Source organism: Trachypithecus francoisi, unplaced genomic scaffold (genome assembly GCF_009764315.1).
Source record: "Trachypithecus francoisi isolate TF-2019V2 unplaced genomic scaffold, Tfra_2.0 Lachesis_group9, whole genome shotgun sequence".
Lineage (NCBI taxonomy): Eukaryota > Metazoa > Chordata > Mammalia > Primates > Cercopithecidae > Trachypithecus > Trachypithecus francoisi.
This window is the reverse complement of record NW_022681474.1, coordinates 76,301,848-76,373,936: the sequence shown is the minus strand read 5'-3', so window position 1 is coordinate 76,373,936 and position 72,089 is coordinate 76,301,848. Positions and strand designations below refer to the sequence as shown.

At 36.9% G+C, this 72,089-nt stretch overlaps 1 long non-coding RNA gene across 1 annotated transcript; it reads right to left on the bottom strand.

Moving 5' to 3' along the window:
* Positions 1–21,112: 21,112 nt before the first annotated feature.
* On the bottom strand, positions 21,113–43,781 carry LOC117082342. Its single transcript, XR_004436558.1, has 3 exons — positions 43,706–43,781; positions 42,908–42,986; positions 21,113–21,181 (listed from the first exon to the last, which is right to left on the bottom strand). It is a non-coding gene; the product is annotated as an uncharacterized LOC117082342 (long non-coding RNA).
* Between the last annotated feature and the right edge of the window lie 28,308 nt (positions 43,782–72,089).

Below are 72,089 nucleotides of genomic sequence, written 5' to 3'. Positions count from 1 at the left end.
TATACCACTACTGGTAGTGTGGCCTACAGACAAACATTAAACATGCACAATCATCAGTTTCTTCATCTTGAAAATAAGATTATTAATACCTCTCTCATAGGATTCTTAGAAGAAATAATACATGTAAGTCTCTGGTCACAGGGCCTGACATATAGTAGACACCCAGTAAATATTAGCTCCCATGGTAGCTAGCTACCAGATTTCATCTCCTTGCAAGAGCACATGCAAGAGTATATTATCCACCGTTTATTCCCTTAGGCAGCCCTATGTGACTAGTTCTGACCATGGAAGTTTTAGCTACAGGAGTAGAAGTGTTAGCTAAAACATACAAGAATAAGAATAAGAGCTCAAATAAGTCTTGTCTGCTGCTACATACAAGGAAGCCATGTGCTCCAGAAAAGGCAACTCTGAGATGGAAGGGTCTCCATCACTCTGGATCCCTGAGTGGTCATATATAGCAAATCCACTTTCCATCCAACCCATAATAGACATGTGGCCATGAGAAAGAAATATATTTTTATTTGTTGTGATAAGCCATGTAAGTCTGGAGATTTTTCCTAATCACATCATAACCTATCCTGACAAATACAAAAATTGCTACCAGAAGTAGGGAACCACTGTGATAAAAGTCGTATTCTCTACCGTATAAGACAAACTCTCCCACCAAGAACAACTAGAGAAACTGAATGACATAAAAATACAAAAGACACCAAAAAGCTAATAAACCAAGACTTACAAAGATAAGATCACAGAGAGAAGGGAGATTTATTTTGTTGAGCCCAACATTCTGCACTGCATTTCCCACAAGGACTTTGTAAGCAGTTTGGGCCGAGAGGCTGTCATTGGCTGGAGCAAGGGCAGAAAGCTGAATACTGAGGAGTAAAAGAACGAAGGAAATGTTCTATATCTTGATTGTGGTGGTGCTTACGCAACTGCATACATGGGTCACAACTCATTAAACTGCACACTTTAGAAGGGTGAATTTTACTGTATATAATCTATTCTTCAATAAACATATTTTACAAAAGAGTTTTATTGGTTTCGCTAATTATTAGAGAAATGAAAATTAAATGAGATTAATTTTTTTCACTTCTTAAATTGGTAAGAATTTAGATACTGATAATTTCCAAGAGCTTTGCTTTTACGACTGTAAGATTATGGGCAAAGATGAAATCTCATAGACAGTATGAATATCAATCAGTATAAACTCTTCATAAGGCAATTTGGCAAAATGTATCAAAATTTGAAAGATGCATTTCTTTGAACTTGGGATCTTTGTTTTCAGAGAAAAACTGAATGTGTTATTTTGTTTATATAACACTGCATACAGATCAAAGATGGTGGAACAAGTTATGGTTAAAGTTATTAAAGAAACTCATACATTGTCTATAAATTCATGTTTCACAGTAAGCTACAGGTAATACCCCTGGAGTTCACAGTGCAAACTAATTTTTCGATGACATGTTACTGAGAATTTAGTAAGGTCTTAAATCCTAGGCTTTCCTCAACAGATAATATAGCATTTATATTTTTAATAAAATTGCCACCTAGCTAAAGCTTGAAAAAGGGGATTCCCAACACATATTGAAAGCATAATCAATTTAAATATAAAATTGTATATCACCTCTAGTATATGTTGATGACTGGGTTTTATGCAGATGACACACTGTGTATTAGCCAGCCAACAAAGACTGACATTTAATCTCCAGATTTTGAGCATTTGTAACTACAGCAAAATAAATAAATGAATTACTTGCAGATAAAATTATCATGAGGCTTTTTAGAGAAAAGTATAAACTAGAAAAATCCCCCTAAGCCATAGATGAAGGTAGCTCAAGTTGTAGAGGAATCTTGGTCGAGAAGTCATATTCCATACTTCCTTATTACCTCATCAAAAATTAAGATTAAATATATTGCTCTTTAATAAAAACCTAATTTGCTTAGATTTTAACATGAACTAATAATGTTTTCCCAAATTGTTTTTTCCTACTAAATTCTATGCAGGCTTCAAGTCCATTCTATAGTTTTTAACATGTATAAATGTTAAGTATTTACCATGCTGCCACGATAGGGCCATAGTAGAAATGGAGGATTCAGAGATAAACAAGATTCAGACATTATTGGGCTGCCTGCATTGCAGGCCACGCTGAGGAATGGGAATATTCTACGGATAATAAGAGAGTAATGGCATTAAGCAGGGCAGTTAGAGTTGTACAGTTGACCCTTGAAAAACACGAGTTTCAACTATGTTGTTCCATTTACACTTGGATTTTCTTCCTGAGACAACAGGACCAACTCCTCCTCCTTGCCCGCCTCCTCAGCCTAATCAACATGAAAAAAACAGGCTGAAAACCTTTATGATAATCCACTTCCACTTAAGGAATAGTAAATATATTTTCTCTTCCTTATGATTTTCTTAATTACAGTTTTTCCTTAGCTTCCTTTATTGTAAGAATACAGTATGTAATGCATATAACATCCAAAATATGTGTTAATCAATGATTTATGTTATTGATAAGGCCACCAACAACAGTAGCCTATTAGTTTGGAGAAAGTCAAAAGTTACATGTAAATTTTAAACTGTGTGAGGGGATCAGCACCCCAACCCCCGCGTTGCTCAAGAATCAACTGTATTTCCGTATTTGAAGAAATCAAATCTCTGCTGGTATGAAGCATGGATCCAAGGAGGTTATGTCAAAGGCAGGAAGATGAGTTAGGAGTTTTTAGTAAAGGGCACATACAAAGCTTGAAGAGAACATACTGCAGAGTCCTGAAAAGGTGAGTGAGAAGGAGAATGGAGGGAGGGCAGGACAGGGTGGCAGTGGAGACACCTAAAGGAAGGTGGCAGAGCAAGCAGGAGCCTAGGACTTGGGAGCTGTGACACTGTCCAGCCATCACTGTGACCTGGGCAGTGCCAGCTGATCCTACTCCCTTTCTGCTCAGCCTGAAGACCATAATGAAGAGTTAAGCTCCTGGACCTGCCCGGGAAAAAGAATATTAGGTAGAGGTGAGCTCACTGAAATTACATAATTAAAATGTTTAAGATAAAAAGCCACACTGAACCAACCTAGAGCAGCCGCAGTCTAAATTTTCTAATTTCAGAAAGTATGTGGGAAGAAATGATGAGTAATAGTTCTACTAAGGCCTAAATTGCTTCCCAAATAGCCCTGATTTGGCAACATATGAATTGTCCAACCAGCCAGTAAATTAACTTCCAGATTTCACGTGACCTATTACAAAAATATACTGAAGTAACTGAGGCTGTTGTATCTGTATACAGAATTACAGTAACCTAGATGCCTGCTATGCAATTGTCTCTTAGGAGAGTATAAAATAGCATTATGGTGAAGAAGAATTAATTTTGAGAGTGATTCTGCAATTTCTAACCTATGTAAATCACATGACTTCTCTGCACTTGGACTGGCAGTCACATAATGTTAACCATCATGGGAGAAAAGGAAATAGAATGAATGGAAGTAGGACACACATCATCAATGAAGGGTTACTTTTGATGATGTATCCCATAATGAACTATTTCAGGAAGAACCACAGATAGCATCAGCTCAGGCTCCCAAAAGCTTTCATGTTTTTGAATTTTTCACTATATATGGTCACACATTTTGGATTTCACTCAGGCTGCAAACGAACACCTAATCTTTCTCAGCACACTCCCAAATGTAATTACATGGTTACTTTAGACACAATATTCAGATTGATCATAACAGAAATATATCTTGCACCTACACAGTGTACCTCCACCTATACTACTGAATAGTTCACAGGAAAGTCTATCTGATTATATATATTAGGCCTTATGCTAGCTTACAACTCAACGGACACAGCAGCTTCCTAGGTAGGTATCTCAGTTTAATCCCATGAAACCTCAAATATCTATCAATTTTACAAATTGGTCTCTAGACTTCTTAACTTACATCTAATCTTTGGGCAAACACTTTACTAAACAGATATATCAAAAAGGACACGAGATGCTAATATCCACTTGTCCACTAGTACACTGACTACTTCGCAACCACCAATTCCTTCATCTGGGAGCTCGAAGTCTCCTGCCCATCCATAGCTGGTATATCATTCAGAATGTTTTAACAGGGCCTTGAAAAACAAGTGAAATTAAACTTCGATCCTCATAAATATAATAATTCTTCAAAACTGCATTTCTTTGGATTAAAACATCCCAAAGTTACTTTTTATATTAAAAGCTAGATCTTAAATAAAAGTGAGCATACTATTTCCATAGCAGCCAGTCTCCTAATTATGGTATAAGTAAAGTTCCATCTGTGTGGAAAAAAGTTCAAAGCACAAAGTTTTATCTGTGCCAACCTCACATCTGCATCTCAGCTAATACAACCACAGAAGATAAGCAGGTCATGGAGAATCTGTCCACAATCTTCATATCAACAAGCGCTGGAACATCTGCTCCCTCCTGGAGGTATATTTATATCCAGAAGGTGTATTTCTGGAGGAGGCAGATGTTCCTGAGCTTGTTGACCCACCCCATCCCATCAAGCACCAACTCTGCAATTTCTCCTAAAGGCATGGTTATTCAACCTAATATAACATGTACTTTTACATTTGTATTTTCTTCAGATAAACTGCCTACCTTCACACCAGGGATGATATCCCCCAACATTGAGCATATAAGTCTTCTAGACCAATATGATTATTGTAGAGAAAGAAGCTATTCAACACCTGTTTTTCTCATGAGTCACATGAGGCAACAACCTGAAGTCAAAGAAATGGAAGAATAATCGAACTTAAAGGCATCTAAGAAATTAAAATTCTATATACTAAAATCCTTCCATTACAGAAGTACAGCAGGTAAGAAGTTATAATGGACACCTGTAGCCCAAGGCCCACATTTTAATCCTAGGGCTATTTATAACTTTTATAACAGGTCTAGATTTATAGATCTTGTGCTCTCATAGCTCAAAAGAACAAAAGTCCATTCTTGAAACACCAGCTATGTGGAAGAACCCCCTTTGAATCATCCAGCCTTCACTTTTTGTGAACTATGTACAATGCCAAGTCATTTTTGAGACCAAAAAACTCAGTATCTTCTCTAAAGAAACAACCAAAGTTTAAGAAACTGTCTTAGGGGAAAAATGTTTACCAATACATTGAGTATTGTCCAGTTGAAGGTGTTACAAGAAGATGCGCACAAAATTTTATGTTGAAAGTCAGCCCACAGACCTGATAATACCTCAGCATATTATTGTAGGCAGTTAACATTCATCACGTGAAATGCAGTCTGCTACAAGACTTGGTTGCCAACTGCTTCATTGTGTACCTGAGTCCAATGTCCCATCATACTTAACTCTGTGTCTAATTCTTGGGCTTTCCCAATATTTTTTAAGTCAAGTCATTACAAAATCTTAACAAGAGGAAAAAATAGAATGATCATTTTTTGAGTTTTAAAGCTTTAAGTGAAACAGTACATACATAAAGGAAATAAGATTTAGGTATTAAACTGCTTTGGGCTGCATCAGGCCACTTGTTTCTGATACTCTCTGCTTTGTCTTTGCCTTCCTCAAAAATGCCTTTCTGCTGTGAAGCTGGCATCTAAAGTCTAAAGATGAAAAGAAAAATGGTACTTTATTTGTACAACACATACAATAAAACACCATAAAGCTTTTCTTATTAAACACATCCCTACAGCCTACTTTGTCATTCGTAGTACTTAGAATTAGACTGAAGAAAGAGCTGGAATGTAGCCAGAGGCAGGAGGCAATGGGGGCTGTCACCCACTGCAATGCTTGCCAGTGGATATTAAAAATAAGCATGATTATTGTAGATAGCCAAGTTTAAAGTCAAAACATTGACTTGAGGCTTTGCACCTTAAGTGGGAAGAAATATGACAAATCCTGGGTAAACTGTAGATATTGCTATGGTTTGAATGTTTGTGTACCCTCCAAAATTCATGTTGCAATTTAATCTAAATTGCAACAGTATTCAGTGGGACCTTTGGGGAAGTGATTAAGTTTATGGAGGCCCCACCCTTGTGAATGGAATGAGTGCCCCTTATAAAAGAGGCTTCAGAATGCTGTCTGGCCCTTGTGCCTTTCTTGCCTTCCACCTTCCACCTTCCACCTTCCGAGGACACAGCGTTCGCCTCTTCTGCCATGTGGGGATGCAATTGGAAGTGAAGGGCGGCCCTCACCAGAACCGAATCTGCTGGCACCTTGATCTTGGACTTCCCAGCCTCCGGAACTATAAGGAATAGATTTCTGTTTCTACAGCATACTCAGTCTCTGATGCTTTGTTATAGCACCTAAAACAGACTCAGATAGGCCCGAAACCTTGTATTTGAGAAATTTTTTTGGTACAAAGGCCTTGTTTATAGTTTTATCTGTGGTTCCTTGTGAATATTGATAAATACCAATGTTTTTATTTTATTAATGAAACCTAATTCAGATCTCTTGAGTTGGTGATTGTGTGATTTATTTGGGCAACCTATCTTTACAACAGATAAAATTGCTTTTTTCTGTGTAATATTTTCAAGACTTTTAAAATTTATTGTGTTTTAGATACAGGGTCTTACTCTGTCACCTAGGCTGGAGTGCAGTGGTGCCATCATAGCTCACTGCAGCTTCTATCTCTCGGGCTCAACCAATCCTCCCACCTCAGCCTCCCAAACAGCTAGTCTTAGCTAGTCTTAGCTATTTAGGAGGCTGAGGTGGGAGGACTGGCATATGACCCCATACCCATCTAATTAAAAAACAATTTTTTTGTAGAGATGGGCTATCACTGTTTGACCTGGGCTGATCTCAAACTCCTGATCTCAAGCAATTCCACTGCCTCAGCCTCCCAAAGCACTGGGATTACAGGCATAAGTCACCATACCCAGCCTCATATTTACAAAAATTTAAAAGTTATTTCTAAAAATTTAAAAAAGAACTACCGAGGACCTGAATGAGATAGTAGCAATAACATTGGAGAGATGAGGATAAATATTTACAGATATTTAGAAATTTAAAATCAACAATATTTATAATAGTAGCTATTGGATCATGGTGGAGGGTTAAAAAAAAAAAAAAAAAAAAGCAGGAATCACTACTGATACCTATGTGTACATCATGTTGCCACCAACCAAATTTGGAGATGTAGAAGATACAGGCAGAAGACAGAAGCAGAAGATAGAAATTTGAAATATCTGTTGGGTGCTATTTTGATAGCAACAATAATAAAAGCAGTTATCATTGTTACCACTGCCAGTTACCTACCATGAGCTAAGTCCTTATTAAGTGTTTTATATGCAGTATTTTATATAAGCCTCATATTTGTCAGCATTTCCCTTGTGCATATAGGGAAGGTGAAGTACTGAAAAGTTTGGTAATTTGCCGCAGGTCACATTGCTAGTGAGTGAGTGACCAAGCCAACATTTATGCCCCGGCAGCCTGGATCTAAATTTCATGTTTCAGATACAACTTAGAGGGCCCAGAACAATAATTTTATACAACAAAAAGAGAAAATGACAGAACATGATACACTGATACCAAAATAAAGAGGTCTGGGGAAACTAAAACCACCATCAGAATGAACTTGTCTAACAACAATTTTATCTAAACCAGGACTGGTTCCAACCTTGATTGAGATTCATAGGAATTTTTGTCAAGCCTGAATCTCTGAAGTATTACTTGTCAGGTTGTCTAACCTTGGGCAGGTTGCTCAATCCCAACCCTTGTTTAGTCACATCTTGACACTGTGCTTCATAATCATTAAACTCCCTTTCATTTCCAAACTTCTGATATTCACAAGAAAGAAACTTGCTGAAAATCCTTATGTAGCAATAATTTGCAAGTTCAGAGACAGAGCCTCATAGTGTAGCACAGATTTATAATGATCAAGAAAGCAAAAGGGTTATTGTCCTAAAGGTAGAATGTTCTTATACCAATATTTACATTGAAGGAAACATAAAACAAAACTTTTCCTCTTTGTCATCTGATGTAAGACAGTTACATAAGTTACAACCTTTAAAAGCTCAAGAAATGAATCAAACATTTTAGAAGGAAGCTTATTCTACTAAATCTGAACATTTCTCAAACAACCAGGCAACCATCCAGGACCTTGAGAGACCTTCACAAGGAAATTAACATGTTCTTCTTTAGGGCCAACTCAAGTTTATATACTTATAAACCTGGTCTTTGGGCCGCAACACTTGCTGATGATAATGTGATCATTTCATGTATTCATCCTCTTAGCTCTAAGTGTCTCAAAACATTTATTTTACCAACAAAAATCCTATTCCTTCACTCACCAACGTATTTTCATACCTATGAGTAACATCTTACAAAGAAGGGAAAACCGCCTTCTTCATATTTACCCTGTGCCTGTGGTTATTCATATTACACCTAACGATTGATAAAAATGACTTGAGCTTTGGCTATAAAACTACTCCATGTGATTCTTTAAATCTTAGCTAATTTTAAAGTCCATGTCATATGATCTCTATAGGCCAACATGGTAATTTATTAATAAATCCTTCTGGGGAGGTTTGTTGTATTCCTGAGATCAGACAGTCAGGACGAAACCCATGTGTGTGTTTTTAACACTGCTTTGTAATATCTATGTTAGTGTCTCAATGTACCAGAACATGAGCAACCAGGACAATCCTTTGTCAGACGCTTCTATGGACCTCCAGGATATAGACAAACTCACTGTAGTGTTACTGGCATATTAATTGCCAAGAGAGCAGGAAAAAAATTGAACAGCTTTATTTGAAAGAATCATTTCAAAAAGCCACTTGTTCTAGATTAAACACAAAGGATATTTTTAATAAACACTTAGCTGCTCATTAATAATAAAGATAAAGGATGCTGTTCATTCTTAATTTTTATGATATTCTTTCATGATTTCTCTGTGGCACTGCAATGGCAGTGGCTTTCTTTTTTTTTTTTTTTTTTTTTTTGAGACTGAGTCTTGCTCTGTCACCCAGGCTGGAATGCAGTGGCCGGATCTCAGCTCACTACAAGCTCCACCTCCCGGGTTTACGCCATTCTCCTGCCTCAGCCTCCCAAGTAGCTGGGACTACAGGCGCCGGCCACCTCGCCCAGCTAGTTTTATTGGTATTTTTTAGTAGAGACGGGGTTTCACCGCGTTAGCCAGGATGGTCTCAATCTCCTGACCTCGTGATCCGCCCGTCTCGGCCTCCCAAAGTGCTGGGATTACAGGCTTGAGCCACCGCGCCCGGCCGGTGGTGGCTTTCAAACAGATGAATGTGAGAGGCAAATTCTCTGAAACAAATTTCAGTTTTGTACCTGTTCATAACAGATATTTTAGTCTTCAGCTCATATCCTTTTGTAAGCTCAAAGAAATACATGCATACTATATTCATGTAAGAAACCACATTGCAATAATATCTGAATCCCTCTTGATGTCTAATAAATGTCATTACAAAAAGCACAGCTCTTATAGGGAAAAAAGCATCTTTTTTGCTGTATGGGCTGAGTCCTTAAGGGTCATTAAAATACACAGCAATTCTGTCATTTTCTTCCAATGTAAGGTTTCACTATGATTAGCATGAGAATGGCCTAGCATATAAAATGAGAGGTCTCATGGAATGTCAGGACTACATAAGGTTCAAAGATCACTCACCCAAAATTTTCAAATTGCCCCTGGTTGCGCACCACTGACCTATGTGGATAATTCTGGTATCTTGACACAGGACACCCTATTCAAGATATTGAGGAGTGAGAGCACAACCCTTCTCTCTCTCCATGAAAGGTATAAAGAAAGAAAAGAAAAATACATACTCTTTCTTAATCTTGAGAAAACTTACCACATAGAATTAAGTAGGAATAATCACCCTTAAAGCTTCCTTCCAACTTCCTGAATAAACATCATAAACTGTTTTACGATGAAGTTGAATAAGCGGTGACAATACTGGAATGTCTCACATTCTTACACTGAAATAAATTTTGAAATACTAATGATGAAAGCACCATTATCACCACAATGTTACAGTTCATTTTAGCATTTGAGTTCCTCAGATACACGGAGTCTGGTATTCTATAAGGCAAAATTAATAAATATTTAAGAAAGAACATGAGAATACAAAACTAATGTATTGAGAATTCTAGTTAAGATCTCTTATGATTTCATGATACAAAGACCCAGGCAGCCTAGTTTAAGTAAAAAGGAAAATACAGGAAAAAGATAAAGGGAATATCACAGACCCCAAAGGCAAAAAGTGGGGTACAATTTCACAGTGTACTAGAATTATAATAAAGTAGAAAGTCATGAGAAATTCAGACAATACCCTCCTTTATTCTGGAACTACATGAACTATCTTCCCTACTTCTATTTGTATACCTATTTCATTCCTCTCTATATAAGTGAACTGACTAATTGTGTAGATATGGGGTCAGAAATAGTTACTCAGGTACTAAAACATGTCCTCCCTACTCCAGTGCCTCCAATCGATTATCAGAATCCTGTGTCACAATATGCAAATTTTCAGGGAGAAAATCTAATATGGTCAGTTTAAACCAACTGTCCATTGACAGTTCAAATACTTATAGCCAGCCATATAATAGGGTCATATTGTATAGAAATGAACACAAATGGATATCACTCTCAATACATGGGAAAGTTCTCAGAGAAAAAAACAGCATAAGCTAAAAAAAAAAAAAAGATAGATGACAGAACGGCAAACTGCTTAGGATGCTGACTCTAGCACAACATGAATGTCAAGACTGTCCCTGCCAGTTACTATGTGACCTTGGACAAGTTAGTTAGTCCTCTCTGTGTCACAATTTCCACATCTGTAAAATAAAAATAATCAGAATACTTATTTCTTAGGGCTGTTTTGTGCATAAATCTTATATAATATTGAGCACAGTGAAAATGGTAAATGTCCAATGAATGTTATCTATTACTAAAACCATCACACCAAGTGTAGTAGGAAAATAAGACCCTCTTTCCCCAAATATGACAATGTCTTAACACTCAGAATCTGTAAATGTTAAGTTACATGGCAAAGGGAAATTAAGGTTGGAGATGGAATTAAGATTACTAGTGAGTTTACATTAAATAATCCTGGATTATGTGGGTGAGTCCTTAAGAGTAGAACAGGAACTCAGAAGAAAGGGACAGCGATATGACACTGGAAGTAAAGTCACAGATATGCTACATTGCTGGCTTTGAAGACCGAAAAACAAGGGCTATGAGCCAAGGAATATGAGCAACCTCTAAGAAGTGTCAACAGCAAAGAAACAGACCCTATCCAGAGTCTACAGAAAGAAATGTAGCCCAGCTGATGGCTTGATTTGAGCTCACTGAGTCCCAGGGCAGACTTTTGACCTACAGAATTGTAACATAATAAATTTGTATTATTTAAGCTGATAAATTTGTGGTAACTTGTTATGGCAGCAAAGGAAAACTAATAAACTGAGATTTTTAAATCTTATTCAAATGTTGTTCAATGATCACCATGATTATAAAATTTCAAGTAATAATAATTCATAACAATAATTCCTGATGTGTTAAAAAAAAAAAATTCAGGCACAGTGGCTCACACCTGTAATCCCAGTGCTTTGGAAGGGCAAAGTGGGAGGATTGCCTGAGGCCAAGAGTTCAAGACTAGCCTGGATATATCAGTTCATTTTCATTCTGCTGATAAAGACATACCCAAGACTGGGAAGAAAAAGACGTTTAATGGACTTAATAGTTCCGTATGGCTGCGGAGGCCTCATAATCATGGCAGAAGGCAAGGAGAAGCAAGTCACATCTTACATGGATGGCAGCAGGCAAAGAAAGAGAGAACTTGTTCAGGGGAGCTCCTCTTTTTAAAACCATCAGATCTCGTGAGACTTATTCACTGTCATGAGACCAACACAGGAAAGACCTACCCCATGATTCAATTACTTCCCACCAGGTCCCTCCTACAACATGTGGGAATTCAAGATGAGATTTGGGTGGGGACATAGTCAAGCCATATCACTGGGCAACATAGAAAGAACTCATTTCTACAAAAAAAAGAAAGAAAAAATATTTAACAGGTGTGTTGTCACACAGCTGTAGACCCAGCTACTTGAGAGGCTGAGGCAGAAAAAATCACTTGAGCCTAGGCATTCATGGTTGCAATGAGCTATGACTGCCTGTACACTCCAGACTGGGTGACAGAGTAAGACCCTGTATGTAAGAAAATAGTGATAATAAAAATAAAATTGTAACCTTATCAATGTAAGCTCTCACAGAACTAGCCATGAGGTTTGTTTCTCTTCAGTGCTCACCCCTCCAATTTCCACTGGGTGCTTCCCTTCCTTTTCACCACCTCACTCAGCACACAGTATCTTCCCACTGCACCCTGGCTTTTTTCCCCTCTTAACCCCACTAGATGAGAATGGGCACCTGTCCTTGGGACTACTTCAATTTCCTAGTCCAACACACTCCCTTCTATACCTAATTCCTTCAGAACCATGTTTATATCTAATGTATAGTTAACCAACCAATCCATACACCCATATTCCTGAATATTCTGCATTTAACAGCATTTTCCAGAGGAAACAGTCTTACAAGAAAGCAATAATGGTCAATGCACAAACATAGGGAGTGCCATCACAATCAGTATGAAGAGTACTCCCCAGGACTGTGCAGTGTGCACACAGCTAAATGTGGTTTCCCTGCAAGTGAGACATAGCGGGAGTCTGTCCGTGCCAACAGGGAAACAGTTTGAATTGCCAGCAGTCATTTTGGCCTTCACCAAATGAAATGGCCATGGCAGCCACTCTGTCTGCATACAGGGCTGGATTGAAGAGTTAGTCAGCGGTGAGTTGCACCTAAAGAGCTCACTGACACAAAACCACTGAGAGAGTGTACATCCTCTCCTGGCAGATTTTCTGAGACCTTGAGATAATCACAGGTAAGACAGAAAGCTTCTTCCTGAAGTCATAGATGTTCCTTATTATCCTAAGTAGCAACCAAAACACTTCTTGAAAATTCTAAACTACTAACACAGCTTTAAAGAAAGAAAAGGGAAAGAATCAACCTGCATGAGGACAAAAACAAAGACTGTCTATTTTTCCCAGACTAAAAAATAAAGCCTAGAAAGGAAATTTTCAAAAAATGAATAAATAAACCAATTTCTCAGAAGAATTAGCTCTTTTAGTGCCAACAAATCACAGTTAGCTCATTCTATAAATGAATTTGTGTAAGAGAATAGACTTTTTACATGTACAAAGACTCTCATTATTTCTTTTCAAAAGACATTTAGAAGGCACAATGTTCAAAGAACAATAGGGAGAAAAAAACAGCAACATAAATTTCAACACAGATGAAAATAAAACTATTAGTTCTCTTTCAAGATACTAGCCAAAATTTTATCATCATCTGAGAAGCCAATCTTTTTTTTTTTTTTTTTTTTATTATACTTTAAGTTCTAGGGTACATGTGCATGACGTTTATATCATGTATAACTCCCCAAGGCAATCCCTCCCTCCTCCCCCCTCCCCATGATAGGCCCCAGTGTGTGATGTTCCCCTTCCCGAGTCCAAGTGATCTCATTGTTCAGTTCCCACCTACGAGTGAGAACATGCGGTGTTTGGTTTTCTCTTCTTGTGATAGTTTGCTAAGAATGATGGTTTCCAGCTGCATCCATGTCCCTACAAAGGACGCAAACTCATCCTTTTTGATGGCTGCATAGTATTCCATGGTGTATATGTGCCACATTTTCTTTATCCAGTCTGTCACAGATGGACATTTGGGTTGATTCCAAGTCTTTGCTATTGTGAATAGTGCCGCAATAAACAAACGTGTGCATGTGTCTTTGTAGTAGAGTAATTTATAATCCTTTGGGTATATACCCAGTAGTGGGATGGCTGGGTCATATGGTACATCTAGTTCTAGATCCTTGAGGAATCGCCATACTGTTTTCCATAATGGTTGAACTAGTTTACAATCCCACCAACAGTGTAAAAGTGTTCCTATTTCTCCACATCCTCTCCAACACCTGTTGTTTCCTGACTTCTTAATGATTGCCATTCTAACTGGTGTGAGATGGAAAAATGAACTTCCATTCACAATTGCTTCAAAGAGAATCAAATACCTAGGAATCCAGCTTACAAGGGATGTAAAGGACCTCTTCAAGGAGAACTACAAACCACTGCTCAGTGAAATCAAAGAGGACACAAACAAATGGAAGAACATACCATGCTCATGGATAGGAAGAATCATTATCGTGAAAATGGCCATACTGCCCAAGGTGATTTATAGATTCAATGCCATCCCCATCAAGCTACCAATGACTTTCTTCACAGAATTGGAAAAAACGGCTTTAAAGTTCATATGGAACCAAAAAAGAGCCCGCATTGCCAAGACAATCCTAAGTCAAAAGGACAAAGCTGGAGGCGTCACGCTACCTGACTTCAAACTATACTACAAGGCTACAGTAACCAAAACAGCATGGTACTGGTACCACAACAGAGATATAGACCAATGGAACAGAACAGAGTCCTCAGAAATAATACCACACATCTACAGCCATCTGATCTTTGACAAACCTGAGAGAAACAAGAAATGGGGAAAGGATTCCCTATTTAATAAATGGTGCTGAGAAGCCAATCTTATAGGATCAACAGATCCTTTCAGTTTATTAAAACTAGGAAAAATATATTAGCTTTAGAACCCAATAAGAGAGCCACATAGTATATCTGTGGTATTCAACAAAGAGTGCATACACACTGACATTGAGATATCAGGTAAGTATCCAAGATTCAAAGGAAACAGTGAAACCTTCCAAGGCAAGAGTAACAAAGAAATAACAATAACATTAGTGATGAAAATAGAAATTAATACAAAGTAAAAAATCATGAGTGCCTTAGCTTGATTCAGAAACAGTAGGAGCAGAGTGGAACTAAAAAAGATTTAAGGGGCTCACAATCTGCAGTGAGGCAGTAGCAGGTGATGGTTTGCCTTCTCAGAGTAACCAGGGCAAAGAATGACATCTGAGATGGAGAATAAAGTCAAGCTTGTAGCCAAAATCCAGGACATGAGTGGGGGGCTTTCCAACTCCTGAGGGGAACCTCGAATCAAGCCTTGCTTAAGAAATTAATTTAAATAAAAGCAAAAGGCCTATATAGGACCAACACAGCTTTATTAGCAAGAATAAATTAAGCCACTCAGTAGATCTGCAATATCTTTAATATCAGCTAGGGCAGGGATACAAAATGTCATAGAAAAGCCTGGTTTCCAAGCTGGTGGCTTGGTGATGCCAGTGAGCGAAAAGCCAAGATCCTTAGACAGAGAGAGTACAGAGGAAAGAAGGAGGGAGAGAGAGCAAAAAAAAAAAAGAGAGAGAGAGAGAGAGAGAATAACAACAACAAAATCTGCCTTAAGATGAGACTGCCTAAGCTTAGGAAGATGTACTATTTTGGCTAGTGCTAAAAAGATGACAAAATTAGCAACTTAAATGTAAATTTGCCCCAGATGAAATCAATGTCTAAAATTAAAGTATCACAAAGACTTTGAAATAAATTATGAAATAATACATTAAATCAGAATAAGAAATTAATCGTCATTAATATAAAATATTATAATGCAGAAATAAATCTGGCCCATAAACAAATAGATAATTAGTAAAAGAGAAAGAGAGGCAAAGATAACTGGACCCCAGAAATAAAATACATATGGTTTGAAAGACTACACGAGACTCTTACACATATTGAATATGTAAAAGGTCATAAAGGAAATCTCAATGGTTTTAAAAAGAAAATGATGTGCGATATTATCTACAACCATCTGATCTTTGACAAACCTGACACAAGCAAGCAATGGGGAAAGGATTCCCTATTTAATAAACGGTGCTGGGAAAACTGGCTAGCCATATGCAGAAAACTGAAACTGGACCTCTTCCTTACACCTTATGCAAAAATTAACTCAAGATGGATTAAAGACTTAAACGTAAAACCTAAAACTATAAAAATTCTAGAAGAAAACATAGGCAATACCATTCAGGACACAGGCATGGGCAAAGACTTCATGTCTAAAACACCAAAAGTAGTGTCAACAAAAGCCAAAATTGACAAATGGGATCTAATCAAAATAAAGAGCTTCCACATAGCAAATGAAACTATCATCAGAGTGAACAGGCAACCTACAGAATGGAAGAAAATTTTTGCAATCTATCCATCTGACAAAGGGCTAATATGCAAAATCTACAAAGAACTTAAACAAATTTACCCCACAAAAACCCCATCAAAAAGTGGGCAAAGTATATGAACAAACACTTCTCAAAAGAAGACATTTATAGAGCCAATAAACATATGATAAAAAGCTCATCATCCCTGGTCATTAGAGAAATGCAGATCAAAACCACAATGAGATACCATCTCATGCCAGTTAGAATGGTGATCACTAAAAAGTCAGGAAACAACAGATGTTGGAGAGGATGTGGAGCAACAGGAACACTTTTACAGTATTGGTGGAAGTGTAAATTAGTTCAACCATGAGGAAGACAGTGTGGAGATTCTTCAAGGATCTAGAACTAGAAATACCATTTGACCCAGCGATCCCATTACTGGATATATACCCAAAGGATTACAAATAATTCTACAATAAAGACACGTGCACACGTATGTTTATTGCAGCGCTATTCACAATAACAAAGACTTGGAACCAACCTAAATGTCCATCAATGATAGACTGGATAAAGAAAACGTGGCATATATACACCATGGAATACTATGCAGCCATAAAAAAGGATGAGTTCATGTCCTTTGCAGGGACATGGGTGAAGCTGGAAACTATCATTCTCAGCAAACTATCACAAGCACAGAAAACCAAACACCGCATGTTCTCACTCATAAGTGGGAGTTGAACAATGAGAACACATGGACACAGGGAGGGGAACATCACACCCTGGGGCCTGTTGGGGGTTGAGGGGCAAAGGGAGGGATAGCATTAGAAGAAATACCTAATGAAGGTGATGGGTTGATGGGTGCAGCAAACCACCATGGCATGTATATACCTATGTAACAAAACGGCGTGTTCTGCACATGTACCCCAGAACTTATAGTGACAATAAAAAAAGAAATGCTGAAAAAATCAAAAATAAATAAAAGGAAAATGTGTATCATATCAATCACATTATCTTACTAAAATACAATTAAATTAGAAATCAGCAATAAGAACATTTAAAGAAAGAGACCTGAAGAGTTTTTTTTTTTTTTTATAATCTCATGTTTTATTTAAGCATATTATCATTTATTCATATCTGTTCAAGGGTAACCAATCTATTTTTAAATAATTCCTCCTTATAGAATTCCACTTCATTCTAATTGCCCAATCATGCTCAATATCAGTGAGGTGTCTTCCTTCAAATCACAAAAAGTAAGATTCCTTTTCAATGTGCTTTTCAGCTCTAGGTATTATAGTTCAAGTCAGATCTACTTCAAAGGAAGCCGATTGTGATTCTTCTTTCATGTGGGAATTTGAATGGTTTTCTAAGTCAGAAAATACTTTGCACTAATGGGAAATGGCTAGATGCATGGTTCTATATTATTTTTATTTATCTCCTACAGAATGTGTTCAAACTTTGCTTCCTTCAGTATTACGTTCTGAACAAAAATGCAAAATTAATGCACTGAATTTAGTTTCTTATAATATTTATAATTGTGGCTATTTTTATAGAGTAGCAGCCATTTATATAAAAGGTGAAAATATATGCAATTATTCAGATATTTTGGTAAGAGTTTTAAACTCAATCACAATGCACTATAGAAAAAAAATAAAATTCTGCATGTCAATACTTGTGAGTTACAGTTCCTGGAAATATTTGTTTCTGCTTAGAATGTAGAATATTTCAAAAAACCATCACTTTTACTCAACAATAAAAACAAACTGGATAAACTACAAAAATCAGAGTTGTTTAAACTTTTCAAATTGCTGAAGATTCACACACAATAAAAATAACCTAAACAAAATAAGTTCCAGAAAGACGGCCCTGGCTAGGAGAGAAGAGACCTATAGCTGTTATCATCCTAAAGGGTCAGCAGAAAGAAGAGGAATCTCCCTTCGATGGGGATGAAAAGAAACGAGATGAGCTTTTAACAGATTTTTAATAGTTACTTATGTGCTAGTGTGATCGACTGGAATAAACAGGAGGTCAATCAAGCCCAGGAATGAGTCTTTACCCACTGACCTTCACTAAGTGCCGGGGGTAGAGATGAAGGATGGAGCCAGATAGGACTGCCAAGAGAGATCCCTCTGAGGCACACTGGACGTTCTCCCAGTACAAGGAGGTAGCTCCTGAAGGCTGAGGTGGAACAGAAACACTGCTAGAGCTCTCTCAAGGTACACTGAGCCCTCTCAAAATGCATGGCAACCCACAGTGTGTGTGCAGGGCAGGAGAACTGAAAAAATTCTGCTCAAACAGAAGCAGGTTTCTCTGAGTATAAGGCAGCAGCTGCTACCAGCTGGGGATAGAGCAAGAAAGTAGAGGGAGATCACCCCATGGCATCACAGGCCTTCCACAAGTACACTTCAGGAGTCCTCTAAAGGCTGGGGGCAAGGAAGTATAGGAGAGAGAGAGAGCTCTCCAGAGGCATAGACAGCTGAAAGAAGGACTGGAGAGCAGGGATTACTCCCTAACAACCCAAGAAACTGGTAGACAACATAGAGGGCAAAGAAATGTTCACAGCTCAGCAAGCCGGAACCTGGACTGTATAACGAAGACATTTCCAGAGTTTTGCAAGTACTCAGATCCCAAGTCTTTCTGAAGGGGAAGTACTGTCCTCACCTTCAAACTATTTAAAGACAGTGGTAAACTGAACTAAATTAAAACTGTAATGAAGCCCAGAACCAGCTGAACTGTAGATAGCATTAGTTCAGCCCCTACACTAGTGGCCTGGCAGAAGGATTGCACCTTATTCCAGAAGTAAATATTATTTACTTCTGTCTCTCCTGATTTTGCCTACAATCTGGCATAAAATCAAAAGAAATGAGATATACATGGAAGTAAGAAAATGTAAACCCTAGTTTAAAAGACAAAAGTCAATGGATACAAACTCAAATATAGCACAGATATTAGAATTATAAGACTGAGGCTTTAAAATTGGTGTAATAAATATGTGTACAACATACTGAGGTTTTAGCAGCAATATCAAAATCATCTTTTAAAAGACAAAAAGAAGAGTTACTAGGAGCACAATACATTAAAAATGAAGAATCCATCAAATGTACTTATTAGCACATTGGATACAGTAGAAAAAAGGATAATAGAATTTGAACACAGGCAACAGAATTATCAAAACTGAAATGCAAACAGAAAATTGAGTAAACAAAATTGAACAAAGCATCGAAGATCTCTAGAACAGTATCAGATGGTCTTATATATCTGTAATTAGCATTCCAGAAGGAAGAGAAGAAAGAAATGAGACAGAAGAAAATGCTCCAAGAGTTAATTGCCAAAAATGTCCCAAAATGTATTGACAATATCGATGCATGAATTCAAGAAGCTCTGAAAAATCCAAGCAGCATGAACACAAAGAAAACCACATTTAAGCACATCACACTCAAATTGCTGAAAACCATAAAGAAAGAAAAAAAATCTTAAAAGCAGTCAAATAGAAAACAAGTCACATTATGTAGAGATTTTTTTAATGATGAAAAATACAGCTGACTTCTCATTAGATACAATGGATGCTAGAAGTTAAGATATGACATTTTTAACATGCTGAAAAGGAAAAAAAAAAAAACCTTTCACATTAGAATCTTCTATTTAGTGATTTTATTCTTAAAAAATGAAAGTGAAATAAAGACACTTTCTGGCTGATAAAAGCATAGTTTTCCTTCAGTAAACATTATAAAAAATGCTAAAATAAGTAAATTGAACAGAGATCCTTAGAACATTTGGGAAGAAAGTAAAATCATGAATTAACAATAGCCTTTGATAAGCTAAGAATTTACATTATGACATATAGTATAATCACTAAGACTAGAATAAAAAAGTATAAAACTTCCCAAATGTTAAATGAAATAATGAAAAAACACTGACTTCAAAAGAAAGGAAAAAGGAAGATGAAGGACAAGAACAAACTAAACAAAGCAGTAGAGTGGTATATTTAAATTCTAACATACCAGTAATCATTTGACATATAAAGCAACTTAATAATTCAAGTAAAAGATAAAATGAAAAATTAGATAACTAAGAACAAAACCATATTACATGTGGTTTGAGATAGATTTGTCTAAAACAAGAAAACTAGAAAATAAAGGATGCAAATATACATTCCATGCCCAAGCTAACAATAAGAAGGTTGGAAAATCTGTATTGGACAAAGTGGACTTTAATAAGTATTACTAGAGATGAAAGGTGATGCTACACAGTAACAAAACATTCAAATACTTTCTGCACTCACCCCAAATTGAAACTACTTACTGAATTGCTTTGAAATCCATTTACAGCTTGGAGCTCTCCCAAGGACAGCCTTCCCCATTTCAAAAACTTAAACAAAAGTTCCACAATTACATCAAATATCCACTTAGTGTTCATATTTCTCTAAATATTCAAAATTATTTAAAAATTGGCTTATTTTGATAGGAACCAAAGTCCATAATTCGGCTGATTGTGGTATCTCTAAACTGCCTTCAATATATTGTTTCTTTTTCTCTTTACTTTTCTACTTTCATTTTATTTATTAAGGATATAAGGCTGTTTGTTTTATAGAAATCCCTCATTCTAGATATTGCTGATTGCCATGGTGCTGTGTAACACATTCCTCTGTCCTGTATTTCCTGTAAACCTTTGATTAAATTTGATTTAATTTGAAAGTTTGTATGAATCAGGTTAAAATTTTTGGCAAGAATATTTCATACTAAGAACACATGCACACAGGGGAATCAACTCATACTGGAGCCTGTAGAGGGCAGGGGTTTGGGGAGAGAAAGGATCAGGAAGAATAGCTAATGGTTGCTGGGCTTAATACCTGGGTGATGGGATGATCTGTGCAGCAAACCACCATGGCGCACGTTTACCTATGGAACACACCTGCACATCCTGCACATGTACTCCAGAACTTAAAACAGAAGTTGGAAATAAAATAAAAAAGAATCTTTCATAGATGATTATATGAATTATATCAGGAAAACCACATTATATTACCTGGTTGGTCTCTTTGTGATAGTATCAGGGCTGATGATCTTTGTCAAGTTCCATTACTTCATTAGGAGGCTGTAAAATGGTGATATTTTAATTAAATTTGATATTAGTTTTGTACCAATTGCACAAATAAATTGCCTGTCTATGGGGTACTGATCAGAATACATCAAAGTATTATGTTCCTAAAAGGAATACTCTATATCCCGCTCCTCAGTTAATCTGAGTGTTTATTGTGTTACTGGAGGGTCTCCTAAATCCTGAAGACATGGCAAAGAACAAGAGTCTAAGGTTCCTGTTATAGTGATCATGGCACTCTAACAAGAAAAAAAGACAATAAATCAGAAAATAAATAAATAAACAAAGTAATTTCTGATTATCTTAAGCAGAGTGAGAAAAATTGACTAGGTTAAGTGAGAGTGACCAGCACAAGAATGATCTTTAAGAAAAGTGATCCTGTCTTCTCTACCATATTCTCTGACAATGTACTAATCTCCAAAAGCCTATATGTAAGACTGTGGGTACAGAATGGAAAATATGGTCTTAGGACAGAAAGAAGCCATATAAAAATGAAGTGATGAGTTCAGTTACAGAATAAAAAAAAAGGAAGGAGTTTCTTAATACCTTATCTCTTAAATTTTTCCTGATATTTATTATCAGAACATTTTTTAAGAATAGTGATTTTCTAATTCATCTTTTTGAAACTCCTGAATCCATCCTGATTTTAAAATATTGAAATGTACAGAAGTGATGGTTTGGACAATTACAAGCTCCCCATCTGGGTAATTAGAGCAAAGTATTTTGAAAAATTTAACAAGCTTTTAAAAATCAAATTTATTTTTTTCCTATGGACAAGTCTTGTGATAAGAGATTAACTCCCAAAAGAGGAAATGTTGTCTTCCTTATTCTCCCTACTTTCTGTTTATTCATTTGTTTGTTTGTTTGTTTGAGAAGGAGTCTCACTCTTTGTCGCCCAGGCTGGAGTGCAATGGTGCGATCTCGGCTCACTGCAACCTCCACCTCCCAGGTTCAAATGATTCTCCTGCCCCAGCCTCCTAAGTAGCTGGGATTACAGGCACTCACCATCACGTTCTGCAAATTTTTTTTGTATTTTTAGTGGAGACAGGCTTTCACCATGCTGGCCAGGCTGGTCTCGAACTCCTGACCTCAAGTGATCCACCAGCCTCAGCCTCCCAAAGTGCTGGGATTATAGGCATGAGCCACCACGCCTGGCTCTTCTCACTACTTTCTCTATCACAGTCAATCCCATTTCCTTCAAGGATCCATTCTTAGAAAATAGGAGAGGAAAAAAAGAGGGGGGGGCATGGTTGGAAGGTGCTGGGACGTGAGATGCATGTCGTGTCCTCTACTTGAAAAGGAATGGGAAAATGTCCCTCCCTCTGTCTTTTCACTTCATGCGCCATGGGTAATTTTGGAAGAAGGTACTTCTCTTTTCATGCTCAGAAGATAGAATTCCTCTGTTACTGCCAGCTTAAAGATCAAAATTCTGTGTTTATTTTGAGTTAATATAAGGAAGAGTCCAGGTTAGGGCGTAGATTTTAGTAACAAAGTCCTGGTTCAAATTCCTTATGTTCTGTGTAACCTTTTGTGTGACCTCAGACAAGTCATTCAATCCCCTTAATCTGTTTCATCATCTATGAAATGGAGGAGACACTTAAGTCTCATACTTGGGTTTCTTCTGAGAATTAAACATAAAGCAGGCAGAACAGTGCTGGGCACATCTGGGAGCTATTACTTTTACCATCCCAGGATGACAAGGACCACACCCACTCCCCTGAGGAGGAAGTGCTGTTGACTACATAGAACTGGACTACACTTTCCAGAATTCCAAAAAGCTATAAGGAAGTACTTCCAACTATGGGAAGTAGTGAAGGGATTTCATCCAGCCTTTTTTATATAAGTCACATAAATCATAACACAGAATTTCCATTTTTAAAAACTCTTTTCATAAAAATCAAAGTAATTTAATCAGAAACAGTTAAGATTTATATACAAAATGGTATGTGGAGGGGGTCCAATAAGGACTGGGAATTCTGTTTTCTGTCTTTCTTACCAGAGCATAAAATGCTGATTGATTCTCATTTTACTGATACCAGAAGTTTTCTTACAGTATATTGTATTGACAGAAGTGCTTAAAACTCATCATCAGCTTGCTTTCTTCCTCCTTGACATAGTTTAATACAATTTGTTCAAGTCACATGCAGAATTTGAGCCCGAAATTCCACACTTAAATCTCACAGCATCGGAAGGAGCCAGAGATAAACCTGAAGTGTTTTCGTGTTATCAAGATTCCACTGAAGAGGAAACAGAGTGCAAAGATGGAAAGAAAACGTTCATGTGCTTCAGTAAAGGTTATTCCTGCTGAAGAGGTGAGATGTATTTCCTGCTTCAATGAGTCAGATAAAATTCACCATTCTTAATGGAGATGAACTGGCTTGAAAAATATTTGCTTAAACAAACCATGTCCTTTGCATGGTCTTTTGCAACTTTCTTTTAGCTGACATTCCTCAAAGTTCAGCATCCACATTCAATCCAATTGTCGGACCTTTATAGAAAGATCATATAACTGCCTGTGGTAAGAGAGAAAATTTGGTATATTCCACATTGACCTGCCACCCTTTCAAGGCTATGTCAATATAAACATATAAAATGCAAAGGCTACACACCTTAGGTAACATGTGTGAGAAAATTGAATTTAATTCTATCAAAGGAATGGAAAAAATTTTATAAGCATGCAATGCATAAGAGGCATGTAAAGGAGGGGGCTTTACTATCCTAATTTGTATAAGATGGCTTTGAGACACAGAGATGTAACATTGACTATATTTCTGTAACATAAGGGAATGCATGGAATAGAATTAAGTTTTCTCAATCTATAGTCTTGTAATATTCACTCTGTATCACAGACCTTGGAAAGCTCAAGCTCTCATTTTCAGATGCAGCCTAGTATTTTGTAGAGATTAGACCATGATTAGTACTATCTTTTACAAAATACAATTTTGGAATATTCATGTAGACATATACACAAAATATATGTGGTTGTCTCTGAATGGGAAAATATCAAATATGCCAAAAAGAGAACTGAATTTTATTTGTACTCAAGTATCTGATCAGTTGACCTTAACCCTGAACCCTAATTAAACTTTTGTTTAAAATTAAGCATGCTCTTCAACAACCAATGGGTCAATAGGAATATTAAAAATTTTCTTAAGACAAATGAGAATGGAAAAATATCATATGAAAACCTACAGGACACAGCAAAAGCAGTTCTTAGAGGAATGTTTATAGCAATAAATGCCTACTTCACAAAATAAAAATTTCTAATTACCTAACAATACACCTCAACAATCTAGACAAACAAGAACAAACTAAACCCAAAATTGGTAGAATAAAGGAAATAATAAAGCTCAGAGCAGGAACAAATGAAATAGAGACTTAAAAAATTCAAAAGAATCAACAAAAGAGTTGTTTGTTTGAAAAAGTAAACAAAATTGACAAACCTTTAGCTAGACTAAGAGAAAAAACACAAAATACAGGCTGGGCCCAGTGGCTCACACCTGTGATCTCAGCACTTTGGGAGGCCGAGGCGGGCAGATCACGAGATCAGATCAAAACCATCCTGGCTAACATGGTGAAATCCTGTCTCTACTGAAAATACAAAAAAACATTAGCCAGGCATGGTGGCAGGTACCTGTAGTCCCAGCTACTCGGGAGGCTGAGGTACGAGAATGGCGTGAACCCAGAAGGCGGAGCTTGCAGTGAGCTGAGATCCCCCCCACTGCACTCCAGCCTGGAAAACAGAGCGAGACTCCATCACAAAAAAAAAAAAAGAGAGAGAGAAAAGAAAATACAAAATCAGATATGAAAAAAGAAACATTACAACTGATACCACAAAAATACAAACATCATAAGAGACTATTATGAACAACTACATGCCAACAAATTTGAGAACATAGAAGAAATAATTTGCTGGACACATACAACTGACCAAGATTAAATTATAAAGAAATATAAAATCTGAACAGGCCAATAACAAGTGAGGAAATTGAAAAGGCAATACAAAGTCTTCCATCAGAGAAAAGCTCAGGACCTGATGGTTTCAGTGCAAAATTCCACCAAACATTTAAAGAGCAAACATCAATTCTACTCAAACAGTTCCAGAAAATTGAGGAGGAGGGAGTATTTCTAAATTCATTTTATGAGGCCAGCATTACCCTGTTTCCAAAACCAAACAAGAACACAGCAAAAAAAACTACAGGCCAGTATCTAATGAACATAGATTTAAAAATTCTCAACAAGATACTAGCAAACCAAATCCAAGAGCACACTAAAAAGACCATTCACCATGGTCAAGTGGAATTCATCCCAGAGATGCAAGAATGATTTAGCATATGCAAATCAACAAATTGTATAATAATATATCACATTAACAAAAGGAAAGAAAAACCATATGATCATTTCAGTCGATACAGAAAAAGCACTTGACAAAAGTCAACATACCTTTATGATATAACTCTCAAAAAGTACTTACAGATAGTATGTATCTCAACACAATAAAGGCCATTTATGACAAATCCACAGCTAACATCATAGTGAACAAGAAGCAAGACAACGATCCCCTCTTTCACACTCTGTTGAACAAAGTCCTGGAAGTCTTAGCCAGGGCAATTAGACAACAGAAAGAAATAAAAGGTATCCAAACTGGAAAGGAGGAAGTCAAATTGGTTCCTGTTTGTGGAAGTGGCATGACCTTATATATAGAAAGTCCTAAAGACTTCACCAAAAATACTGTTAAAACTAATAAACAAATTCAGTAAAGTTGTAGCATAGAAAGTAAACATGCAAAAATCAGTAGCATTTCTAGATGCTAATAATGACCTACCTGAAAAAGAAATCAAGAAAACAATTCAATTCACAATAGCTATGAATAAATACAAATAACAAGCCTAGGAATAAACTTAACCAAGGAGGTAAAAGATCTCTATGCTGAAAACTATAAAACTTTGATAAAATAATTAAAGAGGATACAAACAAATGAAGAGACATTCCATGTTCATGGATTGAAAGAATGAATCTTGTTAAAATGACCATTCTACCTAAAACAATCTACAGATTCAATGCAATTTCTATCAATGACATTTATCAATGACATTCTTCACAGAAATAGAAAAAATAATCCTAAAATTCATATGATACAACAAATATCCTGAATAGCCAAAGAAATCCTCAACAAAAATAACAAAGCTGGAGACATCACACTGCCTGACTTCAAAATACACTACAAAGCTATAGTAACCAAAGCAGCATAGTACTAGCATAAAAACAGATACATAGAGCAAAGGAACAGAATAGAGAGCTCAGAAATAAATTCACCCACCTACAGGCAACTGATTTTCAACAAATGTGCCAAGAACACACACTGGGAAAAATACAATGTCTTCTATAAGTGGAGCTGAAAAAATTGGATATCCACATACAGAAGAATGAGACTAGACCCCTATCTACCTCTCATCATACACAAAAATCTACTCAAAATGGGTTAAATATTTAAATCTAAAACTTGAAACTATAAAACTACTAAAAAAAAAACCAGCATTGGACTGGGCAAGGATTTTTTAAAATAAGACCTTAAAGACAGAGACAACAAATGCAAAAATAGACAAATGGGATTACATAAAACTAAAAAGCTTTTGCACCACAAAGGAAATTATTAACACAGTGAAGAGACAACCTACAGAATGGAAAAAAAAAAAAAAAAAAAACCATTTACAAGGTATACATCTGACAAGGGGTTAATATCTAGAATATATAAGAAATCTAACATCAAAAAAATAAGTAGCTCAATTTAAAAATGGGCAAAAGATCTTAATAGACAATTCTCAAAAATAGACCTACAAATAGCCAACTGCTATTTGAAAATGTGCTCAGCATCACCAATCATCAGGACAATGAGATGAGATACCACATCACTCAAGTTACAATGGCTATTATCCAAAAAACAAAATATAACAAGTGTTGGCAGGGATATGGAGAAAAGGGAATGCACACACTGTAAATGGAATTGTAAACTAGCACAGCCATTACAGAAAGCAGTATGGCTCAAAAAAATTAAAAATAGAACTACCATATGATCCAGCAATCCCGCTACAGTGTATATACCCAAAGGAAGTGATATCAGTATGTCAAGAAGATATTTGCATTCCCATATTTATTGCAGCACTATTGATAATAGCCAAGATGTGAATCAACCTAAGTGTACATCAACAGATGACTAAATTTTTTTAAATGTGGTAAAGCAAAAGAAGCTGTCATCAGAGCAAATGGACAACCTACAAAATGGGAGAAAACTTTTGCAATCTACCCATCTGACAAAAGGTCTAATATCCAGAATTTACAAGGAACTTAAACAAATTTACAAGAAAAAAACAAAACCCCATTAAAAAGTGAGAAAAGGACATAAACAGACAGTTCTCAAAAGAAGACATTTATGTGGCCAACAAACATATGAAAAAAAGCTAAACATTACTCATCATTAGAGAAATGGAAATCAAAATCACAGTGAGATACCATCTTACTCCAGTCAGAATGGCGATTAGTTAAAAATCAAGAAACAACAGATGCTGGTGAGGCTGCAGAGAAATAGGAATGATTTTACTCTTTTCATGAGAATGTAAATTAGTTCAGTCATTGTGGAAGACACTGGCAATTTTTCCAGTATCTAGAACCAGAAATACCATTTGATCCAGCAATCCAATTACTGGGTATATACCCAAAGGAATATAAATCATTCTATTATAAAGATTCATGCACATGTATGTTTATTATAGCACTATTCACAATAGCAAAGATATGAGACGTGGGATTAACACAAATGTCCATCAACAATAGACTGGATAAAGAAAATGTGGTACATATACTCCATGGAATATTATACAGCCATAAAAAGGAATGAGGTCATATCCTTAGCAGGGACATGGATGAATCTGGAAGCCATCATCCTCAGCAAACTAACACAGAAACAGAAAACCAAACACTGCATGTTCTCACTCATAAGTGGGAGCTGAACAATGAGAAAACATGGACACAGGGAGGGGAACAAAACACACAGCAGGGCCTGTCGGTGTGGGGAGGGGAGGGAAAACATCAGGACAAATAGCTGATACATGAGGGCTTAATACATAAGTGATGGGGTAGTAGGTGCAGCAAACCACCATGGCGCATATTTACCTATGTAACAAACCTGCACATTCTGCACATGTATCCCAGAACTTAAAATAAAATTTAAATTCAAAAAAGAAAATGTGGCATATACACACAATGGAATACTATTCAGCCATAAAAAGAATGAAATTCCTGTCAAGCAGAGTCCTATGGATGAAAGAAAAAATTAAGTAAGAATGAAATCCTGTTATTTGTGACAACATGGATGAACTTGAAGGACATCAGGTTAGGTGAAATAAGCCCGACAGAAAAAGAAAAATACCACATGACCTCATTCATATGTGGAATCTAAGAGGAAAGCAAAAAAAGAATTAGTTAGGCATGGTGGCTTGCAACTGTAGTCCCTGCTACTTTGGGAGGCTAAGGCAAGAGGAATACTTGAGCCTGGGAGGTTTGAGACTGCAGTGAACTGTGATCCTGCCACTGCACTCCAGCCTGGGTGACAGAATGAGACCATGTCTCAAAAAAAAGAAAAGAAAAAGAAAGTTAGTATCATATAAGCAGAAAGTAGAACAGTGGTTACGAGAGACTAAGGAGGGAAGAGGGGGATACGGAGAGGTTGGTCAATGGGTACAAAATTACAATTAGATAGGAGGAATAAGTTCTGGTGGTCTATTGCACATAAAATGTATATAATAGTAAAATATCATATATTACAAAATAGCTAGAAGAGAGGCCTTTGGATGTTCTCACTACTAAGAAATGACAAATGCATGAGGCAATGGATCCAGTAACTACCCTGATTCATATCATTATACATCATAGATGTACATTGAAACACCAAATAGTACTCTATGTGTACAATTATAATGTGTCCATTTACAAAAACAAGTTTTCAAAAAAGCAAAGACCTGTAAAAAATTTCCTTTAATTTGCATATGAGCACAGGTACATAATATGTAGCAAATATACACTCTGCTGTTGCCCTACCAGCTAGTCCTGGGTCCAGTCCTAAGATGTAGCCTTGTTTTTTTATATGGGGCTATATCATTCCCGACATACAAAAACTAGGAAAGCGGCCAACGCGAAGTCCGATTTTTAAAAATTTAAGGGTTTGTTCTTTTTCACCTCTGTGCTGACATCGATCTTCTTGTAAACCCTCTGTTACCACCACAAAAATGTAATGCCTTCACACTGCCCTTTGGCTTTTGAACTTTTTCTCAGTGCAAGTCCCCTTGGGCTTGCCTAACCTCTAAAGTCACATGCTCCATGGTTACATCACTTTTTCTCTTTTCCACAAAGCTCCCCACTTCTCATGTGGATCATAAAGAGGGGTTTAGGAAAGCAATCTGATTGAGCTGAAACACCTCAGCAAAGAGTTTTTCATGTGTCACTTCCCCCTTGTCCAGTCTCCTTAACCTTCCCAGGCACATTTATGTTTTAATCAATGTTTAAAGTACAGAAATCATAGGTGTAAGATATTTACGAAGAGGCTTCTTTTTAAGTAACAATTTTTAAATACTCTTCAGCCCAAGAAAATGTTTTAAACAAAATTGACACAGATGCCAAATGTACAAAACGTGTGAAAACAGAATTTATTGTTGAAGTAATGGGAGTAGGACCAAAAACCAGCTCCACTCTCACACAGAATAGCCCCAGACACACATCCTCAGAGTCCTCATTCCTCAGAGTAAGATTTGAATGCTGCTGCAGATTCTCACATGTTTCAGCTTTCTCTGAGTCTTAGTTAGGGAGAAGAAAAAGAAGCAGGTCTTTCACCACTCATTCAATTGTGTTTAAAAAAAAAAAAAACTGAGAGCTATCAACAGAGTCATGTCATTCTCAGCCACCACCAATGTCCTATGACTCACTCTTCTTTTAGAAGGAATCAAGAAAAAAAATGATTAACACCTTTTCCTTTTTACTACCAACACTTTTCTAAACTCTGATACCTGGAAGATCCTAATTTAATCTTGGATCCACTATATGAAAGGAGCAGATGACACAAGTGTTCAGGAATATTATAGTCTTTCACAATAAATATTCTCAGAATGTAGCTATAGGAGACAATAAAACAAGTTTGCTGAATGGTGGAATAAATTCTATTTTTAAATAGATGCATTAAATGTATTTGAAACACTTTTAAAAATTTTCAAATTGTTTATTTTTATGATATAATAGCTTTTTTTCAAGTCAAATAATAGCCAGAGATCACATGTAGACACATATGATGAATAAGGCATTTTATGGAAGACTGGTACATTTTTATCCACCCAAAGCTGCCAGCTGGCAACAGTATTCTCAAATTGCATGCTGTTTAAAAGGTGATACGTTTTTTAAAAAGAGCAACAATAATAACAAAAATATACTAAACTTACTATAAGCAAAGCTAAGGTCATTTCATACATTTTTATTCATTCAACTCATTATAGCTCTATGTTTTAGTTATTGTTAATATCCCAATTTATGAATGAGCAACTGAGGTACAAAAATAATTAAGTAACTTATTCATGGTCAAACAGACAGTAAATGGTAGAGCAGAAATTTGAACCCATGCAGTGGTGCTTTGGGACTTCTGCTGCTAACCACCACGATACTGACTCATGTAAAACATATGCTACCATGTGTGCTCACATTGTCACTGGTGTATGATAATACATCAAGGTGCAAGAAGATTCCTGTTTATTTATCTCCTGCCTGAATAGCACCCTTTAAAGTCAGACATATAGCCAACATGGATGTTTACTAGCCATGTCAAATTTAACATATCAAAAATAAAAAATTCTAATTTACCCAACCCTTCACAAAGATGCTCCCAATGCAGTCTTCCTCACCTCAGTAAAGATGATCTCTAATGGTCCAGTTATGCAGGCTAAAACTCTGGCATGGTGGATACAGGCTAAAACTAAGGTATTCTGACGTGACTTCCAATGATTATTTTTCCTGGCATTCATGCCTTTGGGTATGCCCCTCCCCTTGAATGTGAGCTGGACCTAGTGACTTGCTTCTATTAAATAGAATACAGCAAAAGTGATTGGATGCCATTTCCATGACTAGTTTACGAAAGATTGTGACTTCCATCTTGTTAGCAGCCTCTCTCGTTGACACTCTGTGACCCTTTTACTTGTTGACTCTAATGAAGCAAGCTGCCACACTGTGAGATGATTTATGGAGAGGCCTACATAGTGAGACACCAAGAGTCATCTCTGGCCAACAGCTTCGGAGGAAATGAATCTGACAAATAGTCAGGAAAGTGAGCCAGGAAGCAGATCCCTCCCAGTTGACCCATGATATGACTGCAGTCTTGAGAGAGACCCAGAACCACAAAGCCCATTAAAGCAACACCCAGCAATACTCATTGAAACTATAAGAAATCCATGGTAATGTTTTAAGCCTCTAAGTTTTGAAATACTTCATTACTCAGTGATAGATAACCAATACATCTAGAGTCATCATTTGACTCCTCCCTCTCTCTCACATCTTATATCCAAATTCTCAGCAAATATTGTTGGCTCTTCCTTTAAGATTCAGCCAGAATCTGAGCAATTCTAAATATCTTCACTGAGATATCTTTGATGCAAACTACCATAATCTCACACTGGAATACTGCAAAAAGCTTATAACTGGCTTCTTCCAGGTCTCCTGAGTCTATTCTTGTTACAACAGCCAGACTGATTCTTTTAAAACATAAATCAGACCTTACAGCAATGGCAGCCACCTGGTTCTTAGCATCATCTGCCTGGCAGGTGGCTAAGAAACTGTGTACCTTCTCCATCATCAGATTTCCAGTCACTGATGAGGCGAACCCAAGACTAAGGCTTTGTATCAGAAACAATAAAATAACGACAAATGTAAGTCTGGTCGAGAGAGACTGCTAGAACACAGAACATAGCTGTTGACCCAGACTGGGCTAGTCTTTTCCCTGTTGCAACACCATTTAAATCTTTCAAGTTCCTTTCAAAGCTCTTGAAATGGGTATTTGACCTTAGAAAGGGGGTTATATGACAAAAGAGGGAAGCCAAAACTTAAATATTTCTGGCTTTCTACATTTGGCATGTATAGAAATTCAAAAGCACTGTATAGTTCTCAAAGATTTCTGCACTAAGTGGCCAGCAGCATCAGACTTGTGAGAAATATGAGTAGCATTGTCCAATTAAAACTGATTTAACTGATTATGTTTCAGCAGAACTATCTATTCAAAATCCCAAAGTAGAGTAGGAACCTTATTGAGTAAACTTTCCAATCTGAATTTAAATGATCATGTGAAGAAGAAACATACTAAGCTTGCAAGAGAGCAATACTTTAAGACCATAGAAATGTTCATCAGCAAAAAGACAGAATTATGATTATACAACTTACCCACTCACAGTTTCATACCTCGAATTTTAAACCAGAGAATAAGAGAAAAAAAGGTGGAAGCATATGTGAAGGAATATCTATGAAAAATAGTTCATAAAAGAAAAATATAAAAATATGTACAAATTAAAGCTACTGATAAAACAAGAACGCGGTTGTTCTAAACAAGTTAAGGATCACAAAACATCTGTTCATTTTAAGAATTGGAAGAGGGATAAAAATAGCATTTCTAAGTACAAAGAATCAGTGGAAAGTAAGGTACATATTGAATTGACATGAATTAGAGTGAAAACATATATGCGATTATCAATTCTATCAGAGTATCTCTATATAATCTATATTTGATCTATATGTGCAATAAGAATATGGCTGACCTCTGTCCCCAGTTCCTGGGAGGTAAACTGTAAACCTTTGAAATGTCCTGAGTGATTGTACTGTCATTGCTATTTATGTTGGGTCCCTCATACTATTCCTGATAGTTTATGCTAACAATATGGCTAAAGATGGGAACTGGTCATGCTAGAAAAATCAACCATGTGATTAACAGATTATTTCAGCAGTATGATATCAGCCTGATTTCTGGAAGGGGGAAAAGAGGGGAATTGAAGATTGAATCCAACCATGTGGCCAATGAGTCAATCAATATCATGATTCAATGCAGCCTCAATAAAGACTCTGGGCACCAAAGCTATAAGGGGAGCTTCCCTGGTTTAGCAATACCCTTTAAGCATTGTCACACTTCAAAGCTGGGAGGATAACATATCCCTGAGGACAATAGAAGATTTGCATTTGGAAACCTCCCAGAATTGGTTCTGTGCTTCTTTATTTTTGATGGTTCTAACTTGTATCGTTTTGTTGTAATAAAACTGTAATCTTTAAGTATAGCACTTTCCTGAGTTGAGTCATTCTAGTGAGTTATCAAACCTGAGGTGGATTATGCGAATCCCCAAATTTGTAGCCAGATGGCCAGACATAAAGATATCCCTGGGGAAACCTGAATTTGTGGCTGGCGTTAGAGAACAGTCTTCCTTCACACTATGCAGCTTACCTAACTCTAGATACTATGTCAAATTTACTATAAATTCTAAAACATTTCCTTAAAATCTGTTGTTTTATAGTGGAATCAAATTTATTCTTACATATATATGCTCAAAAGGAAAGTCAGATCATGCCACAAATCAGTCCCAAATCCTGGATGGGCTCACCATCCTCCTTATTAAAAGCTGAAGCTCACTTAGTGGTCCATGTTGCTCTATAGGGAATGGAGTCCTGGGCCCCATGGCTTCCCTGGCTTTTTTTTTCCTCCTAGCCTCCCCCTTGCAAGGCTCATGCCTCTCTAGGATCTCATGCCTTACACTGGCCTCTTTGCTGTTTGTGGAACAATCCATGTATTCTTAAGGCTTTTGCATTGGCTCTTTCTTCTACCCAGAACTCTCTTCTCCCTGATACCAGTGTAGCTCATTCCCTAACCTACCACTATTTTGGCTAAAAATACCACCATGAGCTGGGCACAGTGGCTCACACCTGCAATCCTAGCACTTTGGGAGGCTGAGAAGGGAGGATCAGTTGAGGCCAGGAATTCAAGACTAGCCTGGGCAACAAAGTGAGACCCTGTTTCTACAAAAAAATTTAAAAATTAGCTGGGAGTAGTGATGTGTGTAGCTATAGTCTCAGCTACTTAGGAGGCTGAGGTGGATCACTTGAGCCCAGGGGCTCAAAGCTACAGTGGGTTTGATCACACCACTGCACTCCTGCATGGGTGACAGAGGGAGACCCTGTCTCAAAAAAAAAACACCCACCTTGAAAGTGAAAGTGAGCCCTTTTCTGTCCACACAGTGCCCACTGCCCCTTCCCAGGCTGTCCCAATCCACCTCTAAAAAGAAATTTTCTAGCTGTAACCCTCCCTAAGGACTCCATCAGATCTTCTGGGAAAAGGATAACTTCTCACTTTTCTTCCTATTATGCTTATTTGCAATGTGGCCCAACAATGATTGTGTAAATATTAGTGACATAATTGTGGCAAGAAGGCAAGCCAGGAATGAGGGCCATGCCCCTGGGGACTGTCTTCCTGGGTCCAAAGGAAAGACCAAGTTTGCTGAGATTTTAACAGGAAATGCTTCCAAGATAATGCCCTTCTGAAATTGCCCTGATCTTCAGGGGGAGGGAAGCATATATAAGTACAGCAAAAATACATTTTAGTCAAAGGCTAAATGGCAGAGTATTTAAATCAAAATTTAAATAACACTGAAGCTAAATATCACCTTCACAGAATAAAATTTTCTGAGATAAGAATATATCTTAAGTCCAAAACTTGTGAAATAATAATACTTAACTATTTTCAATATGATAATATTACAGTAAAATTAACTACTTTTAAAAATAATAGTCAAATTTTATAAGTTTGCCATTAAAGGAAAAGAAAAAATACTTCTGAATTGTAACTAGCTAATTGCAGCCACCGCTCCCAACCTGCACATTTTCAACACTCTTTTGAAGTTCACTTTCAACCCAGGTCAATGGAAGACATCAAGTATATTTTGATCAGTTTTGTTTCTATTGTTTCCTATGGCTGATGTTGCCACCAAGGTCTTACAGTATTTATGTCCTCTAGTAGTAACCAGTCAAAGTCTCTTCAACTCCTAAGCCAAATACTGATGATTGTGATAATGAATTTTATGTGTCTAGTTGACTGGGGTTACAGGCCAGGCTCAGTGGCTCATGCCTGTAATCCCAGCACTTTGGGAAGCCAAGGCAATAGGATCAGTTGAGCCCAGGAGTTCAAAACAAGCTGGGGCAACATAGTGAGACCCCATCTGTATAAAAAAAAAAAAAAAAGTAAAAAGTAGCCATGCATGGTGGCATATCTCTCAGTCTCAGCTATCTGGGAGGTTGAAGCAGGACATTCACTTGAGCCCCGGAAGTCGAGGATGCAGCGAGCCAAGACTGAACTACTGCACTCCAGCCAGGGCAACAGAGCCAGGCCTGGTCTCCCAAAAAAAACCAACAAACAGAAAAATGTTGACTAGGCTAAAAGATGCCCAGACATTTGGTCAACCATTATTCCAGGTATTTCTGTGAGGGTAGTCTTATATTCTCATATTCTTATATGAGCTTAACATTTAATTTGGTACTTTGAGTAATAAAGATCACCCTCCTTAATGTGGAGAAATACATTAATCATCCACTAACAGAGAATGAGCTACATTGATATCAGGCAGAAGACAGTTCTGGGTAGAAGAAACAGCCAGTGCAAAAAAAAAAAATTGACCCTCTCTTGAGAAAGAGAGAATTTCTCTTGTCTGATGGTCTTTGAATTAAGGCATCAACTTTTTTCTTGCCTTTGAGATTTACCTGAAGCATCAGCTTTTCCTGGGTCTCAGGCCTGCCAGTCCTTAGATGAGAACTACCCCACTGGTTCTGCTGGTTCTCAGGCCCTCAGACTTCAGCTGGAGCTTTGGTTTCTCTGGAGAGCCCTAAGACAATCACAATTTTATTGATGCAGTTCGCAAACTCAACCTCTGTGCACTGCTTGCAGAAGATACTATTTTCAGAAGCAACATTATGGCCTTTTACTTATTTTTACTTCTAATATATTTACAGGCCCTTGCTGTTTCACATAATCAGTTTTGTACAAATTGTGCTTAAACCTCAAACAAAAAAAAACAATGCGGCAATGAGTCAGACATGGTCACTCACACCTATAATCCCAGCACTCTGGGAAGCTGAGGCAGGAGGTGCTTGAAGCCATGGGTTTGAGACTAGCCTGGGCAACATGGTGAGACCCCCGTCTCTACAAAAAACAAAAATATTTTTAAAAAAATAACTAACCAGGCATGGTGGTAGATGCTTGTAGTCCTAGCTGTTCGAGAGGCTGAGGTGGGAGGATCACTTGAGCCCGGGAGCTCAAGGCAGCAATGAGCTAGGATCACACTATTGCATTCCAGCCTGGGTGACACAGTGAGATCCTGTCTCAAAAAACAAAAAGTGGCAAGGAAGCTATAAGCTTGAGTTTTAAGATAAAATAGTCTCCAAATTTCCACCTGCAACTCAGCTTTCACTGCACATATACTTATGCTATTATTTTTCCTGGAATAGAATGGTAGAAAAATCAAGCAAGCCCCATGCAACAAATATCTGCCCTCACAAGAAAGATCAGCAAGCTCTGATAAGATGAAGTATTTTCTATAGGACCAATATCAGTAGTTCATAAGTCTATTTTGATTTTGGTAAGCAAATTGGCTCATAGCTATACAGGTAAGATTAATTACAAAGAACAGTATTAAAGTTACTTGTCTTGGGCAGGGTTTTTTTTTTTTTCATGTAATTTCTGTTATTCCAAGTTATTTGAACATGATAAGGCAGTGCCAAAATTTCTTGCAAATTATGCAGTTTGTCTATGGCTAAGGAATGATGATAAAAGTCTCTCGAATATGACCTATAATTCTGAAGTGTGTTCCATACTGTACCTGCTTTCTGAACACATGACTGAAATGTGTGAATAAATGGCAGAGGCTTCCTAAATTATTCATAGCCCACACCAGGCATTCTGTGTCATCAATAACATTTGCATGATGTTAAAGTCCATATGCACTTATATTCAGCTTCCCAAAAGCTAAGCCACAAGGTAATGCCAAGTAGCAGATTTGGCCAAATACTGACACAAGACTAAAGGTAAAATTCGGGGCATCCCAAAATTCTGTGAGACTAAAGGAATCAGGAAGTAAATATATAAAAAAGGCTGGCACACCCCATCTCTTGGCTCTGTCAAAGAACAGGAAATTGCCTAGAGAATAATGGCCCTGAGCCACTAGAGGTGAACCATGGCCAAAGCCCAACAATGCACTGGAGGAAAATTCCAGGGACCACACAGGCAAGAACAAATGCACAACCAACCTGGTGACAGCCACAGGTTAGAGGACAGTTTCTTTTAATGAGAGCAGAGAAGGGCCAGCAAGTAACTGGACTGCCAATCAGATTATTTTACATGTAAATTGACATATTTCTATGCGTACTTCTATGGACATAGATCACATATTTCTATGTATACTCCTAACGGACATATATTACCACTTAACAATGAAGAAAGAGAATACTGATAGTAATGTCAAGGCTTCTTGTTTTTCTTTAAAACAATCTCTTTTTACTTTAGGTATATAAAGGAAAATGACCTCACCCTGATTAACTGAAAAATGAAAAATAAGACTTACAATGACTACTTGTCATAATCATGTAGAAAAATGGCCTTGAAAAGTGCATATATATCCCATTATCAGGGGAAGACAGCATTGCTTGTGATTAAAAGTTTGTTTTCTTATTTAATTTGGTTGTGATCAAAAGTAATCTGGAACCCAAACTCAGGGCAAATAAATAATAGGTGGTTAAATTTTTTAACCAACTGAGTCATTAGGGTTAAAGTGGGGAGTTATATCTTTTAAAAGGTGCATTCATTTCAGACATTTTGCTTTTCTGATTATGGGAAGCAAGACATTTATGTGCTTTTATGGGCTTTCTCATAAGACTTTGTGCAAATGCACTACAATATGCATTTGCTTTACTATTAGAACAGCTCAAGAGAACCATAAGGTACAATTACCATTTATTTCTATATGCCAAGTTTTCTGGCATATTTTCTTTGGGAGACTGTAAGTCTATCTGGCTGCTTCTGACCAAAGAGATTACTAATTCTACCAGAATCAGTAGCTGAAGTTGAGTGTAGATAAATTTAACTTCTTCTGGATCATTATAAACATCTCATTTGTTAATATAAATGTTTATTGATTTTTGCTTATTGCCTAAATAAATGTCTAATGGAGAAAAATTTTTAAGTATGGATATTTAAATAGAAAAACACAGAAACAAAATGTCAATTATATTCTACCACTGAAGACAACAAACAGTAACATTTTAAACTTTGTCTCTCTCATCTCTTTGCTATACTTATCCAAATGATATTTTTTACAAAAACTCATTATTTCTTAACTTTTTCCATGACTTGCTAAAGTCAACTACATATCATGTACTGACTTCCATTCCATTAGCAACTCTTTTATAAAAGTATTTTAAGGACTACATAGCATTCTACTGTATGGATGTTCTATAAATATATTTAGTTATTGAACTATATGTATTTATAACATAATGAGTCAAAAGTGCACAATGATGATTTAAATTGCATTCTGAATGCATTTGACCACTTTTTCTGAAACTCATAAAATCAGTAGAGATTTCAAGCTATCCATCAAAATCTATTCTACCTTTTTTCCTGAAAACATAGCTGAAATTACATTTCCCAATTCCCCTTGCTTCTAAGTATGAACCATATCCAGAAGGATATATGTTATTTTCACACTTAAACCTTAAAACATTGCACATGTGTTTCTCTGCATTCATTTCTCCCTGAAGAATCTCCCATCCATGTCTCTACTGAAACCATGAATTTGAAGCAACCCAGCTTTAACCAAACAGATCACAGCAGACCCTAGAATAGACCAATATCTTGAAAATAACCCGAGTCCCTGAATCACTGGGTGGAAGCTACCAATCTTGGACAAATGTGAAAGAAAGAAAATCATGTATTTGTTCTTTAACTTATTATATTATCTGATCTCTCTGTTACAGTAGCAATTATGCCTAATTCACCTCCTCCTTACCCAGTATAGTTCATCTACAGTAAATGATAACCCCATTTCTGCTTAGTCTGAAATTCAGTTTATATTGGAAGTTCCCCTTCCTGAAGTCTTTAGATCTTTGCTTTAGGAACAACCCAATCATAATTTCCACTTCAGAATCTCTGAAAATAATAAGGAATGAGAAACATTCCTTAGGCCACAAACCAGGAAGGTCCTCAATGTTTTCTGCTTCAAGGTTTTTTTTAACTGACATTTGACAAAATGAGGCAATACCCACTCTCAATTCAAGAGGAGGCTCACTCAGATGAGAAGTCAGTCCTGTCACTGATATCAATTTCCTTTTGATATAATAATAATCTATATATAGTGCTCAAAGAAACCCCAGAAATAGTCAAGATCCTTCTTTTTACAAGTGCAGAAACTGATGACCAGAGAAGTTAGCAGGCTTGTCCAACATTAAACAGGTGCAGATGCCACTAAGAATCAGAACTCAGAAATTCTGATTTCTTGTCAAAAATACTTTCTGCTACTCTAAAATACAAAAGCACCAATAGGAAGAATTCCTTTTCAAATGTCCTATCTTTCAATCCTCAAACACATTGTCTTTTTCCCCAGTGCTACCTACTTAAAACCAAACATACTACAACCCAGTACACACAGTCCAGTCAGTTCTCCCAGGCTGAATGAGAAGCATTCATTCATTGAACAATTATTATACAATAGCTATAGATTTATCACTGGCGAATAGGATACAATTTTTGCCTAAGGAAGTATACATCTAGAAAGCAAGCAATTATAATATTTTGAGTTTGATAAGATAGGGAAGATAGAGGAAAAATAAAATATTTATGGTTTTATGTAATTACAAACCCCCTAACCCAGTCCTGAAGGTCGTGGAAGGCTTCCTGGAAGGGGTGCCATGAGGCTGGTTTCCAAAAAAATGTGAAGATAAATTATGTGAAGTAGACATATTGGGACAACTGGAACTATCATATATAATGGAACTATAGGGGAAATCTCTCTTTAACATCTGTTCCTATCTCCTTCAAAACCATTACCCTACTACCTTCCCCATATGCTTTTCCCATACACCAATTTCTGTTCCAAGTGATGAGACAATACTAGTCATAACCATGAAAAAAATGTAAAACCCTACAGCCACCATGGACTTCAATTTAAAAATACCAGAAATAACTTCATTTTACTGCAATTTAAATCTCTTCTTTATTGTCACATTAATATTCTGTGCAAAATTGAAATATATGCTGAAAATATTCTGTTTATTTATGCATGAGTGACCATGATTTTGAAACTTTTCTCTGCAGCTCCTTAAAAGACTGATGAAGCCTTTAATCATTTGTCTACATGGAGGAGGTAAATGGGCCTGCCGCAGGCTCTCTGGGTCATGCCATCATCTGCTAGCTCTGGTGTTCAGCGCTAAATGAGGGAGGTTCATAATTGATAGCACAAGTGTAAATAATTCCACATATTACTGGTTTCCCAAAACCTCTTAATTATAGATGTGGAAGTTTGTTGCATTTTATTAAATGTTTAACTATTAAAATTATTTATGTCCTATGTATGATAATAAAATAACACAATTAAATGTGTGTTTAAATATTACCATAAAACTTTAAGCTAATTAACATACCTAAGGGAATATAATATTTTATAAAAATATCATGACATATATACTTCAAGTGAATAGGATACATAAATAAAATTCTGATGTACAAAATACCTAATGTATCAAAATAATAAAGTCTTCTTTTCAGAAAACTGTACAGACATCACAGTGAAAGTTCATTAGTGCTATACCTTTGTGATTATATTGATTTTGAAGCATTTCAACTTGACATAATACAGTTCTAAACAAAGATTTACGTCAAGTTGTAATGTTATTAGAAACATGATATGGAGCAAAATCTAACGTTTTCTACCCATTTCTGAACACAAATAAGTTTATTAATAATGCAGACCAAAGAACCTGTGTTTTGTAAAGACGTGGAAAACTTAATTTAAAAAAAACAAACGTGCATTAGTATTTATGAAAAATGTTGGAAGGGATAAGTTAAAGACCAGATCAAGTGATCATATTAAGGTAGTTTAGTTTTAAAATAAAAGTCTACACAATGCAAAACTCTCATTAAGAATCCTTATTTTGAAAGCCACAGATGTAATATCATATAGACACATTTCTTACAAACCAAACATTTCCTATTTTATGGGAAACAGTGTGCTTAAAGAGTTACTTAAAGGATTTCTTAAAAATTAGGCTGAAGCAGGCAGATCACCTGAGGTCAGGAATTTGAGAACAGCCTGGCCAACATGGTGAAACCCCATCTCTACTAAAAATACCAAGTTAGCTGGGTGTGGCGGCATGCGCCTGTAGTCCCAGCTATTCGGGAAGCTGAGGCAGAATAACTGCTTGAACCCACGAGGTGGAGGTTGCAGTGAGCCCAGATCATACCACTGCACTCCAGCCAGGGCGGCAGAGTGAGACTCCGTCTTAAAAAAAAAAAAAAAAAAGGCACATGTATACCTATGTAACAAAAACTGCACATTCTGCACATGTAACCCAGAACTTAAAGTATAATTTAAAAAAAGAATTAAAGCCTTAAAGCCTCCATTTTACAAATAGCAAAAGGGCAATAATGGTACTGTTTCTGTCACTATTAAAAAGTGAAATTGGTGTGCTATTGTTCTTAAGGGAGAGCTAATGTTCTCCAGTTGGTTCTGATACCCTCTCTCCTTCTGCCGCCAGTTAATTAACTCTCAACTGGTTTGAGAAAATTAGCCTGTACACAGGTTTAATCATTAATAGCTAAAAAAATAAATAAATAAGCTACCTTACCTACTCAGTGCTCTTATATAATACTATATAATATGAATATAAAATGAAATTCCTTATTCACTGTTACATGTAATCAGATAAACCAAAGAGGGGGAAATACTCTCGGTTTGAAAAGGTAGATGGCATAATGTCTTACATTGTAATAATTACTTTGATCCAGTCTATCACTCACAGCTTAAAACATTATCAACTTCAAGAGTTCCAATCAAACATTAATAAAATGTTGTTCCTATGAGATAAATGTATTCCCTCAATCCCACCCCAACTGACTAAGTCTCTCAATTTTATCTAATTTTGAGATCCAAACATATGTCATTCCTGTGAGCACATCCACAAGAATTTGAAGAATTCAATTCCTATTCACCTTCCAAGGAACTTTCTTACTCACATTAAAGCAGTATTTCTGCATTTTTAGTCAAATTTGGAGAGTTCCAGCACCTAAAAAGACACATTCTTAACTCTGACAAACTAGTAAATGTTGAAAAGGCTAAGATATTACCTTCTCTCAATATCAACAAACTGACTATACACTTGCCTGTCCCAGTATCCCAGACCAGCCTCTGACCTACCTCCTTCCTGCCCACTCCGGTCCAGGTCTCTGCAGGCATTCTTACTCCAACTAAACAGGTGGCTGGTCCTCCAGCTCATTTTGTTCTGATTACCCAATATCAACCCTCCTCCTCTGACTTAACTCAGACTAAGCAGCTGGCTCTAATTCAACTACTTAGTAAATCACTCACACACCTGATTTGATTCTTTCATTAGTCTTAGAGCGCCTACCTTGTGCTCAGCTGTGTACTCCTATTTCGAAACAGCCTGTGAATCTGTTCTTGTCCTGGTGGCACTGAGATTTTTCTGCCTATTAACATGAAGAAAGATAATGTCAATATCTCCAGATGACTTCTCTAGTGACTTATCTAACACATCTTACATTATTTAAAAAGCCACACTGTTCACAAGATAATGATGTATATTAAAGTGAGGTCAGTTTATCATAAATCATAAATCTTAGGCATTTTCTTTTCTTTTGTTACTGGTGACATACATGCCTGGCATGCCAGCAACGACCCAGGCCTAAGACCTCACAAAGTGAGCAGCTGTGCTATTCACCATATACTTCTGGCTCTCTACCTTCCAGGCACATGACAGAACTGCATTCCCCTGTCCACTTTGAACTTAGGCCCGGCTATGTATTTTCATTGAAATGGTAACAGAAGTGTCAATTCCAGGCAGTAGCTCTAAGATCCAGTGTAAGGCTCACCCCGTCTTCCAGCTAAGATGATCATGGAAGCTTTGTTGCAATGGAGTTGCTCTGAGTCTGGTTGAGAGATGAGCAGAGCTTCCTGCTGGCCCATGTTGGGCAGGTAGTGTGAGCAAAAAACGTTAAGTCAAGTTTCTAAAATTTTTGGAGGTGCTTCTTACTCCAGCATTAACTTTGCCAATTCTGTCTAATATAGGAATTAAAGGAAACTTAAAAGGTAGAGTGAGATAGGCTTATATATCTGACAGGATTTATTAATATAATTACTTAAAACTAAGCGAGCCCCTTTCAGCATGAAACAGTCACCATCTACTTACTTTTAAATAGAAATCAATTGGCGTTTTCTCCTTGTTTTACCTGAAAAAAATGACAGTATTTAGACTCCAAACCTTACCATTTTTTGTTAGTTAGTAGCACAGAACATCCAGGCAAGGCTTTTTATCCTATAGCACCTGTAAAGACTGCAATTCCACATAACATAATTAACTTTAACTCAGTTTAGGGCTCTAATCACACATATCACATTAAACTAGCTATAAATTAATAGTAGATAATGATTATAATGTAGAATTATAATTTAATATGATTTATGGAATTACTAGAAATCAGTTTCTACTAAAAATAACATGGTATTCTAAGTGACCTTAAAAATATGGTATTCTAAATGACTTGATAAATTTTATTTCTTCATATATTTTTAGTAAATGATTAACAACTTCATGATCAAACCACTCAATGAGAAAACTCTTTAAAACAACATATGTAATCTTTGACTAAATACTGACCCCTAAAAATATCTATCAAAAAGATGGCCGAATAGGAACAGCTCCAGCCTCCAGCTCCCAGCGTGAGTGACACAGAAGACAAGTGATTTCTGCATTTTCAACTGAGGTACCAGGTTCATCTCACTGGGGCATGTCAGACAGTTGGCACTGGTCCACGGGTGCAGCCCCATCAGCAAGAGCTGAAGCAGGGCAAGGCATCACCTCACCTGGGAAGCACAAGGGGGAAGGGAATTCCTTTTCCTAGCCAAAGGAAATTGAGACACACAACACCTGGAAAATTGGGTAACTCCCACCCAAATACTACACTTTACCAAAGGTCTTAGCAAATGGCACACCAGGAGATTATATCCCACACCTGGCCCAGAGGATCCCATGCCCACGGAGCCTCTCTCATTGCTAGCACAGCAATCTGCGATCTAACTGCAAGGTGGCAGCAAGGCTGGGGGAGGGGCGCCCACCATTGCTGAGGTTTAAGTAGGTAAACAAAGCCACTGGGAAGCTCAAATTGGGTGGAGCCCACCACAACTCAAGGAGGCCAGCCTGCCTCTGTAGACTCCTCCTCTGGGGAGAGGGCATCACTAAACAAAAAGCAGCAGAAACCTCTGCAGAGGTAAATGCCCCTGTATCAAAGCTTTGAAGAGAGCAGTGGATCTCCCAGCATGGAGGGTGAGATCTGAGAACAGACAGACTGTATGCTCAAGTGGGTCCCTGACCCCTGAGTAGCCTAACTGGGAGACATCCCCCACTAGGTGCAGACCAACACCTCACACCTCACATGGCGGGGTACACCCCTGGGATGAAGCTTCCAGAGCAAGAATCAGATAGCAACACTTGCTATTCAGCAATATTCTATCTTCTGCAGCCTCTGCTGCTGATACCCAGGCAAACAGTGTCTGGAGTCAAGCAAACTCCAACAGACCTATAGCTGAGGGTCCTGTTAGAAGGAAAACTAACAAACAGAAAGGACACCCACACCAAAACCCCATCAGTAAGACACCATCATCAAAGATCAAAGGCAGATAAGATCACAAAAATGGGGAAAAAGCAGGGCAGAAAAGCTGGAAATTCCAAAAATCAGAGTGCATCTCCTCCTACAAAGGAACACAGCTCATCATCAGCAATGGAACAAAGCTAGACAGAGAATGACTTTGATGAGTTGAGAGAAGAAGGTTTCAGGTAATCAAACTCAGAGCTAAAGGAGGAACTATGTAACCAGCGCAAAGAAACTAAAAACCTTGGAAAAAGAATGGATGAATGGATAACTAGAATAATCAATGCAGAGAAGACCTTAAAAGAACTGATAGAGATGAAAACCATAACACGAGAACTAGATGACAAATGCACAAGCTTCAGTAACCGACTCGATCAACTGGAAGAAACAGTATCAGCGATTGAAGACCAAATGAATGAAATGAAGTGAGAAGAGAAGTCTAGAGAAAAAAGAGTAAAAAGAAATGAACAAAGCCTCCAAGAAATATGGGATTATGTGAAAAGACCAACTCTATGTCTGATTGGTGTGCCTGAAAGTGACAGGGAAAATGGAACCAAGTTGGAAAACACTCTTCAGGATATCATCCAGGAGAACTTCCCCAACCTAGTAAGGCAGGCCAATATTCAAATTCAGGAAATACAGAGAACACCACAAAGATATTCCTCAAGAAGAGCAACTCCAAGACACATAATTGTCAGATTCCCCAAAGTTGAAATGAAGGAAAAAATGTTAAGGGCAGCCAGAGAGAAGGTCAGGTAACACACAAAGGGAAGCTCATCAGACTAACAGCAGATCTCTTAGCAGAAAGTCTCCAAGCCAGAAGAGAGTGGGGGCCAATATTCAACATTCTTAAAGAAAAGAATTTTCAACCCAGAATTTCATATCCAGCCAAACTAAGTTTCATCAGTGAAGGAGAAATAAAATCCTTTACAGATAAGCAAATGCTTAGAGATTTTGTCACCACCAGGCCTGCCCTACAAGAGATACTGAAGGAAGCACTAAACATGGAAAGGAACAACAGGTACCAACCACTGCAAAAACATGTCAAAATGTAAAGTCCATTGACGCTAAGAAGAAACTGCATCAACTAGCAAGCAAAATAACGAGCTAATATCATAATGACAGGATCAAGTTCACACGTAACTATATTAACCTTAAATGTAAATGGACTAAATGGTCCAATTAAAAGACACAGACTGGCAAATTGGATAAAGAGTCAAGACCCGTCAGTTTGCTGTATTCAGGAGACCCATCTCACATGCAGAGACACACATAGGCTCAAAATAAAGGGATGGAGGACAATCTACCAAGCAAATGACAAACAAAAAAAAAAGCAGGGGCCGGGCGCGGTGGCTCAAGCCTGTAATCCCAGCACTTTGGGAGGCCGAGACGGGCGGATCACGAGGTCAGGAGATCGAGACCATACTGGCTAATACGGTGAAACCCTGTCTCTACTTAAAATACAAAAAACTAGCCGGGCGACGAGGCGGGCGCCTGTAGTCCCAGCTACTCGGGAGGCTGAGGCAGGAGAATGGCGTAAACCCGGGAGGCGGAGCTTGCAGTGAGCTGAGATCCGGCCACTGCACTCCAGCCTGGGTGGCAGAGCAAGACTCCGTCTCAAAAAAAAAAAATAAAAAAATAAAAATAAAATAAAATAAAATAAAAATAAAATAAAAAAAAAAAGCAGGGGTTGCAATCCTAATCTCTGATAAAACAGACTTTAAACCATCAAAGATCAAAAGGACAAAGAGAGCCATTACATAATGGTAAAGGGATCAATTCATCAGGAAGAGCTAACTATCCTAAATATATATGCACCCAATACACGAAAACCCAGATTCATAAAGCATGTCCTTAGAGACTTACAAAGAGATTTAGACTCCCATACAATAATAATGGGAGACTTTAAGCCCCACTGTCAACATTAGACAGATCAACAAGACAGAAAGTTAACAACGATATCTAGGAATTGAACTCAACTCTGCACCAAGCAGACCTAATAGACATCTACAGAACTCTCCACCCCAAATCAACAGAGTATAAATTCTTCTCAGCACCACATCACACTTATTCCAAAATTGACCACATAGTTGGAAGTAAAGCACTCCTCAGCAAATGTAAAAGAACAGAAATTGTAACAAACTGTCTTTCAGACCACAGTGCAATCAAAGTAGAACTCAGGACTAAGAAACTCAATCAAAACCACTCAACTACCTGGAAACTGAACAACCAGCTCCTGAAAGACTACTAGGTACATAACGAAATGAAGGCAGAAATAAAGATGTTCTTTGAAACCAATAAGAACAAAGATATAACATACCAGAATCTCTGGGACACATTTAAAGCAGGGTGTAGAGCACTAAATGCCCACAAGAGAAAGCTGGAAAGATCTAAAATTGACACCCTAACATCACAATTAAAAGAACTAGAGAAGCAAGAGCAAACACATTCAAAAGCTAGCAGAAGGCAAGAAATAACTAAGATCAGAGCAGAACTGAAGGAGACAGAGACACAAAAAACCCTCCAAAAAAATCAATGAATCCAGGAGCTGGTTTTTTGAAAAGATCAACAAAATTGATAGACTGCTAGCAAGACTAATAAAGAAGAAAAGAGAGAAGAATCAAATAGATGCAATAAAAAATGATAAAGGGGATATCACCACCAACCCCACAGAAATACAAACTACCATCAGAGAATACACCTCTATGCAAATAAACTAGAAAACCTAGAAAAAATGGATAATTTCCTGGACACTTACACTCTCCCAAGACTAAACCAGGAAGAAGTTGAATCCCTGAATAGATTAATAGCAGGCTCTGAAAGTGAGGCAATAATTAATAGCCTACCAACCAAAAAATGTCCAGGACCAGATGGATTCACAGCCGAATTCTACTAGAGGTACAAAGAGGAATTGGTACCATTCCTTCTGAAACTATTCCAATCAATAGAAAAAGAGGGAATCCTCCCTAACTCATTTTATGAGGCCAACATCATCCTGATACCAAAGCCTGACAGAGATACTACAAAAAAAAAGAGAGAATTTTAGACCAATAACCCTGATGAACATCGATGCAAAAATCCTCAATAAAATACTGGCAAACCAAATCCAACAGCACATCAAATAGCTTATCCACCATGATCAAGTGGGCTTCATCCCTGGGATGCAAGGCTGGTTCAACATACGCAAATCAATAAACGTTATCCAGCATATAAACAGAACCAAAAACAAAAACCACATGATTATCTCAATAGATGCAGAAAAGGCCTTTGACAAACTTCAATAGCACTTCATGCTAAAAACTCTCAATAAATTCGGTATTGATGGAATGTATCTCAAAATAATAAGAGCTATTTATGACAAACCCACAGCCAATATCATACTGAATGGGCAAAAACTGGAAGCATTCCCTTTGAAAACTGGCACAAGACAGGGATGCCCTCTCTCACCACTCTTATTCAACATAGTGTTGGAAGTTCTGGCTAGGGCAATCAGGCAAGAGAAAGAAATCAAGGGTATTCAGTTAGGAAAAGAAGAAATCAAATTGTCCCTGTTTGCAGATGACATGATTGTATATTTAGAAAACCCCATCATCTCAGCCCAAAATCTCCTTAAGCTGATAAGCAACTTCAGCAAAGTCTCAGGATACAAAATCAATGTGCAAAAATCACAAGCATTCTTATACACCGGTAACAGACAAACAGAGAGACAAATCATGAATGAACTCCCATTCACAATAGCTTCAAAGAGAATAAGATACCTAGGAATCCAACTTACAAGGGATATAAAGGACCTCTTCAAGGAGAATTACAAACCACTGCTCAGTGAAATAAAAGAGGACACAAACAAATGGAAGAACATACCATGCTCATGGATAGGAAGACTCAATATTGTGAAAATGGCCATCCTGCCCAAGGTAATTTATAGATTCAATGCCATCCCCATGAAGCTACCAATGACTTTCTTCACAGAATTGGAAAAAACTGCTTTAAAGTTCATATGGAATGAAAAAAGACCCCGCATTGCCAAGACAATCCTAAGCCAAAAGAACAAAGCTGGAGGCATCACACTACCTGACTTCAAACTATACTACAAGGCTACAGTAACCAAAGCAGCATGGTACTGGTACCAAAACAGAGATATAGACCAATGGAACAGAACAGAGCCCTCAGAAATAATACCACACATCTACAGCCATCTGATCTTTGACAAACCTGAGAAAAACAAGAAATAGGGAAAGGATTCCCTATTTAGTAAATGGTACTGGGAAAATTGGCTAGCCATAAGTAGAAAGCTGAAACTGGATCCTTTCCTTACTCCTTATACGAAAATTAATTCAAGATGGATTAGAGATTTAAATGTTAGACCTAAAACCATAAAAACCCTAGAAGAAAACTCAGGTAATACCATTCAGGACATATGCTTGGGTAAGGACTTCATGTCTAAAACACCAAAAGCAATGGCAACGAAAGCCATAATTGGCAAATAGGATCTAATTAAACTAAAGAGCTTCTACACAGCAAAAGAAACTACCATCAGAGTGAACAGGCAACCTACAGAATGGGAGAAAATTTTTGCAATCTGCTCATCTGACAAAGGGCTAATATCCAGAACCTATAAAGAACTCAATCAAATTTACAAGAAAAAAACAAACAACCCCATCAAAAAGTGGGCAAAGGATATGAACAGACACTTCTCAAAAGAAGACATTCATACAGTCAACAGACACATGAAAAAATGCTCATCATCACTGGCCATCAGAGAAATGCAAATCAAAACCACAATGAGATACCATCTCACACCAGTTAGAATGGCAATCATTAAAAAATCAGGAAACAACAGGTGCTGGAGAGGATGTGGAGAAATAGGAACACTTTTACATCATTGGTGGGATTGTAAACTAGTTCAACCATTATGGAAAACAGTGTGGCGATTCCTCAAGGATCTAGAACTAGAAATACCATTCGACCCAGCCATCCCATTACTGGGTATATACCCAAAGGGTTATAAGTCATGCTGCTATAAAGACACGTGCACACGTACGTTTATTGTGGCACTATTCACAATAGCAAAGACTCAGAATTAACCCAAATGTCCATCAGTGACAGACTGGATTAAGAAAATGTGGCACATATACACCATGGAATACTACACAGCCATAAAAAAGGATGAGTTCGTGTCCTTTGTAGGGACATGGATGCAGCTGGAAACCATCATTCTCAGCAAACTATCGCAAGAACAGAAAACCAAGCACTACATGTCCTCACTCATAGATGGGAATTGAACAATGAGATCACTTGGACACAGGAAGGGGAACATCATACACCAAGTCCTATTGTGGGGAGGGGGGAGAGGGGAGGGATAGCATTAGGAGATGTACCTAATGTAAATGATGAGTTAATGGGTGCAACACACTGACATGGCACATGTATACATACGTAACAAACCTGCACGTTGTGCACATGTACCCTAGAACTTAAAGTATAATAATAATAAATAAAATTTTAAATTAAAAAAAACTATCAAAGTACATTTAGTCAAAATTTGTGCCATAGCTTATTAGTGGTGTTTAAAATGACAAATTTTAGAACATTTATCTTTTGACTAAACATTTCTCTTTTGACAATAAGGGATGTATTGAAGCAAAAGTTACTTGCAGCCTGAAAACAAATCCAAACTTGTTGCAGTACTCATAATTAAAACATATTTTCCTTTCTTATGTTTTTCTACTTGGATTAAAAGTGTTTGCATCTAGTATTTCTATTTAAAATATCTTTTAATGTCTTTTCTTATTTATTTAATTTTCTCCCTCCAACTTAGTTGTCACAGAATTTTATTTGATTTTTACAGTCTGATATTTCCTCTAATAATTCAATTGTTTTGTATAGTTTCTCAAGAGTTCTATGCAAAATTCAACCATTTTTATAATTGTTAAAAGTTTATGCAAATCAAAACCACAATGAGATACCATCTCATGCCAGTTAGAATGGTGATCATTAAAAAGTCAGGAAACAAGAGATGCTGGAGAGGATGTGGAGAAATAGAAATGCTTTTACACTGTTAGTGAGAGTGTAAATTAGTTCAACCATTGTGGAGGACAGTGTGGCAATTCCTCAAGGATCTAGAACCAGAAATGCCCAATCGCAATTTGGTATTTGACCCAGCAATCCCATTACTGGGTATATACCCAAAGGATTATAAATCATTCTACTATAAAGACACATGCACACATATGTTTATTGCAGCACTACTCACAATAGCAAAGACTTGAACCAACCCAAATGCCCATCAATGATAGACTGGATAAAGAAAATGTGGCACATATACACCTTGAAATACTATGCAGCCATAAAAAAGAATGAGTTCATGTCCTTTGCAGGGACATGGATGAAGCTGGAAGCCATCATCCTCAGCAAACTAACACAGGAACAGAAAACCAAACATCGCATGTCCTCATGCATGAGAGTTGAACAATGAGAACACACGGACACAGAGAGGGGAACATCACACACTGGGGCCTGTCGGGGGATGGGGGCCCAGGGGAGGGAGAGCATTAGGACAAATATCTAATATATGTGGGGATTAAAACCTAGATAATGAGTCGATGGGTACAGCAAACCACTGTGGCACATGTTTACCTATGTAATAAACCTGCACGTTCTGTGCATGTATCCCAGAACTTAAAGTATAATTCAAAAATTAATAATGAATGAACACTTCCGGGCATGGTGGCTCACACCTGTAATCCCAGCACTTTGGGAGGCTGAGGTAGGTGGATGACCTGAGGTTAGGAGGTCAAGAACAGCATGGCCAACATGGCGAAAACCCATCTCTACTGAAAATACAAAATTAGCCAGGCATGGTGGCGCACACCTGTAATCCCAGCTACTTGGAAGGCAGTGGCAGGAGAATTGTTTGAACCCAGGAGGCAGAGATTGCAGTGAGCCAAGATTGTACCATTGCACTCTAGCCTGGGTAACAAGACCGAAACTCTGTCTCAAAAAATAAATAAATAAATAAAAGAATGAGCAGCACTTTGGAACTGCGCAGAGCATGCTGGAGAAAGATATCCACTCACATAGTCGACTGTCTCCTCTCCTGTGACAATTTTCTAGCCACTCTTTCATTCAAATAGCAGGTTTTGAAATATGTCTCTACATTCTCACATATCCAGATTGAGCCTGGTCAGAATAAGTCTCATTATTCACGGATGAGATTTATTCATTTACTTACTCTATTGCTTTCTTATTAATGTATTTAATTAACAACTTCAATTACTTATAGAAGTTTATTTGTTTCTGTGTAAACCAAATTTGAGCTAATACTGTTTAGCTCCCAAAATGAAGAAACACATTTTTGAATTTTTTTTTTTTTTTGTATTTTTTTTTTTAGTAGAGAAGGGGTTTCACTGTGTTAGCCAGGATGGTCTCGATCTCCTGACCTCGTGATCCGCCCGTCTCGGCCTCCCAAAGTGCTGGGATTACAGGCTTGAGCCACCGCGCCCGGCCTCACATTTTTGAATTTTAAAATCCCTAGTAGCACAAAGGATTGTTTTAGGGCACAGAAACTATTCTGTATGATGTGATAGCAGTGGATACATGCCATTAAACATTTGCCAAATCCCCTAGAATGTACAACACCAAGAGTGAACCCTAATGTAAACTATGAACTTTGAGCGACTATGTGTCAGTGTAGGTTCATTGACTGAAATAAATGTACCATTCTGGTGGGGGATGTTGATAGTGGAAAAGGCTATCTATGCATGGATTATGTATATAGAGGATATACAGATACTCTACACTTTCCACTCAATTCTGGTGTGAGTCTAAAATTGCTCTAGAAAATAAAATCTATTTTTTTTAAATCCCTGATAATCTTACAGACTATTTAGAGCTTTATTGTGCTAACCTAATCCAGACACCCTTATAGGGCAATGGCTGCTAAAACAGAGATAGATGTGGGATGAATAATTGTAGAACCACAACTGTGATTGACTGTAAATTTTTTTTTATGAGGAAGCAGTAGTGGGCTCAGCACTTTGTATTTGTTGGGTTTTGTTTTCTTAATGACCATAAAGATAGGCAAAATTATTGTCCTTATTTAATAAAATTAAAACGGTTGTGGTGAGGCTGTGCAATTAGCCCAATATCATACAGCGAGTAAGAAGAAGAGCTGAGAATTTACTGCAGGTCCATCTGATGTCATATCTGATGTTCTTAGCCATCCATTAATGGATTCAATATTTGTGAAGAATCTTCTGTTACTGGATTTTTTTTGTAGTGAACAAGAGAGACACGAACTCTGATCCCTTGGAGCTTGGATTGAGGGGAAATTGTGTAGGGATCAGACTAAAAAATGAAACATAGGTAGGTAGACAGACAATTTTGTATAAATTTTACAAACATACATTTAAAATACACAACAAAAAATTATTCCAAAAACGTAAGGGCTGAACAGAGATGTAATAGGAAGTGACTAGAAGGCCACCTCAGATATGTTAGTCTGGGAACACTTCCCTGAGAAACCAGCGTTTTAGACTGATACAGGAATGACAAGCTGCCATCTGAAGGCCCAAGGAAGAACATTCCAGTACAAATCCCTAAGGCAGAAATGAACTTAGCATGCTTAAGTGGCCAAAATAAGGACCATATGACTGGAGCATAGTAGAGCAATGGGGGAGACAAAGAGGGGCCAGGGTAGGGAGTCTGGCTTGATTGTAAATGCAACAGAAAGAAGCCACTACTGGTTTTAAGCAGGAAAGTGACATTCCAGGTACTGCGTAAACAACAGTTTGTAGATAGGCACACATGGAGGCAGTCTAGTTAAGAGCCAATGAAGCTAATGTACAAGAGAGATCATAGTAGTTTGCATTAAAGTTCTAATGGTAAAAATGTAACTGAAAGGGAAAATTCCAGATGTGTAAATAGAGACACAGGGCTTACAGTTCTGGCCCACTACTGAATGGACACTGTAAAAAATCACTATGGAGATCAACAGTGCTGGCATGTCTATAAAATAATTCCACTCTAGTGGATTCAGCAAAGAGCTAATGACCTATTGTATTCTGGTTTAAGGTGGTATAAATTCCTTGGGGAATTATTCCTACATGTCAGCACTATTATACTATGTGCTCAGTTCATCAATGATGCCATGCTACAATGGTAAAAATAAAATTAAAGTGAAATAAAACCTTAAAAACTCTAATCATCTTAATAATGCATATTTTAAATTCCTTCCCTCCATTTTATTGCATGATTTTAAATACAAAAGTAAGATTCAGAAATCGAACTATCCTTCTTTAAAATTGCCTGCCTAAGTGCATTGTGTAGTCTGTAAGTATTCTGTAAATCTCATTAAATGATATGAGTAAAGAACTAATAAAGAATACTGGCTCCTTATTCCTGAATGTTTACAGAGGTTCCATTTTCCTTTACAGGCTCTTAATGAAGTTTAAGCAAAATGACTCCCAACAAAGTGATATATTGTCCGTATAATTTTGAATGTAAACCAGGGCATCAAATGGTATTTAAAATCCCAGAATAAACACATCCATAGATAAACTTTCCATTATACTATTTAATAGGAATATCACAAAACTACTTTTACATAAATATGACTAGTGAGATTCTACAAAATCACAACTTAAGTTGAAGATTTCTGCATTCTTTCTTCACTGCCAAGACTGGTGAAGTAGGGGCAACGGTTATTCTCACCACATCTAAACTCCATAAGGCATTTCCATCTTCTTACGTTTAAAGGTCCTTTTTCTGAAGTGCCCTTAAATTTGTTTCTGTTTAATCTGCTGCCCTTGTTTGGCTTAGTTATTCAACTTGCAGAACTTCGGTTCTCTTTCTTACCTGCTTGATTCTGTGATCCGGGTGGGCAATTTATATGCATATGTTTTGTGTTTTCATTCATGTTTCTATTTATTTTTCTGAAATTTATTCTATTTTTGATTTGAGAAAGTTTGAGCTGACAGAGATTTAAATGTTTACTTGTGTATGTGTCATGTCATCTTAATACCTCCCAAAGTCTTAATACACAGGAAACAGAACACTAAGAAAAGAATGTCTAGCAATCACCAATGAGTAGAGGAAGATGCATAAAGTCTGGGTCCTAAATATCTTATTTTGAATCATAGAACAGACATATCACAGTACAAATAAAAAAAGGAGAGAGAGCCTTGACTCAAAGTCACATGAACTCTATTAGTCTACATTAGGTTGTAATTTGTCTTACACTTTCTTTACCCATCTGCACAATATCTATTCTCATACTGCAGGTATAGAACCCACTGCCCTCCGTCCTAACTGACAACACCTCAATTCAGACCATCACCCCTCACATTGTTTGCGGAAAATAAAATTCTGAAATTTAGTGGTTGTCCTGACTAATTCTTCCATCATAGTTATTACCATCTTCTGTGGACTAGGCTACTTTACAAAACTGAGAATACTACTAATAACTCCTATTCTTAGAAATGCAAATTATGTCCAGTGGACTGTAATCATTACTTCCTGGATACCAACCAGTTTTGTAGCTTTAAATCCACTTATTAATTTCACTTTCCTAATCTGACTATAACTATGTGGCATTTTGAGTTCTCTTTTGAATTTGTTGTAATACTACAGGTTTTCTCATTAATCAATGAGTTAAATAAAAATTTTGACATGTGTTCATTTTATATTTGTATGAGAGACATGATTTTATTCTATTTTAAATTCATCAGTTGAATATTCTTCTCACTATCCCCTCTACCACTTCCTTGAAAAATGGTCATTCAATCTTTGCTTCAGCAAGTCCAGTGAAAGCCCAATACCACACACAGAGGCATTCATTTTTCACCCAACTAACATGTGTTGAAAATTGAGTTAAATCTGCTCTTTTATATTTTAGTTTATCAATATCAGTTCAAAAGACAAATTTTCTTTCCATGTGACAATCATTCAAACACTCTAGAACTGTGCTTTCCAATACAGTAGGCACTATCCACAAGGTAGCTACTGAACACTTAAAACGTGACTGGTTAAAACTGAGGTGTGCTCTACGTGTAAAACACACACAAGATTTGTAACACTTAGAACAAAAACAAAGAGGGTAAAATACCACATTAATATTTTTAAGGGATTACATAGTGAAATGTTTTATATTACATCAAATAAAATATATGATTAAAGTTAATTTTACATCTTTTTACTTTTTAATGTGGCTATTAGAAAATTTTAAATCACATATGTGATGGCATCTATAGCTCAAATAATCTATCCATTGCGCAGCATTGCTTCAGAACTCTAATCCTCTCTCTAGTAAGTCTTCCCTTACTCAGACCAAACATCTCTAAATCCTCCAGCCATTGTCAAACAATCTGGTTTCTCAACTCCTTCAGGTACCTCAGTCTCTCATCTGGAAATATTCTAGCTTGCTGAAATTTCAAATAGCAGACACTCAAGATCAAATATAATCACTAGGACATACGAGATTTCTTTATAACTTGTTTGAGAACTTGTACTTCCATGCACAAAAATTCACATCACACACTATATTTTAATAGATTTGTATGACTTGTTTTGAAATAAAATCTTTCCCCATCCAGCATCTAAATGACTTAAATTTTGTTCATTATATGTGTATGTGTGTGTGCACATGCATCTTCTTAGAACTCATAATTTGTTCATCTCACTGAGAAATTATGACCATCTCCATTGTTTTCTACTACCTATAAATGCAAAAATGCATATACCTTCTATTCCAATTTAAGCATCTGGATTGACATTAAACTTATGAGTTTTAGTTGTGGGGTCTAAATTTTTCCATTTTTGAAATTTAAAATATTTGTTCATCTCTTGACTTTTGATAGTTAATCATTTTATAGTTAATCATTTCTCAATCCATGAGCCTTCCTACTCCAGTGTACTGTGGAGTCTTCATAGGTATGCTTTCAAAAATGTTGATCCCCACGTAAAATTTGTTTTTGCAACAAACAGGCTGAAAAACAACTCCATATACCTGTCTTTCAGATGGAGCACTGAGCTGGGAGGGCAGAGCTGATAAAGCACTTACATGCTTACACATTACACTCAAAGGCAAAAGGTAATAACAAGCAGGCAACAGAGAACCAGAATATATGCACATGGTAACTCACACGTGCATATGAAAGAGGAAAAGGAGGCAGGGCATTCAGTAGTTCCACTCTAATATGGAACTTGGGAGAAAGAGCAACCAAGTGAAAAGTCCAATAACTATAGCTTTCAATCATGCTATCAAAATATGTTTTGAAACTGTGCCACAGGTATAAAAACATCAAGAACTACTGCTATAGATTAAAATTTCAGTGAAGAGGACCCAGATCATACCCATGGGACACAGCACTGGAGGGCTTCTTAGAGGTTAACATTGAACTTTAACTGTCATACATTCTGGGTATAATTCCAGTGAATTCTACTATAAGCAAGTCTATATGTTTTCTTATCCATAACCATATCATCTGAAATCAAAATATATTATATCTACAGTATTCACCTCTTCTACCAGTCTACAGTATTATTCCTTACGAAACCAGGTTTAGTATTACCTATTTTTGATAAGCCAATGTTGACTTTTAACACTTCTTTCTTTTATAAGTGTTCATAAGCCAATTACCAATTTAAGCATCTGGATTGACATTAAACTTATGAGTTTTAGTTGTGGGGTTTAAATTTTTCCATTTTTGAAATTTAAAATATTTGTTCATCTCTTGACTTTTGATAGATTTACAGAAGAGTTTAGAGTGGTATAAAAAGGACAGTTGAGAGCCAAACTAGTTCTAGCTTCAGGGTTCTCTGTAGACCTTTGAGCAAGCTGCCTAATCTCTAGAGTTTTGGTTTCTTCATCAGTAAAATAGGAATCATGAAACTACTTGCTGAGTGTTTGTAAAGACAAACAGAACTTAAAATTGTCAACTGTAAGGCTTTGCATGGATAAAAAAAGTGAAACAAATATGACAAAACATTAAAATAAGTCTATTGATAAGTACATGGGCATATGATATATTATTTTCTGTACCATACTGTGTGCTTAAAATATTTTTTTACATGTATGAGTAATTAGCATAGTTTATTATAATATTAGCAATATGCTAATAATGTAGCGTAGTTATCTCAATTGTTATAATTTTTTTCAAAATTTACAGGTAACAAATCTGTAAGTCTTTTCAATCATAAGACAGGTCACATAGCATCTGTCAGATCTGTATTGTAACTCTTACTTAACCATCAATATGCTAAGTAATGCTTGGGAAGACTTATTTTCCTCTAGAAAGTTTGTTCTTAATTTGTAAACTTAAGATAAGCAAATCTACCTTGAAGGGACATTGCAAGAATTATACATGATATACTGGTTATCACATACCTGACAGAATATTTCCTTGAAAATTCATAGTTATTGTAATCACTACCATTATTCTGGAATATATTTTCTGAACCTGTTAATATATATTTGTTTGAATTAAATTACAAAAATTTAAATTAAATTATAAAAATTAAATTTTTTCTTAACCCTTTTACTATTACAATGCTTTCAATGTCTCCTGACTGCTTCTTTTTTCCTTTCCAGTTTCAATGTCATTTTTATTCCTTTAGCCAAGTCACATTTGACTGCTGTCCCTCCCATATTTGTCATATCTAATTAACCAATCAGCCCTATTCAATCAGCTGAAGTGATGTTTCTTGTCACATTTCCTCCTCTCCTTTCCCACCACCACCATCCTTGTTCAGATATGCAGTACCTCTCACCATACAATTAAAATAAATGCCTAACTCCTATTTCTTCCCTGTCCAGTGAATTCTAGACACCAATGTCAAATTAATCTTCTACAGTTCAGAACAAGTTACTCCCCTGCTAACAATCTTCAAAGACTCCCCGTTGCCCACAGAATAGAATTCTTACCCTCACTTTCTTACCCTTCATGAAATGGCCTAATCTTTCTTTTTCAATTTAATTTCCTACAGCTTCTTGAACTCTACCTTCCAGGCAAGGGGATAAAGAACTACTTCATGAAGTGATGACTGACTAGTTCTGATTTTCGGACTTATATGAGTTACTTAAGACAAAATTAAATCCAGAAAAAAATAATAAATTAATTCAATAAAAATATCGATTTATCAAATGGCTTAGTTGAATTTCCCGGTTAAAAAAGTACTAAACATATTGATGGAGATGTGGGCTATTTTAACCAGTGTTATTTAAATTTTCTATTAAATGTGAAGACTATGTTTCTGCCTTATTAAGTGGTAGATAAGAGCAGTTCTTTTGTTTGTTTATTTAGCATTTCATAGGATCATAGCCCTCATTTCATTTTTTTTCTTTGAGACAGGGTCTCGCTCTGTCATCCAGGCTGGAGTACAGTGGCATGATCATAGCTCTCTGCAGCCTTGACCTCCCAGGCTCAAGTGTTTATAATTGGCACATAATAATTGGACAAGTTTATGGGAGAGAGAACTTCCTACAATGCCTAATCAACATTTCAGCCAAGTGCTCATGCCTGGGTCCAGAACAATCCAAAGAGGCTTCAGGGAGGTCCAGCCTGATTCCCTGATGGGTTTTGTGTGGGATAATTCAATGTAAACAGTTTCCACATGCACAGATGCAATGCACTTTTATGTGAATATTGATAGTCATAAATATAAATTTTATTACAGTTGAAACTGCATTTTTTTCCTCTCGCAGAACATAGAATTTCAAAACCCATGATTTCATCTTTCTGATCAATGGGGAAATGATTCAATACTCAAAAACTCTAATAAAGGAATAAATCTGCCACCATAGGAGGAAAGCTCATATAATTTTGTGAGAAGCTTTATATTAGTTTTCTCCTAAAAGGAGACAGAAACAAATGAATAGATACAGAAAATAATAAACCATTTACTTTAACCTGTGTTCTTTTGGCCTCGAAAACCACATCTTGCCAGGTTATGATTGGTTTGGAAAGAGGTGGAGATGCAAGATAATAACCCAGGAAGGAAAGAGGATTATGTCATTAGGGCACAAATCACTCATTCTCACTGCAGGTCAGCGGTGAGTCTCCTGTGCCATTCCATTGCCACGCGGTTTCCCTGACCCTCTTGAAAGCAATCTGTGCTGATTACCTAAAAAATGGGGATGTCCATCTTCCTCGGTTTCATTTATAAACTAAATGGATGGTTTTTCGGTTGTTGATCACCCTGTGAAAAGCGTTTTGTCCCTTTCACAGCAATTAAGACTGGTAATTGCCCCAGGGCTATTTTTTCCCTCTTCATTTCTCACTGAGAGAGGCCAACAGCATAACCTCTCTGCCTGTGTCCTCCACTGAGTCTCTAAGGGCTCAAAGCAGAGAAAGCAACACTCCAGAGACACGCTCCATTTTGACAGCAATTTTCTCACTTATGCTCCCTTTGCTGCAGGCTAAATTACCCTCAAATCAACAGCCCCTAAATGACAGTCTTTACAGAAATCCTCCTTAGAAGTCTGAGATAGGGTGTGAGCAGCAGGGATTGGAGGTGTGGGGCACTGAACTGAGCATCAGACAACAAAAGGCCAAATTCTGTTTTCAGCTGTGCTCCAGGTCTGCTGGTAATCTAAATAGGTCACCTGCCCCTCTGCATTTTTATGTCCTCATCTGATCTAGTTCAACATTATTTGTGCTCATGCCCTGGGACAGAGATGATTAGTAAGGTTTTGTCAGAAACACATGCATATTGTACTTTAATAATACAAATGACAGGTTAAAAATTTATGGTAAATCTAAAACATGGAATCTAATGTAGTCATTAAAATGTGTAGGAGGAATTTTTATTGGCAGAGAAATGCTCACAACGTAAATGAAAAAGCTGGGCCAGAACTTGATTCACATTATGCTCAATGCATATGGAGAAGGAAATAGATCAAAGTGTTAATAAGTGGTTGCAACTGGTTGATTTCGCCTCTTCATACCTCCGTACTCAAACTGGAGAGTTCAAACTATGTTCCTCAAAGAAATACTTTCTTTGACTGTTACAACTTGATCACTTATGGAAGTACTAAAGGGAGAGAAGGTAATAGACACTCTATCCTCAAATAATCAAAAGAAAGCCTTTGACCACCATGATGGGTATTTGAGAAACAATCAGGTCCCCAGCTGTATTTACAGATCACCTCGGGCTTTACATCCAACTCAGTGACTTAAAATTCTACTTCAAAAGGCATTTTTCTCTATATATAATTCCAGCTTTTAAATGCTTCATAAATGATGGTGAACTTGTTATCTCTCAATACCTCAACCCTGCCTTTATTCCCAGGCTGGATTTTCAGGTCCTTAATTGGATATCAGTTGATGGCTTAAATGATGTACAGTTAACTAACTGTAATATGCAAACAACATTCTTTGACTATATCCCAAAGTGTGATCCACCAGTCTTTTGATAGATATATGACCTCAAACACTGAGGTGAAGATTCCAGGGTAAACTCACCAGATCATTTTATTTGGGAAACAACAAAATCAAATAGATTCCTTCACTGTGAACCTTCTGAAGGTTGTTAATATGCTAATATGCAATGCTAATAAGAAGAGTGAATATTGTACCCAGCATTTCCCCAAAATATTTAAACACAGAAGCTTTTTATATTGTCTTGAGACTCAAAAGTTCTGAGGGAAACAGTTTTGGAAGTACTACGCTACAGGTTTGAATACACGTGTGATGTTTCAACTGGGCTACCCCCTGACATGCATTCAGAGTGAATCAAGCAGGCTGGCCAGCCACACTCTGCTGAGTGGTTAGTTACAGGTAGTAAAATATTAGGCAGCAGACCAAGGAGAAAAGAAACCTCTGCCTCTCCCATTGTTTTGTGTGTTCACAAGGAGGCTTTTTTGGTTTTTGTTTTTATTATACTTTAAGTTCTGGGGTACATGTGCAGAACATGCAGTTATGTTACATAGGTATACACGTGCCACGGTGGTTTGCTGCACCCATCAACCCGTCACCTACATTAGGTAGTTCTCCTAATGCTATCCCTCCCCTAGTCCCCCTAGCGCCTGACAGGCCCTGGTGTGTGATGTTCCTCTCCCTGTGCCCATGTGTTCTCATTGTTCAACTCCCACTTATGAGTGAGAACATGCAGTGTTTGGTTTTCTGTTCTTGTGTTGGTTTGCTGAGAATAATGGTTTCTAGCTTCATCCATGTCCCAGCAAAGGACATGAACTCACAACAAGGAGGCTTTTAAAGGGGGAACTCAGGGAACTTGATCATTCCTGGAAGGACCCTAGAGGCCCCATCTTGCATGACACTTTTAGTATCACAGTCTCTCTCCTCCATTACCTGCAAGGATCATATCAAACTGCTTTGAGCTGAAAATTACTGGCCAACTAAGAATCTCAGACTCGTATTTTTGCTGGATTAGTGGTATAGTTGGCTGAGTAAGGAGAGCTCATGTTGCACCTAAAAGCAGCAGCTGCTCAGCTCCCACTGGTGGTTGCCATGTGGGAATGTAGGTCCAGTATTGACAGAGAGTTTGCATTTTTCAAGAGAAACCAGATATATTGGTTTTTAATACTTTTAGTGAATGGAATTTATATACCATGCAATTCAGTCACTCAAGGTATATTCACATAGTACATTCACAAATTGTACAGCTATCACCACAACCTTATTTTATTGAAATTTTCAAGTTTTAAATGTCAGTTCAAATGCATTTGAAATAAAGTATAAGCCAAAAAATACATCTACTATCAATATTCAGCATGTGGACTATTAATTAATGGCCTCTGGTATAAACAAAAAGGAAAGAATTACCATATACTTCTGACTCTTAATGAAATTATAACCAGTAGAATTGAGTTGGGACACAAGAAATAAACAGTGTTAACTAATATTCTATTTGGAAACTTATTTATCGCATAATTTTCGATGTTTATATGCATGTAGCAAGGAAACACATGGAAAATCTTTAATTTCATGGGTTATGTATGTGGATTTTAAAGTGCTAAAATACAACAAAAAGTCATTTTTTGAGGAGGGGAACCAAGACTGATCATTTAAACATTACCAATGCCCAATACAGCATCTGACATAGAGAAGGCATGTGTTAGATGTAGTATAACTCTACTCAGTAATTTGTGTGTAAGAAGTGGGATCGTTTTCCTTTTACTAATGACCACCTGTTTTCTTTCAACAGGAATGTAAGAGAATATATTCTGGGATTAGATGAGAAGTTATACCAGAAAACTCATAGACTCCATGATGCAGCTCCCTGTGAACATTTCTAAAATAATACTTTCTGTGGTTAACCTAAAATATAGGAAAATTTTCCTCTTTTATCAATTCTTCATTAAACAGTACCCCAACACTCTAAGTGCTGCTAAATCGTCACATCAACAAGTACTCACTATATAAAGATAGAATGCAGGGGAATGAAAAGCCCTGAAAGCCATGAAGTCACACATTTAAAGATAATTACTGAATAAATCTGCTCTTGCTGAACAGGCCAGCAAATCAGCCCATTGTGGTCCAGGGTAATTTGACTTTTTTTCCCCCCACTAGCATAGTAGAGCTGTAAGAGCATAGCCAGATCAGAGATCAGACCCAGTTCAATGCAACCACAGAAGCAGGGTTGATATCCACTCTAGGTTATGGTGACCATCAGCCCCTTAAGCAGTAGGACCCTTGACTTGACCTCAAATGGACATACACTTACAAGCCATAGACAAAGCAAGTTATGCCTCCTAAAAGGATTTAATCAAATCATTTTGATTCACTTCAGACTGGAAAAACAAAATCCAAATTTATCAATCTTGGTTTGAAGACATTTCTAAGGCAAAGTTAGAACCAAAACAACCTGGCAGGTTTAGGGGATTTGGGAGTTGCAATGGACTGAATATTTGTGTGTTTGGATGACCAAGATTAGAAAAGCCTGGTAAGCAAGGAAAGAGAACAGAGATGAAGCTAGTATTTTCATCTTAGGAATTTAGCCACTAGATCCAGCAATAAGATATTATCCAAAGCACTTTAAGAACTGAATATGTCTCAGTTCTGTAAGCTATGAATTTTTAACATTAAGGCCAAGCTAATATCCTTGGCAAAATATGACATTGATCTCTCATACTGATATCTGGACTCAGATCACCGTCCAAAAGGCAGCAAGTAATCGATTTCCAAAAGTGAAAATATCAAGGGCAGGTACCACTTCTATTAGAAAAGCAAGTTTTAAAATATCCAATCTCATTTGCCAAGTAAATATTTGTATCACAAAAAAAAATTCTTAGTTGCATCAGATGATTTATATGCAAAAAAAACCTAATTACTTATATTTCAGGAAGATATTCATATTCTATATTCTAGAAATACAAATGTTGTACAAGAGATTAGTCAACGGATACAAAATTACAGTTAGGCAGGAGGAATACATTCCAATATTCTATTGCACAGTAGGGTAACTAACAATATTGTGTAAATTTTTAAATAACTAGAAGAGGATTTTGAATGTTCTCACCACAAAAAGATGAGAAATGTTTGAGGTAATAGATAAGCTAATTATTCTGATTAATCATACAATGTATACATGTACCAAAATATCACACAGTACTCATAAATATGTATGATTATCCATTAAAATAAAACACAATTATATAGTATACAAATATAGTTATAAATATGTATATGTATAAATATATTAAACCTGTATATAAGAATATATATTCTATAAATATGTTTATATTAATAGAATATATATTCCATAAACACATTTCTACTGTTAGACATTTTTCTATAATCTAACTCACTTGCTTTTTTTCCAGATTATTTCCTCTTGCACATTCCATTGCTATGGACACTTGAAATTAAGGAAAGCAAAACTTTCCACTCATTTGTGTTGTTTAACTTTTCCTTTGCCTTTGAAAGCTCTACATATCTAACATAGGGAGCTCAGACAGTTTTTCAACCAATAAACCCTCAGCTATCAGCAAACATGAACATGTAAGCCAGTCTTTCTCCACACTAGTTTTTACTATCTTGCCCTCTCTCTTTGTGACTTCAAAGTCTGACCAACTGGAAGAGTATGACAATTGGCCAACACTTCTAGTTGTCAGCATGCATTCTCCATGCTCCATCATCAAAGATACTAAGAACTCAGAAAAATCAAAGGGAAATTCCTAACCTGAGATGGACAGGAACTCTTCCCTCTCCATTATTTGGTATTTTGTGAGAAATCTCTTTCTTCCCATTTGACATTGGATCATCACCACCCTCTTGAAACGTGAGAGACAGAGAATTATTAGAAGTTTAATTTCCTTTTATCCCTTAAGCCTTTTTCTTCTCCATGACACTAACATTGACAGTTTAAAGAAAATAGGTTTTGTGCAAAATTTTTTTCTAGGGCAAAATTATCCACAGTTCTTAACTGAAAAGTGAATTTATAACAATGTCTGATCATAAAACTTTGCCAAGGTTAAAACTGGCAGTGAGAAATACTTTCAGTGAGAAATACCTCAGACAGCTCAATTGCTTCAGCCCTACAATGTCTGGGTGTTCATTTATATTCAAGTTCATTTCACTTGTCCATGACATAGATATTTTGATCCTTAAGACCTGAAAGGGAGAAAAAGGAGGCCCGGGCTCTTGCATATGCCCAACAAATTTTATCTGACTTTAGTCATGAAAATGTCAGTGGTTCTTCCAGAGCTGCTGTTTTACTCTTTGAACTGGTGTGCTCAATTGGTATTACATTTCTGACAGATTCAATTATTTCATTTTTCCGCTTTATTTTCTTGCAAACTCACCATAAATAGATACAAATAGGAGAGCATTAATACTCAAATTCACATAGCTGAAATTTTCTTTTTTAATTGTATATATTTTAGGTGGTCAACATGATGTTTTGGTGTACATATCCATAGTGAAATGATTTCCACAGGCAAATCAAGCAAATTAACATATCCATCAACTCACATAGTTGCTTGTGTATGTGTGATACTAAGTTACATAAAATCAGATTTTTATGGTTGGAAAAAATTAGAGAAATTCAAATCTAGATATCTATTTATTCATGCAAAAGGAAAATAAACAAGACAATACTCAATCTAGGTCCAGAATGGGCAAATGATTTGCTGACAACCACACAGCAGTTTAGTGGTAAAGAAAGAACAGGAAACCAGGCCTGCCAATTCCTCCTGGTACCATTTCTACCACAATGTTGCTTCCCACCAACCTGACCAAAAGTGGACATTAATAACAAAAACAAAAACAAAAAAGGCAAATATTGATTAAGTACTTACTGCATCTCAGGCAGTTTATCACTTACTCTATATGCATTTTCTCACTTAATCTTGACAATAAAAGTATGGTACAGGTAAAATTATCTTTCCCGTTTTAAACATTAGAACACCAACACTTAAGGAGATTTTTTCTAAGATCACATGTCTAGAAATAGTTAAGTTCACTTTTTATAGGGCGTTCATGCCTCTGGCTAATGTGTCATTAATGTCACACTTTTTCTGATGCAAATATTCATTCTCTATTTATGTTTAATCCACAATATTCAACATAATTACCAATGGAATTTATCATAATTCACTTTAAAGAAGTGTGCTATTTTACCAGCAAGTAACATAGCCTCACTGCACTTGATTCCCTTGGGAATATTGCCAAATGTAGGCAGCAGAGAATATAAGTTCAAATAAATCACCTCTGTGTAGATCTACCTTTTCCATGAACCCATTTCTTCACATTTCCAGGCAAAGGAATCACTGCAGCTTCACACAAGGTCTTTGTAACTCTAGTGGATGGCTATGACCTGTTTCATGAAGCCATGATTCTCTTTTTCTTTACATGTCATACAAATGAAAACAGCCAACATCTACTAGTGTCTGATTCATTTTCTTGGGAATTGTACTCACATTTATTTTATGACTCAGGCAAAACAGGCCATAAGAGGGCCATGCAAGGGGGGTGTGGTAATTCCTGTAATGGGGAGAGGGGACAAGGAGGATGTGTTCCTAAATCAGACAATTCACAAGGATTCACTCCTCTAAATATTAGGAAACATGGGTTACTGGTCTAGACATAAAAGATAAAAAGATGGTATCTGGGCCTAGATTTGGTGCAGAGTCCCTTAATAAAGACTGTTCATCATGTACTCCTTGGCACTTTCATGAATAATTCCATTATCAACTTCATATATACCAAACCACGAGCCTATTTGTTGCATCTGTAAGTTGGACTTTGGCAATAAAAGAAAGTAATGTCTTAGATGATTTCTAGAATAATGTTCTAGAATTTGTCATAAACATTTATGTATTTGCATTACAAAGATATTCTGTGATAGTTTTAACAATGGTTATTAAAAATGTTTGAAGAAAAGTAGATGGGTCTGGGGAAATCTAGAGAAAAAAACCATAGACTCTTAGTACATGATGGGAACTAAAAGGTTACCTAGCACCCAAATCATTTCTGTATAATCAGCATTTGACTAATTCCAACCCCTACAAGACTCCCAGATCATTAATTGTCAGACAGTTGTAATGTTTAGCAAGGTCTTGTCTTACTATTTGAGAAATTCCCTTCATGAGGCATGAAATAATCAGTAGCAAATAATTTTTCTTTCTCATGGAGAAGCAGCCAATGATTGCTATCTAGTCTTAAATAAGACATCAAAAATCCAAATGGCCCTACAAGAGGATAGACCACATAGCTTCAAAGACTGAGAGAAACACATAATGTCAGCAAATCCCCTACATAAAGCTCCTTTTCTTAGAGATTATGTGTGTAGTGCTTTTATATTGTAAAATATAATATAAAAGAATACAGAGAAACATATAGGAGTTTTCTCTGTAAGAGAGCAGAGAGAAACATATAGCACTTTCCCAAATGGGAATTGTGTTTGATGCCATTAGGGGCACACAATTTCCGCCCTGAATGAAGCAATGTAAGTACATTTCGTGCCCACCTACCTCCACCCTGAATGAATGATGATCAGTAAAAACACAAGTTAACAGAAAATGTGTTTCACATGGATCACTCAAAGACCTAGACTGATGGAGGAATCACCATCTTTTAGCTGTTTCAACCAGAGAATATAATCTGATCAACAAGCAGGAGAAGATGGGAATGGAAGAAATCAGATGAGGAATCAAATACTCCAGCCCAGAAGTGACACACATTCCTTCCTGTACTGTTCCATTGGTCAGAACCACTCACATGGACTACTCAGCTTCAAAGGGGAAAATGCACTCTTCCAAGTACTGGGAAAAATAGACATGGATGTTGGTGATCTCTGGTAATGACTTCTTAACATCTCCCTGAGAGCTTTCCTTTTCCAAGTTAAGCATTGCTAATTTCTTCAACTGATTTTCATATGACATAGTTTCCACAGCCCTCATCTTCCTAATTGCCTTCCTATTGGTCATCTCTACTTTGAGTTCTTGACCTGCACCTTTAAATTATCTGAAACTGTATGTGAATGTTATGATCATGTTGATATTCTGAGGAGAAAGGATGCAGCATTCAAAGTGGTCCAACTGAATAAAGGAGCCTTAAAAGGGTCAGTCAACCTGAGAAAGTTTAGAAACCACCACTTTAATTCTTCATTATTACCTTCAAAGGTCATGCTTAGTGATACAATTTTAGCAATGTCTGACCACAAGTGAATACTATTGTTCTGTTCTATGTTTTGATATGAGCAAAAATATAACATGTCTATGAAAATAGCCTAACATTGCATTATTGTGACAAAATATTGGACTACAGTGAGTTTGTGGGCAACTAAAACACCCAAGGGTGTGCCACTTGAAATGCTGTCAAGCTAAGCATCACCAATCTTGAACTTATGCAAATTCTGGGGGGTTGTTTTAGTTATTTCTCTTAGCTCTCTTCTCATTTTTACTTATTGTAGGCTCAAATTTCACATCTTGTGTTGACATGGATGTGGTGAAAAGGGAACACTTTTACACTGCTGGTGGGAATGTAAACTAGTACAACCACTATGGAAAACTGTATGAAGATCCCTTAAAGAACTAAAAGTAGAACTACAATTCAATCCAGCAATCCCACTACTGGGTATCTACCCAAAGGAAAAGAAGTCATTATATGAAAAAGACACATGCACCCAGGTGTTTATAGCAGCCCAATTTGCAATTGCAAAAATATGAAACCAACATAAATGCCCATCAATCAATGAGTAGATAAAGAAAATATGGTATACATACCCCATGGAATACTACTCAGCTATAAAACTGAATTAAATAACGGCCTTTGCAGCAACTTGGATGAAGCTGGAGGTCATTATTCTAAGTGAAGCAACTCAGAAATGAAAAACCAGATGTTGTGTGTTCTCATAAGTGGGAGCTAAGCTATGAGGACGCAAAGGCATAAGAATGATACAATGGATTTTAGGGACTAAGGGAGGAAGGATGGGAGGAGGTTGAAGAATAAATGACTACGTATTGGGTACAGTGTACACTGCTCTGGTGATAGGTGCACCAAAATCTCAGAAATCACCACTATCGAACTTATCCATGTAGCCAAACCCCACCTGTTCCCCAAAACTACTGAAATAATTTTTTTTAAAGGTTCACATCTTGGTAAATAGTTTTTGGTCCTAATCCTGTTCTTCACATCCATATTTGTGTTTTCTCATCACCAGTAGACATAGATTCCTTTGAGGCAACTACACAGAACATTGAGCAGCTGAGTGCAAAGGACTAAGCCACAAAGCGTATCACATAAGAAATGCCTCCAGGATGACACGATTGTGGTCAACAGCACACTAGATCATCTCCCTGTTCTGCATCTATTCTCAAGTTTTCATCAGTGTTCATGAATGTGCTTCCCTCCCTAACATGAAGCATTTCCCTGCTCCTCACTGAGTGGCCCTTCCACTGCAGTGAACAGGTTTCTGGTCCCACCTGACAAAGTTCTCAGTGATAACCTTCAGTCTGAATTGAATTCTTTATTATTTTCTTTGTCAAATTTTCTTTACCTAAAGTGTGTCCTTAATATTAATATTTTAATCACAGCTTTTATACCAAATGTGAATTCAGAAAAGTTATTTAATGACTCTGGAGCCCATTTTATTCACCAATAAAGAGATGGTTGGACCAGAAATCTTAGGGTCATTTGCAACTCTACAAATGTAAGATTCTCTGAATTTTTCTGGATATTTTCTTCTGAAGAGTGAAAAAGTTCCCTGATAGAATTGTAAAAATCCTATGACAACAAAGAAACTAAAGCATGAAGAGAGGATGGAATTTTCCAACTGTTGTGCATAGCCCATTGTAGAATCAGAAACATAATCTCACCCTGTATGCATTCCCTCGAGAAATAATAGCACTTCATCCTCCTGCCAGACATTAAAATGCCCTTATGTACCACCTAATAGTAGTAACTGTTTAGTCCTGACTTAATGCCGCCTATCAATTCACATTACATTGGCCTGTTAGCTTCAAAACACCTCACAAGGTTAACTGTGCAATGATTCAATAACATTTATCTAAAGATCAAAATATTATGAGATTATAGTACAAGAAACAATAGTAATATAATGCACTTGTTATAGCTATTCAGCAAAAATAGAAAAATAGAAAATGTACAGCTATGTTACTCTGCTTCCCCTTGTATGAAATATTTAGCCCAGACAACCGTTATTCTCAGATTAATGCCATTCAACTTTACTTAAAATGTTAATGGTGGTTTCCCTCCTTCCTCACTAGGATCCTGACTAATCACACCACATGCCAGAGGGCCTCATATATGAAGTCACTGGAAGCCATTTACAGGTTTCAGCAAGCTGAGTTTCTTTCAAGATGAGAAGGAAAAAAATCAGTTTTACCTTGTTGTATCAAGAAACACGGCCTGGAACTCAGATGAGTAGATAGCTTAAATGCATTGCATAATGTCTTCCTTCTTAAGAAATTATAAACCCTGTGCCGAGCATACCAGCCCAGCCACTGATATCCCAGAGAAAACAGGAGTTGTTTCAGGAAGAAGTTGAACTGATCATTATTTTTCAGTCTTCTTGCCTCTGCACTCTTCACTTTACACAAGCATTCCCTATTAAGTAATTTATCTGCAAAGAAAATCTAAACACAGCAAATAATTGCCTTTTTACTTCACTGTAAAAATAAGCAAGCATGTTGCTGTCTAGATTTCAGAGCCACATCCTTCTCTATATCCAGTGACAATGAGGCCTCTTTGAGTTGAGTATTGTTTTTTTAATTTCCTCAGGTTTTCACAGATGAAAACATGAGTCATGTAGAGGAAGTCAGTCATTACAAGAGCCTCTGTAAACAAATCATCCCATAAATCTTTCTGGAACCAGCTAACTCTTTCTGAGGGAATGGATAAACATTCCTTGCTAACCTGGGCAGAAATAAAGTTCTCAATTATCATTAATACCAACTGAAAAAAGCAAGAATGGCTTACATATTAGGACCCTCAATAAATAGTTGTAGGTGTATTTGCTGAAGAATGTTTATTTATTCAGTACCTACTATATTTCCAGGACCAGAGAAAATAATTATAAAAAATAAGACATGGCATGGGGCTTCAGGGAATTTATTATACACCTTGGGGGAGCAATGGCATATTTAATATAATGGGAAATCAATATTAGAAAAAAAATCACACTTTAAAAGCCTTGTATAATAGACTAAGTTTTTATAGATTTGGAAAGGATTTATATATATATATGTATATATACATGCTAGGGTGAACACTGAATGAAGGTTTTGTTGAAAAAGCTTCTGTTCATTTATTCTGAGTTACAACATTAGGGTTAACAGGTGAGCAAAAATCTCAATGGCTCATCCAACATTTATTTCTCACTCACATAAGTGATATCTGAGGGCTGGCTTCAGTTTTGTTCAATGTTTTCTTTACCCAGAGACCCAGGCTAAAGTAGCAGCCTTATTTTAATCTGCTGGTAGAAGGAAGAGATAAAAATAATGAG